General features: G+C 44.6%; 1 protein-coding gene across 1 annotated transcript; it reads left to right on the top strand.

The window, feature by feature from the left end:
* The first annotated feature begins 43,555 nt into the window (after positions 1–43,555).
* On the top strand, positions 43,556–63,563 carry LOC126176562 (homeobox protein slou-like). The gene is made up of 3 exons (XM_049923722.1): positions 43,556–43,616; positions 62,920–62,999; positions 63,063–63,563. Exons 1-3 carry the CDS (start codon positions 43,556–43,558, stop codon positions 63,561–63,563), a joined length of 642 nt encoding a protein of 213 aa, XP_049779679.1.
* Positions 63,564–72,089: the final 8,526 nt, after the last annotated feature.

Here is a 72,089-nt window from a genome sequence, read left to right as displayed (position 1 = left end):
CCTACAGCGATTCCTGAGATTAGCCTTCACATACAAACGGAAGAAATCGGCGTGGGACTTCAATTCATTACTAAGTATAGATTACAGCGTCGCAAAGCACTTCCCTGCCGTCAGAAGAAGAGCTGCCGCAAACATCTGGCCGACTGTACCAAATGTAAACAACTTATAATTAGCAGTAGCTCAAAAAATGCCACTTCGGTACACGAACACACTGTACAAATAGAAACTAAGGACTCCAACAGAGCTGCTAACCAGAAACTTATTTTAAATTAACTCCAGAATAATTAGAAGTCTTGAATGTTGTATTAACTAAAGAAAAGAGCGAAAATACAACTGGTAACAGCATAGCGAACTTGAGAGGTCATTTGCACGCAAAAAAAATAACAATATGGAGGAGAAAAACTGAATGAAATTTCAGTCTCTCAGTCTAACTTCAGTCATAAAAACAGGAGTTCCATACCCATTAGGACTACGCAAAGTACTTAGTGGCGTTCATTTGCCTTTCTTTGTGCCCATACTTCTTTCACTCTTTTGCTGTGGGCTTCTTTTCTTCCTTGAGACTACGTTATTCCAGTCTTCTTCTTTGGTTTCTCCTCTTAGTCAACTTGCCACTTGTAAATTTTGGATCTGAAGATTTCCCTGTTTTGGATATCCTCTGGTGTAATTCCTGCTAGTTTCAGATCTGTTTTGATTTCACCAATCCGTTTCATTGGGTCTGTTTCACATTTACTCCTGTTTTCATAGAATTCAACTATCTGCTTTGTAAGTCTTTCCAGATTCGTTCTTTTGATGTGTCCATAGAATCTTAGTGAGCGTTTTCTAATGTCACTGTAAATGTTAGAGTATTCTTTGATTTTATGTTTGCCTCTGAGCCGATACTGTTCATCTACAAGTTTTGGGCCTAAATTTTTTCTTATGATCTTCCGTTCCTTTTTCTGAATATTTTCTGAATGTCACTGTAAATATTAGAGTATTCTTTGATTTTATGTTTGCCTCTGAGCCGATACTGTTCATCTACAAGTTTTGGGCCTAAATTTTTTCTTATGATCTTCCGTTCCTTTTTCTGAATATTTTCTGTCTGTTTTCCTGTTTAAAAATGGTTCAAATGGCTCTGAGCACTATGGAACTTAACTTCTGAGGTCATCAGTCCCCTAGAACTTAGAACTACTTAAACCTAACTAACCTAAGGACATCACAAACATCCATGCCCAAGGCAGGATTCGAACCTGCGACCGTAGAGGTCGCACGGTTCCAGACTGAAGCGTCTAGAACCGCCCGGCCTTTGGGATTTTAGTTAGTCAAGTTGCTTGCTTGAAATTAAAGGCATTTTAATAAAAGCATTTCAGACACTTATTCTTTCAAAATTCCATTTTTATTCTGTTAGTTTTTGTGTGTAGGAATTGAGAGTCATATTCACTGCGCTGCACGATACAGAGCTGCACTGGACAGCTTCCTTAGTATACTATTTTTCGCAAAACGTTAATTGCAATATAGTCACACAGTTTCAGAAGAGGTAGAAGGACAGTGAAACTACCAGTAGGCGCTAAATGTTTGGACGTCCACGACTCTTCACAGTAGGTGGGGTTCGGAGGCTTGTCTGCCGGCCGAAGTGGCCGCGCGGTTCTGGCGCTGCAGTCTGGAACCGCGAGACCGCTGCGGTCGCAGGTTCGAATCCTGCCTCGGGCATGGATGTGTGTGATGTCCTTAGGTTAGTTAGATTTAACTAGTTCTAAGTTCTAGGGGACTAATGACCTCAGCAGCTGAGTCCCATAGTGCTCAGAGCCATTTTTTTTTGGAGGCATGTCTGTTCTGTAAAATAGGATAGATGGTGATCTATGACAACTTTGCCGAAAGAGCACAATGCTCGTACCCGCACAAATGTTTCGGAGCGCACTGTTCATTGTACATTTTTGAACTTGCAGCTCCATAGCCCACCACTCCAACGTGTTCACATGTTGGTAGAGCGACACACTTAGTTACGATTGCAGTCCGCATGGTACCATCGGGATTCGACCGTCGATCAATGGAGGCGTGTCGGCTCTTCAGTGAAAAACATTTTTGCTATACTAGGTACAGTTTAAGAGGAATGGACATCTCTAAAAAGGGCCATCACAGAAGTTGGGAAGGAAAACATAGGTACAAAGAAGGTAGCTGCGAAGAAACCATGGGTAACAGAAGAAATACTTCAGTTGATTGATGAAAGGAGGAAGTACAAACATGTTCCGGGAAAATCAGGAATACAGAAATACAAGTCGCTGAGAAATGAAATAAATAGGAAGTGCAGGGAAGCTAAGACGAAATGGCTGCAGGAAAAATGTGAAGACATCGAAAAAGATATGATTGTCGGAAGGACAGACTCAGCATACAGGAAAGTCAAAACAACCTTTGGTGACATTAAAAGCAACGGTGGTAACATTAAGAGTGCAACGGGAATTCCACTGTTAAATGCAGAGGAGAGAGCAGATAGGTGGAAAGAATACATTGAAAGCCTCTATGAGGGTGAAGATTTGTCTGATGTGATAGAAGAAGAAACAGGAGTTGATTAGAAGAGATAGGGGATCCAGTATTAGAATCGGATTTTAAAAGAGCTTTGGAGGACTTACGGTCAAATAAGGCAGAAGGGATAGATAACACTCCATCAGAATTTCTAAAATCATTGGGGGAAGGGGCAACAAAACGACTATATATGAGTCTGGCGATTTACCATCTGACTTTCGGAAAAGCATCATCCACACAATTCCGAAGACGGCAAGAGCTGACAAGTGCGAGAATTATCGCACAATCAGCTTAACAGCTCATGCATCGAAGCTGCTTACAAGAATAATTTACAGAAGAATGGAAAAGAAAATTGAGAATGCGCTAGGTGACGATCAGTTTGGCTTTAGGAAAAGTAAAGGGGCGAGAGAGGCAATTCTGACGTTACGGCTAATAATGGAAGCAAGGCTAAAGAAAAATCAAGACACATTCATAGGATTTGTCGACCAGGAAAAAGCGTTCGACAATATAAAATGGTGCAAGCTGTTCGAGATTCTGAAAAAAGTAGGGGTAAGCTATAGGGAGAGACGGGTCATATACAATATGTACAACAACCAAGAGGGAATAATAAGAGTGGACGATCAAGAACGAAGTGCTCGTATTAAGAAGGGTGTAAGACAAGGCTGTAGCCTTTCGCCCCTACTCTTCAATCTGTACATCGAGGAAGCAATGATGGAAATAAAAGAAAGGTTCAGGAGTGGAATTAAAATACAAGGTGAAAGGATATCAATGATACGATTCGCTGATGACATTGCTATCCTGAGTGAAAGTGAAGAAGAATTAAATGATCTGCTGAATGAAATGAACAGTCTAATGACTACACAGTATGGTTTGAGAGTAAATCGGAGAAAGACGAAGGTAATGAGAAGTAGTAGAAATGAGAACAGAGAGAAACTTAACATCAGGATTGATGGTCACGAAGTCAATGAAGTTAAGGAATTCTGCTACCTAGGCAGTAAAATAACCAATGACGGACGGAGCAAGGAGGACATCAAAAGCAGACTCGCTATGGCAAAAAAGGCATTTCTGGCCAAGAGAAGTCTACTAATATCAAATACCGGCCTTAATTTGAGGAAGAAATTTCTGAGGATGTACGTCTGGAGTACAGCATTGTATGGTAGTGAAACATGGACTGTGGGAAAACCGGAACAGAAGAGAATCGAAGCATTTGAGATGTGGTGCTATAGACGAATGTTGAAAATTATGTGGACTGATAAGGTAAGGAATGAAGAGGTTCTACGCAGAATTGGTGAGGAATATGTGGAAAACACTGATAAGGAGAAGGGACAGGATGATAGGACATCTGCTAAGACATGAGGGAATGACTTCCGTGGTACTAGAGGGAGTTGTACAGGGCAAAAACCGTAGAGGAAGACAAAGATTGGAATACGTCAAGCAAATACACTCCTGGAAATTGAAATAAGAACACCGTGAATTCATTGTCCCAGGAAGGGAAACTTTATTGACACATTACTGGGGTCAGATACATCACATGATCACACTGACAGAACCACAGGCACATAGACACAGGCAACAGAGCATGCACAATGTCGGCACTAGTACAGTGTATATCCACCTTTCGCAGCAATGCAGGCTGCTATTCTCCCATGGAGACGATCGTAGAGATCCTGGATGTAGTCCTGTGGAACGGCTTGCCATGCCATTTCCACCTGGCGCCTCAGTTGGACCAGCGTTCGTGCTGGACGTGCAGACCGCGTGAGACGACGCTTCATCCAGTCCCAAACATGCTCAATGGGGGACAGATCCGGAGATCTTGCTGGCCAGGGTAGTTGACTTACACCTCCTAGAGCACGTTGGGTGGCACGGGATACATGCGGACGTGCTTTGTCCTGTTGGAACAGCAAGTTCCCTTGCCGGTCTAGGAATGGTAGAACGATGGGTTCGATGACGGTTTGGATGTACCGTGCACTATTCAGTGTCCCCTCGACGATCACCAGTGGTGTACGGCCAGTGTAGGAGATCGCTCCCCACACCATGATGCCGGGTGTTGGCCCTGTGTGCCTCGGTCGTATGCAGACCTGATTTTGGCGCTCACCTGCACGGCGCCAAACACGCATACGACCATCATTGGCACCAAGGCAGAAGCGACTCTCATCGCTGAAGACGACACGTCTCCATTCGTCCCTCCATTCACGCCTGTCGCGACACCACTGGAGGCGGGCTGCACGATGTTGGGGCGTGAGCGGAAGACGGCCTAACGGTGTGCGGGACCGTAGCCCAGCTTCATGGAGACGGTTGCGAATGGTCCTCGCCGATACCCCAGGAGCAACAGTGTCCCTAATTTGCTGGGAAGTGGCGGTGCGGTCCCCTACGGCACTGCGTAGGATCCTACGGTCTTGGCGTGCATCCGTGCGTCGCTGCGGTCCGGTCCCAGGTCGACGGGCACGTGCACCTTCCGCCGACCACTGGCGACAACATCGATGTACTGTGGAGACCTCACGCCCCACGTGTTGAGCAATTCGGCGGTACGTCCACCCGGCCTCCCGCATGCCCACTATACGCCCTCGCTCAAAGTCCGTCAACTGCACATACGGTTCACGTCCACGCTGTCGCGGCATGCTACCAGTGTTAAAGACTGCGATGGAGCTCCGTATGCCACGGCAAACTGGCTGACACTGACGGCGGCGGTGCACAAATGCTGCGCAGCTAGCGCCATTCGACGGCCAACACCGCGGTTCCTGGTGTGTCCGCTGTGCCGTGCGTGTGATCATTGCTTGTACAGCCCTCTCGCAGTGTCCGGAGCAAGTATGGTGGGTGTGACACACCGGTGTCAATGTGTTATTTTTTCCATTTCCAGGAGTGTAGTTGAGGACGTAGGTTGCAAGTGCTACTCTGAGATGAAGAGGTTAGCACAGGAAAGGAATTCGTGGCGGGCCGCATCAAACCAGTCAGTAGACTGATGACCAAAGAAAAAAAAAAGGTCGACGATCGTCTCCACAAACGCCGTCATCTACTGAACGGCAGCTCGAAACGTGCAGCGCGCCGCGGTGGCAGGCCGGTGGGAGCAGTACTATGCTATGGGAGACGTTCTCCTGCGCCTGCATGGAACATGTGGAAGTACTCCAAGACACGCTGACAACGGCGAACCACTTGCATCCCTTCTTGATTGATGTGTACCCCGACGGCGATGTCATCTGTCAGCAGTATAACTGCCGGTGTCTCGGAGCCAGAACTGTACTACCGTGGTTTGAGAAGCATTATAGCGAACTGACGTTGATGTCTCGGCGACCAAATCTGCGTGATGAAAATCCTATGAAGTCCATTTGTGTCGCTATCGGGCGCATTCACAGCGTACGCAAAGAAGGGCTCGTTAATTACGCGAATTCCTTGATTTGTGCGTCGATATCTAATGCCACATACCTCCAGAAACCTACCAACAAACTGTCGGTTTCCTGACACGCAGAATCACTGATGCATTTCGTTCCAAAGACGGACAAACAGGCTATTTAGCAGGTGGTCGTAATGTTTTGGCTCAAATGGCAAATGGTTCAAATGGCTCTGAGCACTATGGGACTCAACTGCTGTGGTCATAAGTCCCCTAGAACTTAGAACTACTTAAACCTAACTAACCTAAGGACATCACACACATCCATGCCCGAGGCAGGATTCGAACCTGCGACCGTAGCGGTCTTGCGGTTCCAGACTGTAGCGCCTTTAACCGCTCGGCCACTTCGGCCGGCTGGCTCAAATGGTTAAATAGCTCTAAGCACTATGCGACTTAACATCTGAGGTCATCAGTCCCCTAGAACTTAAAACTACTTAAAACTACTTAAACCTAACTAACACACTAACTAGGACATCAGACACATCTATGCCCGAGGCAGGATTCGAATCTGCGTCCGTAGCAGTCGCGCGGTTCCGGACTGAAGCGTCCAGAACCGCTCGGCAACCGCGGTTCAGCATCACTTGTGTCCATTTAGTCATTCAGAAAATTTTGAAACCACTTACAAACTGGTCTAATCGAAGGTGCAGAGTCACCATAATGTTTATCAAGCTTCTCTTTAGTCTCCTCAGGCGTTTTGCCTTCCATAAAGTAATGTTTAATCACCACACGAAATTCTTTTTCGTCCATTTTTTGACAGTCACTCGGCTTCCTCGATTCACACGAATGCCAAACACAAAGAAGAAGACAAATATCGCTGAAACTTGGTGTGCGTTCTTTAAAAAGATGCTACTAACTAAACATGACCTCGTTACGCGCTGGTGGTACCATCTCTCGGACTCTGCACGGACTTTTCAAACGCTCCTCGTATATGGACTGCTTGGAAATCAGGAGGAACCCCTCAGCATGATGAAATCGAATAACAGCACGCGCTTCACACTTGGCGGGAGACTCTATTGCCCTAGCTATCTGTATTTCGTCGCTGCGCGCTCAATATTTAAAAGTGCAACGTGAGGCGTCAACGGTTATCGTGGAGACACTAAGCAACACATCTGCGTAAAGCTTCATCGGATGTTAATTATGGTTTTAATTTCGCCAGCGATCGAACATTCAAAAAATAATAGCCTTCGTAGGTTCCGGACGCCAGTGACGTATAAACAGTGGCTTCCGACGACGCATCATCTGGAAAAAGAACTGAAAGAAGGATCGAAGTAGGTTCAGAAAAAGATATTGTGTAGGTACATAAGTTCGTAGGGTTTTGCTATACGTTTATCGCAACAGATACACATAACAGAGATTTTAGTAATTAAATGTTCAAATGTTCAAATGTGTGTGAAATCTTATGGGACTTAACTGCTAAGGTCATCAGTCCCTAAGCTTACACACTACTTAACCTAAATTATCCTAAGGACAAACACACACACCTATGCCCGAGGGAGGACTCGAAGCTCCGCCGGGACCAGCCGCACAGTCCATGACTGCAGGATTTTAGTAATCAATAATGCAGTATATTCTCCTTCATTATTCACTTCTTACATCAGTCTGACAACGGTGGGGAACTTTTTGATTCCAGACTGTCGAAATCACGTAGTTTTGAGACGAAGAACTCTTCGAGCCATTTCGGAGAGCATTTTGACCCGGAAAGGAAGTTACTGGATTAATGCTTTTACATGATCTTCATCAAATTTCCTTGCCGTGCTCTGTCCAGATGCCTTGTCCCCCATACACGGCACGAATGTTTCTGGCTGCCTTCGCAGCTCTCACTCCCCTACTGCACTCAAACAGAAGAATATGTCGGAAATGTTCCGAATTCTCCAATTGGCATTCCATTTTCTAGCGTCCACAGCTCCACTCACTGCCTTCAGATGGGCAAATGACATTATGTAAACTCAAACAGCAAAAGTGAACTGGAAATAAAAAATGACAATCGATAAATAAACCCATAGCAACAGGGATACAAACATGCAAAGCAAAAATGCTATGAACTTGTGCACCAACCTAACAGCTCATACAACAGGCTGTAATACACTGAAGAGCCAAAGAAATTGGTACTGCTGCCTAATACCATGTAGGGTCCCCGCCAGCACGCAGAACTGGCGCAACACGACGTGACATGGATTCGAATAATGTCTGCAGTAGTACTGGAGGGAACTGACACTATGAATGCTGCAGGACTGTCCATAAATCCGTAAGAGTACGACGGGGTGGAGATCTCTTCTGAACAGCACGTTGCAAGGCATACCAGATATTCTCAATAATTTTCATGTCTGGGGAGTTTGGTGGCCAGCGGAAGTGTTTGAACTCAGAAGAGTGTTCCTGGAGCCACTCTGTAGCAAATCTTGACGTGTGGGATGTCGCATTGTCCTGCTGGAATTGTCCATGTCCCTCGGAATGCACAACGGGTATGATTGGGTGCAGATGATGAGAAAGGATGCTAACGTATGTGTCATCTCTCAGAGTCGTATCTACGAGGTGCTACAATAAAGTGATATGAAGTAGTTACCTTCTGATTGCAATACACTTTTTCCAGCGTTCTGCCGTTGATGCTAACATTTCTGGAACTCATGTTCTGTAATATCCTCCAAGACCCTCGTCACAGCTTTGTGGACATTCTGTGTTGTTTGAAAATGGTGTCCCTTGAACGCCGTTTTGACTCTTGGAAACAGAAAAAAAGTCGCACGGAGCGATATCTGGTGAATAGTACTGAAATTTGTTTTGAGGTAAAAAATTGCTTTAGTTATAGAGTAGTATGGGATGGCGCATTATCATGCCAAGATCTTCAATTATTATTAGACGAACCGATTCTCGATTGATGCTCAGTTCTTCTGCAATCATTTTCACGGATAATCTTCTATCAGATCGAAGGAGTTCACGCACCCTGGACAAGTTGACATCTGTCAGTGAGGTTGATGGTCGTCCACTGCGGTGTTCAACTTGAACATTCGTTCTGCCTTAACTAAACATTTTATGCCAACGAAAAACTTGAGCTCTTGACAACCTCCTCTCCAAAAGCCTTCCGTAGCTTACCGTAAGTTGTCGTCGCGTTTTCACCCAATTTAACGTAAAAAATAAATGGCATACCGTTGCGCAATATTATGCAGTTCCATTTCCGTGACGAGAGACACAAACACGTGTTAACTTATTACAGCACAACTCACGACTGGGCAGTTCCATCGATGTGCTGCTTGGACTAGAAGTAGCTTATAGACCAAGGTCAAAGATATTGTGCCTATGCAAGCCTGCAGGGTTGCCACATCTTGCTAAGAAAATCAGTCTCAATACTTTATTGTCGCACCTCATAGATGTATCAGGAGTCCCATATCATTCCAACTGCACACGCCCCACACCATTAGAGAGCTCCCACCAGCTTGAGCAGCCCCCTGCTGACATGCAGGGTCCATGCATTCATGAGGTTGTCTCTATACCCGTACACGTCCACCCACTCGATACAATTCGACACGAGACTCGTCCGACCAGGCAACATGTTTCCAGTCATCAATAGTCCAATGTCGGTGCTGATGGGCCCAGGCGAAGCGCAAAGCTTTGTGTCGTGAAGTCATCAAGGGTACATGAAAGCTCATATCGATGTTGTTTCGTTGAATGGGTCGCACGCTGGCACTTGTTGATGGCCCAGCATTGAAATCTGTCGCGTTGAACGATTCTCTTCAGTCGTGGTCGGTTCCGTTCTTGCAGGATCTTTTTCCGGCCGCGGCGATGTCGGAGATTTGATGTTTTACCGGATTTCTGATATTCGAGGTACACTCGTAAACTGGTTGTACGGGGAAATCCACACTTCACCGCTCCTCGGAGATGCTGTGTGCTATCGTTCGTGCGCCGACTTTAACACCACGTTCAAAGTCACTTAAATCTTGATAAGCTGCCATTGTAGCAGCAATAACCGATCTAACAACTGCGCCAGACACTTGTTGTCTTGCATAGGTGTTGCCGAACGCAGCGCCGTGTTCAGTCTGTTTACATAACTCTGTACTTGAATACGCATGCTTATAGCAGTTTTCTTTGGCGCTTCCGTGTATAAGACCCTGGAAGGCAAGTTACAGAAGCGAGTTAATGATAGAAAGTTTGCAAGTGGTGGGAAGGCTCTATTCGTTGACCTACCTCGCATGTGGAGCGAACATAACGCAGCAAGTAACGAATAAGCCTGCTGAGTAACTGGGCTAGAGTTATTAAGGATTGCTGTGACAGCGTCTGCGGGCCGTAACCACCTGGCAGTGACACAGCTTGTTGGCTGCGGCGACAAATAAAAGGCGAGGCTCCGGCACGGACGGCGCCCGGCCCATGCGTCACGCCGCTCGCCGTATATTTACGTCAGCGTCTTTAATGAACGGACAAATTTACGAACCGCTGATATTTATAGCGCGGCCCGATACAGCCACGCCTTCTTAATGGACCACTTCTGCTTACACTATTTATTTAGCTTAAAGCCACGCTCCTCGCGAAATAGGTCTCTCTGTTGACAGCAATACTGGAGGCTTTAGTCTTTGTTGATTTATGTGTATTCAAAGAAATCCTCCGAGAGCCAGTGAATGATAAACTGCCTGGAGCCAATAATTGTTTTTTATTTCCCCACCGGCAGCGATAAGGTGACAGACTCTAAATATGATGAAGTTAAAAATACAATCATAACAAACAATGTAAAATCTGTACTTGTAAAAGGTACCTTTCCTCAGAAACTTCTGAGGATAATTTGAATAAAAAGGGATTTGTAGGCTACACATTTCTAACCACTTTAACGGAAGGATTTCTAAAACTTCTGATTAATTTCGAGATAATTATTTTTGTGACAAGTGGACATAAAAATAAAGAATTGTCCACACTTTTCTCTGAACAAAGTCTGACTAGAAGAATCTGAGAAAAAGTACACTCTGTTCTTTAAAAAATACCTCTTACGGGAAACAGTTGTTAAAGTTGCAATACATCCCCGCTTCTTATGATGGAAATGGAAATGCCATGTGGCTAGGGCCTCCCGTCTGGTAGACCGTTCGCCTGGTGCAAGTCTGTCGAGTTGACGCCACTTTGGTGACTTGCGTGTCGATGGGGATGAAACAACACCTAGTCCCTGAGCGGAGAAAATCTCCGACCAAGCCGGGAATAGAACCCGGACCGTTAGGCATGACATTCCGTCACGCTGACGCTGACCTAACACAATACATAGAGGACGGTTTTGAGAAGGGAGAAAAAACTGGCGTGGTGTTTGTCGACTTATCAGCAGCTTACGACACGATAAACCACAAAATGCTCCTGGGAAAAATTTTCGAAATGACGGGAAACTACCACCTTACTGAAGTTGTGAGATCACTGATCTCCAACAGAAGATACCATGTGGAATTTCAAGAACAAAGAAGTCGCTGGAGGAACCAGAAGAACGGGCTCCCACAAGGTAGTGTTTTGTCCCCCCTACTTTTTAATCTGTATACAAATGAACAAACCAGTTGGACCGACGACAAGAAGCTTTATCTATACTGATGATGTAGCCATTGCATGCCAATCTAGATTAATCAAACAGATTGAGAGAAACCTAACAGATGCCTTAGAAGTACTAACTGAATATTACAACGGGAACGAGCTTCGACCTAATCCAGCAAAGACGCAGACTTGTTCATTTCATCTAAACAACAAGGAAGCAAACAGGGAATTACAATTGGAATGGAACTCAGTTAAACTTCAACACTGCCCAAACCCAGTTTATCTTGGAGTCACGTTAGATTGAACATTGTCTTACAAGAAACACGTAGAAAAAACTAGAGCGAAAGTCAACACACGGAACGGTATAATTCGTAAACTTACCAACTCACACTGGGGAGCAAACCCTGAAATTTTACGTGCATCATCCCTGGCATTGTGCTTTGCTCCAGCTGAATATGCATGCCCCGTCTGGAGAAGATCGACACATGCCCAGAAGCTAGACGCACCTACAAACCGTGATCTCCTTTATATGTGTTCTGGAATAGCCCCTCCCCCCCCCCCCCCCCACAGATCAGACGGCAAACGTTGGCGATGGCCGAACGAAGCAGGCAGTGCGAAGACAGAAGACATCCCCTGTACGCACATCAGCCAGCGGAGGCAAGACTTAAATCTAGGTAAGACTTCATAAAAGTTGAACGTCCACTAACCGAAAGTCAGTCTACAACTAGAGAATCAATGTGGAAACAGAAATTGGATAAAGGCAGTCTGAAAAGTTGGAACATTAAAGAAAAACTTCCTGCTGGATCACAATTGGAATGGAGAGTCTGGAAGAGCCTAAACCGACTTAGATGTCAAATGGGAAGATCACAGGATGACTTGATCAAGTGGGGATACGCCGAAGAAGAGCCCTGCCAATGTGGAGGAAAACAAACCATGACACACCTGCTGACCTGTCCATCTTTGCTGGCCCCATGCACTTTCCAAGACCTGTGGTTGGCCAACGACGCTGCAGTGAAGTGTGCCGAACACTGGAGAGAGATATGAGCCTTGCTTTAGACAATAATGACGACTTACAATATGTGAAGATCATGAATGTATATATGAATGAATAGCTATCATTTACTTGTATTTGTAATCTAGTATATATAGCGTATTAATTAATTACAGATGTAGCTCAGACACGATTAAATAATTTTTTTTTTCATTTCGTTCGTTGTTGATCGTTGTGTTTGGTCGTTGCGGACGTCACATGATATCCGTTCAAGTCCGTTTGTTGATCCTTCCGCTCAGTTTTTTTATTACAGAGGCCAACCAGCTCTCTGTCCGAACACGCTGAGCTACCGTGCCGGCACCACTCAGCTACCAGGGGTGGGCGCTTCTTATGATGATTTGTCTGCATCCACTAGCATCTCATCTTACAGTATTCTTTCTCCTGCTCGCCTGCTTTGTCTATCCCTTGTTTCGACGTCTCTGACAGCTCTCTCTCTCTCTGACGTCCTAAGACCTTTTTATCTAAATTTACCATCTGTTTCACCACGATACGACCAACAGTTTCTAGTAGTCTCTTCAGGACTTCACATCTTGTAATATTTCCTTCACTTGACGTTGCCACGGCGTCAAAGACACCAGTATGCAGTCTGCTAATTGACACAAACACTGTCTTAGGAATTCTGGCCAAGATTATGCTGTTGATGGACTCGTTAGTATTCTGGGTGCGGCCCTGTAGACGTTTCGTCAATAATATTGTATCTGACAAATCTTTGAAAATTTCTTTCAGGACCTCCACTATGATAAAAGGTACTGCTCGTCTGTGAACAAATTTCTCACCATTTTGCTGTAGTCTGTTGTGCCATGAATCATTTCCGGGAGGGCTAAGGCCAAGAATGGGTTTTGAAAACTTTTGAATCCGCATCTCCTAAATAGTTGCCCTCGGAGGCGGGTGTTTCCAAAAATCAAATTTCAGTACGAAAACGGTCAAATATACATAGTCACGCCCGCACGGCCGTTTGTTTAAATGTATGAATATAACATATAATTGGAAAGGGGACAGTCGGCAGCTGTGACCGAGCGGTTCTAGGCGCTTCAGTCCGGAATCGCGCTGCTGCTACGGTCGCAGGTTGGAATCCTGCCTCGGGCATGGATGTGTGTGATGTCGTTAGGTTAGTTAGGTTTAAGTAGCTCTAAGTCTAGGGGACTGATGACCTCAGATGTTAAGTGCCATAGTGCTTAGAGCCATTTGTACCATTATTTGGAAACGGGTCATCTCGTAGATTAAGATCAATAAAAAAACAGAAATCGAAAATATTAAGTGTCCAACCCGTCCAGAGCCGCTTGAAGCCATGCTCTTCGCAAAATAGGTCTACCTGCTGACAGCAAGATGGGAGGCTACAGTCTTTGTTGATTTTTACTCAAAGGCACCCTGCGAGAACCAGTAAAGGATAAAGTTTTAGCCAACAAGTGTTTTTCATTTCACCTCCGGCAGCAACAAAGTGACTGCTCTTTTGATATTCAACATTTAAAAATGACGAAGTCATAAATTAAAAGATGAAAAATACAGATTTCATTATCATCATTGCCACCCTCGCTTAGGCGTGATACCTATCCATCCTCGTGGTCAGTTTTATTGACACCAACTCTTCATTGGTTCTTAAGAATTCTTTTCCTGTATGGTGCATAATTCATAGCTTGCAGTGGTAATCACAGCTCTGGCAGTCTTTCCACGTGAGCCTTCCAGTCATTTCTGTATTCCTCTATTACTAGGTTGGTGCTGAAGTTCGTAGCGTTTTTGTTTTACATGTTTGTTTTCGTTTGCTATGGGTTTATTTACTGTAATTTTTTATTTGTAGTCCACTGTTGCTATTTGCGCTGTGGATGCTGGAAAATGGAACGCCAGATGGAGAAATCGGAACATTTTCCGACAAAGTCTTCTGTTTGAGTTCAAAAGAAGAGTGACAGTAGTGAAGGCAGCCAGAAACATTTGCACCATGTATGGGGATAATGCCATTGGCAGAGCACGACAAGAAGATGATTTTATAGTTTAGAGATTGACATTAGGACTATCCACTTTCAGGAACAGCTTCGTGATTTGAAGAAGATCGTTTAGACGCACTAGTCCACAGTGTACTCCAGAACTGGCAAATATGATGAACTGTGATCATTCCACAATCGTGCAACATTTCCACACAATGGGGACCGGCCGCGGTGGTCTAGCGGTTCTGGCGCTGCAGTCCGGAACCGCGGGACTGCTACGGTCGCAGGTTCGAATCCTGCCTCGGGCATGGGTGTGTGTGATGTCCTTAGGTTAGTTAGGTTTAAGTAGTTCTAAGTTCTAGGGGACTTATGACCTAAGATGTTGAGTCCCATAGTGCTCAGAGCCATTTGAACCATTTTTGAACCACACAATGGGGAAGGCACACAAACCGGATGTATGGCTACCACATGCTCTAAACCAAAATGACAAGAACCAGCTGGTGGCCATAGGTGCATCTCTTCTGGCTCGTCATCAGTTGGCTTGTGAACGACACCGACCACGCCTGTCCTTTATCGGCACTGGTGACGAGAAATGGTGTCTTTATGCTAATATAAGGAAAAGAAAGGAATGGTTGAGCCCAACAAAGCAGCAACCTCCCCATATAAACATCCGCAAAAAATAATGTTGTGCGTCTGGTAGGACAGCAACGGTGTAATGTAGTACGAATTTCTTCCCCGAGGTGTAACTATCACATCTCAGACATCTTGCAGGCGCAGTCGACGAACAACGAACAGGAAGACAGCGTGAAGTCATGTTACTCCAGGATAAAGCCCACTCGCATTGTGCTAGACTGACAGAAAGCACTATACTGGAGTTTGGTTGGGAAGTCAATCCACACCCACCTACTCATCTAATCTTGCGCCCTAAAATTTTCAGTTTCCCGCTCTCTATCGAAAAAACGTCAAGGAACTTCCTTCCCGGATAAAAATATGCTCCGAACATGCCTCGACGAGTTCTTCGCCTCAGAAGCACGTGATTTCGACAGTTGCGGAATCGAAAAGTTACTCCATCGCTGGTAGACTGTGGTAAACAGTGAAGGAGAATATGTTATTGATGACTTAATTGCCGGCCGGAGTGGCCGAGTGGTTCTAGGCGCTTCAGTCTGGAACCGCGCGGCTGCTACGGTTGCAGGTTCGAATCCTGCCTCGGGCATGGATGTGTGTGATGTCCTTAGGTTAGTTAGGTTTAAGTAGTTCTAAGTTCTAGGGGACTGATGATCTCAGATGTTAAGTCCCATAGTGCTCAGAGCCATTTGAACCATTTTTTTTATATGACTTAAGTCTACGTTATATGTTGCCTTTATTAAACTTATGGAAGAACGCTGCGAAATTATTCACCGACCGAATCTATCAGCACAGGGATGTGGTTTTTTTGTGGATTAGTCACGCACCAACAGGGATTAATGTGCGGGTGCGTTTGAGTCATGTCTCGCCATATTTCAGGCCGTTTCCTTCTCACATTTTCTCACAGGCGTCGCAACGCGTCCCTATAATACCATCGATTAACTGTTTGTCTCTGTGGCACGAATTCATGATGGAATAACCCTTCAAAATCACAGAAAATTACCAGTATGGCTTTGACAAATGATAAATGTGTGTGAAATCTTATGGGACTTAACTGCTAAGATCATCAGTCCCTAAGCTTACACACTACTTAACCTAAATTATCCTAAGGACAAAACACACACACCCATGCCCGAGGGAGGACTCGAAGCTCCGCCGGGACCAGCCGCACAGTCCATGACCTCAGCGCCTAAGACCGCTCGGCTAATCCCGCGCGGCTATGGTTTTGACATTTGACCTGACCTGAGGACCTTTTTTTGGTGTTGGACAACCGTTCCCGACCCAATGTGAAGATTGAGCCTTGGTCTCAACATCGTAACTGTAGACCCACGTCTAATCACCAGTTATGATTCGAAGAAACATCTCGTTCTCATTGGGGCGATCCAAAAGCTCTTCACATATTTAGAGGCGAAGGTCTTTCTGGTCTTGACTCATTAACCGTGGCACGAACTTGGCGGCAATACGATCCATTCCAAGACGCTATGTGAGGATTTCATCACATGATCCATCTTACGAGGTGCATTCAAGTTCTAAGGCCTCCGATTTTTTTTCTCCGGACTGGAAAGAGATAGAAACATGCGCGTTGTTTTAAAATGAGGCCGCGTTCATTGTCAATACGTCCCAGAGATGGCAGCACCGTATGGCAGATGGAATTTTACCGCCAGTGGCGAGAATGAGAACTGTTTTAAATACTTAAAATGGCGACGTTTTCCTTACTTAACAGCGTGCAATCATTCGTTTTCTGAATTTGCGTGGTGTGAAACCAATTGAAATTCATCGACAGTTGAAGGAGACATGTGTTGATGGAGTTATGGATGTGTCGAAAGTGCTTTCGTGGGTGCGACAGTTTAATGAAGGCAGAACATCGTGTGACAACAAACCGAAACAACCTCGGGCTCGCACAAGCTGGTCTGACGACATGATCGAGAAAGTGGAGAGAATTGTTTTGGGGGATCGCCGAATGACTGTTGAACAGATCGCCTGCAGAGTTGGCATTTCTGTGGGTTCTGTGCACACAATCCTGCATGACGACCTGAAAATGCGAAAAGTGTCATCCAGGTGGGTGCCACGAATGCTGACGGACGACCACATGTCTGCCCGTGTGGCATGTTGCCAAGCAATGTTGTCGCGCAACGACAGCACGAATGGGACTTTCTTTTCGTCGGTTGTGACAATGGATGAGACGTGGATGCCATTTTTCAATCCAGAAACAAAGCGCCAGTCAGCTCAATGGAAGCACACAGATTCAACGCCACCAAAAAAATTTCGGGTAACCGCCAGTGCTGAAAAAATGATGGTGTCCATGTTCTGGGACAGCGAGGGCGTAATCCTTACCCATTGCGTTCCAAAGTGCACTGCGGTAACAGGTGCATCCTAGGAAAATGTTTTGAAGAATAAATTCCTTCCTGCACTGAAACAAAAACGTCCGGAAAGGGCAGCGCGTGTGCTGTTTCACCAAGACAACGCACCCGCACATTGAGCTAATGTTACGCAACAGTTTCTTCGTGACAACAACTTTGAAGTGATTCCTCATGCTCCCTACTCACCTGACCTGGCTCCTACTGACTTTTGGCTTTTTCCAACAATGAAAGACACTCTTCGTGGCCACACATTCACCAGCCGTGCTGCTATTGCCTCGGCGATTTTCCAGTGGTCAAAACAGACTCCTAAAGAAGCCTTCGCCGCTGCCATGGAATCATGGCGTCAGCGTTGTGAAAAATGTGTACGTCTGCAGGGTGATTACGTCGAGAAGTAACGCCAGTTTCATCGATTTCGGGTGAGTAGTTAATTAGAAAAAAAATCGGAGGCCTTAGAACTTGAATGCACCTCGTAAATGTTACGTTCTTCTGCAATCTCTCGGACAGTCAGTCTTCGATTGGCGCGCACAATTTCGTTGATGATCCTGACGTGAGCGTCGTCAGTACTGTAGACGTCGAAGCGCTCCATTTTTAAACCGTGTGAAATATTCGTAACACAGAGTACGGCTTATACATTCATCACCGTAGGCTTTCTGCGTAATTTGGAGTGTCTCAGTAAAGGTTTTCTTGAGTTTGATGCAAAATTTAATGCAGACGAGTTGCTCCTCTAACTCTGCCATTTCGAAATTCGCAAAATGTGCGACACAACGTTCTACTCAATACAGCTCTGAACAATAACTAGCATAAATTTCCTTTACTTTACGTCTGTGGTCACAATTTTTTTTTTTTTTGTCAGCAGACTACCGGTTTCGGTCGGTAATGACCAGCTTCAGATCTGTTCTACACTCCTAGAAATTGAAATAAGAACACCGTGAATTCATTGTCCCAGGAAGGGGAAACTTTATTGACACATTCCTGGGGTCAGATACATCACATGATCACACTGACAGAACCACAGGCACATAGACACAGGCAACAGAGCATGCACAATGTCGGCACTAGTACAGTGTATATCCACCTTTCGCAGCAATGCAGGCTGCTATTCTCCCATGGAGACGATCGTAGAGATGCTGGATGTAGTCCTGTGGAACGGCTTGCCATGCCATTTCCACCTGGCGCCTCAGTTGGACCAGCGTTCGTGCTGGACGTGCAGACCGCGTGAGACGACGCTTCATCCAGTCCCAAACATGCTCAATGGGGGACAGATCCGGAGATCTTGCTGGCCAGGGTAGTTGACTTACACCTTCTAGAGCACGTTGGGTGACACGGGATACATGCGGACGTGCATTGTCCTGTTGGAACAGCAAGTTCCCTTGCCGGTCTAGGAATGGTAGAACGATGGGTTCGATGACGGTTTGGATGTACCGTGCACTATTCAGTGTCCCCTCGACGATCACCAGTGGTGTACGGCCAGTGTAGGAGATCGCTCCCCACACCATGATGCCGGGCGTTGGCCCTGTGTGCATCGGTCGTATGCAGTCCTGATTGTGGCGCTCACCTGCACAGCGCCAAACACGCATACGACCATCATTGGCACCAAGGCAGAAGCGACTCTCATCGCTGAAGACGACACGTCTCCATTCGTCCCTCCATTCACGCCTGTCGCGACACCACTGGAGGCGGGCTGCACGATGTTGGGGCGTGAGCGGAAGACGGCCTAACGGTGTGCGGGACCGTAGCCCAGCTTCATGGAGACGGTTGCGAATGGTCCTCGCCGATACCCCAGGAGCAACAGTGTCCCTAATTTGCTGGGAAGTGGCGGTGCGGTCCCCTACGGCACTGCGTAGGATCCTACGGTCTTGGCGTGCATCCGTGCGTCGCTGCGGTCCGGTCCCAGGTCGACGGGCACGTGCACCTTACGCCGACCACTGGCGACAACATCGATGTACTGTGGAGACCTCACGCCCCACGTGTTGAGCAATTCGGCGGTACGTCCACCCTGCCTCCCGCATGCCCACTATACGCCCTCGCTCAAAGTCCGTCAAGTGCACATACGGTTCACGTCCACGCTGTCGCGGCATGCTACCAGTGTTAAAGACTGCGATGGAGCTCCGTATGCCACGGCAAACTGGCTGACACTGACGGCGGCGGTGCACAAATGCTGCGCAGCTAGCGCCATTCGACGGCCAACACCGCGGTTCCTGGTGTGTCCGCTGTGCCGTGCGTGTGATCATTGCTTGTACAGCCCTCTCGCAGTGTCCGGAGCAAGTATGGTGGGTCTGACACACCGGTGTCAATGTGTTCTTTTTTCCATTTCCAGGAGTGTATAAAAACATGTCCTAATGTACTGCACCCATAGCGGCATCGTCAAATGTTAAACATAAAAATAGCACCATCATAGTCAAATACATATAAAGAACAGCATATGGAAGAGTCATCTTGTCAGCAGCAATAACTGGCAGACATACAACAATGAAGCTTCCGGCAGTTACACACGAAACACAGGCGTGCACGGGGTTCCCAACCGCATTCCGTTCCAACACACCATTGGCACGAAGTCACGAAACTTCCTGAATTTTATGAACAGACCTCGCATGTGTGTGTGTGTACAGATGATGACACAGGTTCAAATCAACAGGGAAACGTGTGCAGTGTAACAGGCGAGGAATCTTTTCACGAAAAGGGGAGAGCACAGATAGTAAAGAGTTGCATTATTTTGAGGAGAAGAATATTGTGGAGTTAATTAATGAGAATTTGACTGCAGTGAGGGCAGGGTTGCATAGTGAGGATGACCATAGTGGTGGGGGAGGGGGGGGGAATCAGTTAAGTAAAGGAGTGGAGAAGGTTCAGGAAGGTAAGGTGATGTGTCAAGGTGTTTTAATTTGTCGTTAGTAGACAAATTGACTGCTACTAGGAGGATAAATAATGAAAATAATCCTACAAATATCTGTGTAATCTCAAAGCATGGGGAAGGTTTTGAGAGAAGGGAAGAAGTTGTACACGATTTTTTCGATGAATCTGAAGTCAGTAACAGAAACGAGATTGACAGTTTTCCCACTAAGTATTGCAGAAAAGGGATTATATGGAAGGGTATAATGAATATGGCACTGAGGAAATTGGGGTTGATCAAGAAGAGTGGTTGCTTGTAAGAGTTATTTACAATAACAGTAGGAGTAAAATGAGGTGGGGATCTGCTGACTTTGGTAGGCACACCACTTGGTGAGAGGTGCCTTCCCTTGCTGGGTGTGTCAGTTCTTATTTTCTGGTGCACTCTGTCCTAACTCTTTTCTAACTGGGCTTCATTCCCGCCGTGCTCATAAAATTTTGTTTTACTCTTTTCTATTCGGGGTCTATACTATTTGATGTGACAACAACTTCTTTGGATTAATGATTTGAGAAAGGAATCAGTCGGACAGCTCTACATTTAAAACATCTGCCATTTTGGTAATAAAAAATTCTTTCTACGTAGGGCCAGAAATATTTTTTGTTATAGCATAATTGTATATGCTGAGGGTCCAATGTTCTGTATGGAAGTTAAATTCGGAAGTAATAAGATTTCGTTATCCATTGTGGATGATGCGTTAGAGTCAACTCTGGAGTTTGGTAAAATGAATGTGCACAGTGGTGATAGGAGGTTAATGATGGGCAATACTGAAGGAAGTACAGTGGAGTCTGCTCCAGTGACAGTCAGTGGTTACTGAGTACAGGCAGCAGGGCCTGAAGTTGGTATTTTTATAGGTAGTAATGCACAAGAAGGGTGCTTACTCCAATGAAGAAAAAGTTAGTTAGGATTGATTTAACAGATGTCAATATCTTCTTCATAGAAGCATTATACATATTGTATGTGACTATTTTAATCATTGATTGACAATTTACAGTAACTGAATCACATCTATGTATCTATTGTGCTAGCAGCAAGAAACATAAATAAAAGCATATATAAAAATATAACCGAGGTATATAAATAAGTTTTCAAATGTGCTACGTATAGCTTCTTTATATATCTTGTTTAACCGGCCACTGTGGCCGAGCGGTTCTAGCCGCTTCAGTCTGGAACCGCGCTGCTGCAACATTCGCAGGTTCGAATACTGCCTCGGGCGTGGATGTGTGATGATGTCCTTAGGTTAGTTAGGTTTAAGTAGTTCTAAGTCTAGGGGATTGATGACCTCAGATGTTAAGTCCCATAGTGCTTAGAGCCATTTGAATCATTTTTTTACATCTTGTTTATATTTTGAATTTCAGTTGCAGTGATTTCAGTCATGGGTAGCGTTTAAACACGCCACATAGGGGTTACTTGGTCACCAGATCTTGCTTGAAACCTTTCCGAAAAGATGGATCTTTACAGACGGTGTACCATCACGACCGCCTTGTTCATCAGACGTTATCCCTCTTGAGCTAATTTTTGGGGTCAGCCGACGTTAAGGATAAAGTGTTCAGTTCACCAGTTCCTGGTGTGCAACCTCTTACGGCGCGAATACGAGATGTTGTGTAAGCAAACAGAGTGCCTACGGAATATCGCCTCAGCTATGCGACTGGATTCTTCATTTACTGTCAGAAAAGTCACAGTTCGTAGTAATAGACGAAAAGTCATCGAGTAAAACAGAAGTAATATCCGGCGTTCCCCAAGGACGTGTTATAGGCCCTCAATTGTTCCTGATCTATATTAACGACATAGGAGACTGAGTAGCCGTCTTAGATTATTTGCAGATGATGCTGTGATTTACCGTCTTGTAAAGTCATCAGATGATCAAAACGACTTGCAAAATGATTTAGATAAGATATCTGTATGGTGCGAAAAGTGGCAGTTGACCCTGAATAAGGAAAAGTGTGAAGTTATTCACGTGAGTAATAAAAGGAATCAGCTAAATTTCGATTACGCGATAAGTCACACAAATCTGAAGGCTGTAAATTCAGCTAAATACTTAGGGATTACAATTACAAATAACCTAAATTGGAACGATCACATAGATAATATTGTGGGTAGAGCAAACCAAAGACTGCGATTCATTGGCAGAACACTTATAGAAGGTACAACAGGTCTACTAAAGACACTGCTTACACCACGCTTGTCCGCCCTATTCTGGAGTATTGCTGTGCTGTGTGGGTTCCGCATCAGGTGGGACTGACGGATGACATCGAAAAAGTACAAAGAAGGGCAGCTCGTTTTGTATTATCGCGAAATAGGGGAGATAGTGTCAAAGACATGATACGTGAATTGGAGTGGCAATCATTAAAACAAAGGCGTTTTTCGTTGCGACGGGACCTTTTCATGAAATTTCAATCAACCAGTTTTCTCCTCAGATTGCGAAAACATTCTGTTGGCACCCACCTACATAGGAATAAATGATCATCACGATAAAACAAGAGAAATCAGGGCCCGCACGGAAAAATTTAAGTGCTCGTTTTTCCCGCTTGCCGTTCGAGAGTGGAACAGTAGACAGACAGCTTGAGGGGTGGTTCATTGAACCCTCTGCCAGGCTCTTTATTGTGAATAGCAGAGTAATCACGTAGATGTAGAAGTTGTATAAGCAATGACGAAAGAGATGTTGACGAAGACATAGAAACTGAGTATCGCCTACAGGCTCTGCAGGCCACAAACGGAGAACGCGTGGATGTGTACCCCTAAAAAACTTCATGACTTAAGCTACTATTTACTTAAAACCGCATACCTGTATCTAGTATAGTCCCGTAAAAAGAATTATTTGTGATCAGGGCGAGACTTTGTGGTCATACTGTACTGTTTGTCCTGAAATTCGTCCTGAAACACCCACGCAAGGCGACACAGTATTCGACGTTTCAGTTCTTTCTCAAAATTATCCGCCGTCTGCTGCTACTCGTGGACGTGAAACCTAGGTTTTGTAACCCGCCGTAGGCATTAATTAAGGCAACAGTAGTCCGTTATGAGGCAGTGCATTTGCCCGCGGCCCGTTAAACGGCCGGTTCGTTTCAGCGTCCAGTCAAAGGCCCCGCCACAGGGCTGCCTTCTTCGCCGTTAATGCGCCACGACCCTCCCCACCGCTCTAATTAAATATCCCGGTGCTCCTCTGCACTGCGGAACGCACTATGATTTAAGCCGCGCCTGCAATTGAAACCTCGTAACAAAGCACCACTGGTGCTTATTTGCGTCACGATCGGAAGGCTAGTCAAGTGCGCACGCTGAACGAAAACGATTGCTGTTTAGTGACTCGCACTTCCGTTGTGTTATTAAATGTAATATCTGCCTTGTTGACAAATAAGGAGTTGTTTCTCTTTTCGTTCCTAGCGAGTGTCCTGTGGTTACCGGATTCACTTACAGTGGTATTCGCTAATTCAGTATTTATTTTTAACTTTCAGGTTGGATGCCCTTTACACAACAGTAGTGAGTTGACTTGATGAAAATGATGATGATCATATGTTCTGACCATTAGGCAGTTCTGTTGTGTCTAGCCAAGACAGCCTAGACACAATGAGAGGAAGCCGAAAGGCACGCGCTTAAACTCACGCAGGCTGGCGTGAGGTCTGAAACAGGACACGTAATGAATGCTATAAAGAAAAGTACGTAGCTTCTGGAATACTTAACTTTAATCCACATTTGTAGAACATCGCTCTTGATGATACATTAACAGAATCTCAATATCTATACTGGTAATGGCGCCTTGCTAGGTCGTAGCAAATGTAGCTGAAGGCTATGCTAACTATCGTCTCGGCAAATGTCAGCGTAGTTGTCAGTGAACCATGGCTAGCAACGTCGGCTGTACAACTGGGGCGAGTGCTAGTACGTCTCACTAGACCTGCCGTGTGGCGGCGCTTGGTCTGCCATCACTGACAGTGGCGACACGCGGGTCCGTCGTATACTAGCGGACCGCGGTCGATTTAAAAGCTACCACCTAGCAAGTGTGGTGTCTGGCGGTGACACCACAAGTTCCACGACCAAAAATTCGGCGTGATCTAATCCTCCCGATTTTCCTCCGTCCTTTACACAGCTGCGTTTGATGTGTACTATGTAATCAAAAGTATCCGGACACCCATATGTCATGCAGAATTGTCCTCTAGATGTCAGCCACGCGGTTTGAGGCGCCATGTCACGGACTGCGCGGTCCCTCCTGTTGGAGGCTCGGGTCCTCCTTCGGGCATGTGTGTGTGTGTTGTTCTTACCATAAGTTAGTTTAAGTAGTGTGTAAGTCTAGGAACCGATGACCTCAGGAGTTTGGTCCCTTAGGAATTCACACACATTGGTACATCCTCTAGATGTCGCGAGAGACGAATCCGCCAGTATAAAAGGAATTAGAGTTATATATTAATACCTTCAGCTGCTGACAGGCGTTGATATATAGCAACGGGGACAGCCAAAAATGTGTGCCCCGACCGGGACTCGAACCCAGGACCTCCTGCGTAAATGGCAGACGCTCTATTCAATTTTTTTTAATCTCATTTTGTTCGCTTTCTTTCGTTGCATCTGGTCGGGGCGGACATCGTAAGACACCCATTGAAGTTCGTCATTGATCGGTTAACTCAGTTTTTTTTTTTTATTACAGAGGGCAGCTAACCCTCTGATCTAACACGCTGAGCTACCGTGCCGGCATCCATCTGACCCCCCGAGGGCACAGAGGATAGTGTGACTGCAGGCACGTCTCCCGCGAGACCCACATTCTCACCTTATATGTGCACATACTACATTCGTAGTGTCCCTACCCAACACACTCATTACTCATGGAAGACATTCTTACCAAGTCCCGTAAGAGTTCGGGTAATATATGTGCATCCCCACAGAAGAGGAAGGTCATGGCCGTTATTGCCAGAACTATATACTTATATGGATATGGTGTATATATCAACGCCTATCAGCAGCTGGAGGTATTAATATATAATTCTGATTTCGTTCGAGACGGCTGCAGGTCATCAATGGTGTCTGTTCCGTCGGACATGTCTGAAAGAATAGACACCATATCCTTAGTATAAAAGGAGGCGGGAAGTATTATGTAGTCAGCAGAGAAGCAGTAAGATCAGAATGGATTGGGTAGGCGGGCACTGTGACTCCGAACCTAGACTAGTCACTAGATGTCACTGAGTAACCCATTGGGGACATCTCATCACATCTAACAGTGGCGGCTGCTGTGTCAGAGCACGAGAGCACGTGAACACCCTATCTTTTGACGCCTTGCGGATTTAGTGGTTATTTTTCTTTGAATGGTAACAGCCTTGCCGCATGGGATACACCGGTTCCCGTCAGATCACCGAAGTTGAGCGCTGTCGGGCGGGGACGGCACTTGGATGGGTGACCATCCGGGCCGCCATGCGCTGTTGCCATTTTTTGGGGTCCACTCAGCCTCGTGATTCCAGCTGAGGAGCTACTCGAGCGAATAGTAGCGGCTCGGGTCATAGAAAACCATCATAACGACCGGGAGTGTGGTGTGCTGACCACAAGCCCCTCCTACCCGCATCCTCATCTGAGGATGACACGGCGGTCGGATGGTCCCAATGAGCCACTTGTGGCCTGCAGAGGAAGTGTTTTTTTTCTACTTTGAATGTTGTTAAATATAACATTGATGAGGTAATCGGAAATAGACGGTACTTAAATCTACAGCGCTATTGTTCCTGTAGACTACGTGAAACTTGGCAGGAAGGTCGCGAGGACATCTTCAGTTGTGCACGTTTCAAGGTCCTACTGCGCATGCGCAGCTGGCATGAAGTAATTGCCTTACGGCTCAGACACATACAGATTTGATTAATAAAGTTCACGGTTCGTGGTGTGCACAGCTATGCCTTACCACTCAACTACAAGTTTGCAGTTGTGCCACTAGGTGATAGCATACTGCGAAAGACGTTGACCTTCGTTCGTTTGGCATTTGGCATAACGTCCGTTAGATTGTAGCACACTCCTCAGTTATGTCAGTTCGCTCAATATATAGTAAAATTAGATTGGACGACATTGTTGCATTATTATTTCTATTGTAAATATTATTGTCAGTAGCTGCAGATGTATAAATTTGTTCACAATCATAACTTTTATACATCAGTTGCTGTTTCATTCATCGGGTGATCTGAACCATAAAATTTGTGAACATCCAAAATGTATGTCGCCACAGACATCTAAAACGGCACAGATCACATGTTGCTGATGTGGCTGAGAAGTGAAAAGGCGGAGTAATAACCACAGCTAAACCATGAGCATGGAGGCCTCATGTTCTTACCGTCAGGCAACATCGAGCATTCAGAAAAGTAGCTGTAAAAAATCACAGGAAATCAATGCAAGGAATCACTCGTGAGTTACAAAGTGTTACTAGCAGCCCAGCTAGCACAATGACTGTGAGTAGGGAGGTGAAAAGAATGCGGTACAGTGGTCGTGTCGTTTTTCATAAGCCACACATTTTAGTTGGCAATCCTAAGCAACGTCTGAGATGATGGATAGAACGACACTACTGGACAGTGGATGATTGGAAATGATTCATTTGGTGTGATGAATTACACTGTAACCTGTGACAATCCGATGCAATGATTTGGATTTGGCGAAGGTGAGAGGAACCTTTGCTTGCTCAGTGTGCAGTGCCAACAGTGAAGTGTGAATGACATGGTGGTGTTACGTATTGTGTGATTTTCGTGTATAGTCCCACAATTACACTTAAGAAAACGTTAGATGTGGAATTATACATTCTACGTTATAATGTACTGCGTACTGTGCAGGAACATTTCGGAGACGATGATTATTTTGTCACTGTTGTTATGTAGACATCAAAAAAAGTTTTGCATCACCTCGGTTCCGAGAGTTACGGAACCTGTACAGAAAACTGGAATAGAGATCAATTTAAAAATCATTTCCGCCCATTTTATTTCTCATGAAAACCACACATTGCATGTCGTACCACCATACAGCGAGACCTTCAGAGATGGTGGCCCAGACTGCCATACACACCGGTACCTCTAATACCCAGTAGCACGTCCGCTTGCATTGATGCATGCCTGTATTCGTCGAGGCATACTATCCACAAGTTCATCAAGGCACTGTTGCTCCAGATTGTCCCACTCCTCAATCGCGATTCGGCGTAGATCCTTCAGAGCGTTTGGTGGGTCACGTCGTCCATAAACAGCGCTTGTCATTCTATCCCAGGCATGTTCGATAGTGTTCATGACCACCAGCGGCGTACGTCGGCCCATCATAATGCCACCCCAAAACTCGTTGGACTGTGTGTCTAAGGCGTTCAGCCAGACCGGTTTGCCTCCAAACACGTCTCCGACGATTGTCTGGTTGAAGGCATATGCGACACACATTGGCGAAGAGATCCTGGGCGGTCCATTCGGCATGTTGTTGGGCCCATCTGTACCGCGCTGCATGATGTCGTGGTTGCAAAGATGGACCTCGCTATGGACGTCGGGAGTGAAGTTGCACATCATGCAACGTATTGGGCATAGTTTGAGTCGTAACACAACGTCCTGTGGCTGCCTGAAAATTATTACTCAACATGGTGGCGTTGCTGTCTGGGTGCCCCGTAGGTAGCGGTCATCCACTGCAGTAGTAGCCCTTGAGCAGCCTTAGCGAGGCATGTCATCGACAGTTCCTGTCTGTCTGTACCTCCTCCATGTCCAAACAACATCGCTTTGGTTCACTCCGAGACGCCTGGACACTGCCCTTGTTGAGAGCCCTTCCTGGCACAAAGTAACAATGCGGACGCTATCGAAACGCGGTATTGACCGTCTAGGCATGGCTGAACTACAGACAACACGAGCCATGTACCTCCTTCCTCGTGGAATGACTGGAACTGATCGGCTGTCGGACCTCCTCCGTCTAATAGGCGCTGCTCTTTCATAGTTGTTTACATGTTTGGGCGGGCTTAGTGACATCCCTCGACAGTCAAAGGGACTGTGTCTGTGATACAATATCTGCAGTCAACGTATATCTTCAGGAGTTCTGGGAACCGGGGTGATGCAAAACTTTTTTTGATGTGTGTACCCTCTCATAAAACAGAAACTGTGAGGCAACGGTTTGTGGACAATGACATGCCCAAAACTGTCTACCTGCCTTGAGTCTCTACCTGAGCCCAATGGAACGTCGACTTCGCTCTAGATCATAGTGCCCAGAATCACTACCTTCACTCGTTTCAGCTCGTGATGAAGAATGGGCTGCCATTCCTCCAGAGACTTTCAGGTGCGTAATTGAAAGTATTTCAAGCAGACTTTAATCCGTCATAAAGACGAGGGATAGGTACACCCCACGTTATTGCCCACTAATACACAGGTGTGCCAACCTTAAGTACGGAAGTTAGTTTCGCATGATGTGTCACAGTCATGTACTTAGAAAATGCAAAGAACAACTGCTACAGTATAGCACAGAAGGTAATTGTAAGAAATACGCAATGAGAAGTTTCAAAACTACACTTTTATTAAGATAATAATGACACTGAAGAAACTGCTGGACGATATTTGCGTTATGTGTGTAAGATTCTAATGATACTTACGGAGTGAGGCGTTGACAACGTGACGCTACAGAGCACGGAATATCGAACTTCCTTGGTAGTGAAACTTTGCTGGTTACCAAGTCCTGAGACTGAAGTTAGGCTCGCTGACATGATTAATAATGAACGTTAGGAGATTGGAGTGCTTAGTGCTGTTACGTGATGAGAGAAAATTAGCCTAAACAACAGTATTGGTTTCGTTTAGAAAGTATTCACCTGGAGTGGCTGAGTTTCTGAAAAGAAAAAGTATTTTTGGTGAAGCTAGCTTCAGTGTGAATCGATGTGAGAGTGAAGCACAGATACACGCAGTCATGAGTTCAGTGCAAAGCAGTGGTGCCCTGAATACACTCATTTGTCGGATTATTGGCCCAGTCAAGGAAAACGGAAAAGCGTCGACTGGGGGAAAAAGTTCGTGTAGTGGCAAGTTTTCGTACCTTGGTAGGAGAGAGTGTCATGAACAAGATACTGAAAGTCCTAAATAAACCGAAAATGGCTCCACATAAAAACACGAGCTCATTGAAATTATTTTGCCAGCCCACATAAGAGAACTGGACAGGAAATGCTGGGGACATTAAACATGTCTGTAAACTGAAAAGCGAGCAGCACTTGTAGTGGGGGAAGTCGCCTTTCTCGGAAGAATGCTAGAGCTGCCAAGCATGATGACTAAGCATCAATTTTCATCTAGCATAGTAGAACAGTGTGCACAGATTTACCTAGATTCTATCGATATGAGTTTCTTGTGCTATTATTATGAGTAATTCATAGCTGCATTGCACTTTGTGGAAAACGTTTGCACAATGCGTCGCCAGTAATTCATAATGCGAGCTGCAGAAGGGTCGGTATAACTTTGTGAAACGTCGTGTTGTTGCTTTTCGTTACGTAATGCGCTAGAGAGAATGGGCAAATGGCTGCTCGATCTTCAGTTTTAGAGCTATGAAGGAAGGAAGTGCATGATCTCAGCCCGGGGACGTGTCTTCCCTCTCGCTCCTAACCTGCACCCCCGACTTTCCATCCAGTTACACGCCCAGAACACAATTTATCCATCAGTAAGGTTGTACTGCACTTAGATATGGTACAAACATTTCATATTTGTTCTTAACCCGTATTGTTTAACAATATGTATTAATTTTATACCATTAAAACAAGATTTTTAATAATCAGTGATGAGCCATCCTCCGCAACGCGGAAATTATTAGTCCTGGTGACAAAATGAATAGGACATTTTTTGCAGAAAATTTAACGTAGTTTAATTTTGTACTGTACATTTTCGGTAGAAGCTACAATTTTCGAGATAGCCTCGAAAAAAATAAAAAAAATTTACATTTAACAACTTCGAATCCCGCACCCACCCCACGCTCACATCTTATCAGCCAGGAATGTTTTTATGTTATTCAGTACAGTTCCCAATGTACAAAAATTTGTGACTACACGTACTTTTCCTTTAATTTTCGTTTGTTGGCTGGATTATGTGGCGTTACTAACGGCTTCGCGAATCCGAAACAATATCATTGAGTCACGGAAAATCATAAGGAAGGAAAGTACACACATAAAAACTTTAGATAAACGGATGTCTGTGGAAATAAAATTTGTGGACAAACCACCAGTTTCATATTTCTAAACTGTTTTTTAACTAAGTGTCAACATCCTAAATTTCCTATGGAAATACACTATTGGTCATTAAAATTGCTACACCACGAAGATGACGTGCTACAGACGCGACATTTAACTGAAAGGAAGAAGATGCTGTGATGTGCAAATGATAAGGTTTTCAGAGCATTCACACAAAGTTGGCGCCGCTGGCGACACCTACAACGTGCTGACATGAGGAGAGTTTCCAACCGATTTCTCATACACAAACAGCAGTTGACCAGCGTTGTCTGGTGAAACGTTGTTGTGATGCCTCGTGGAAGGAGGAGAAATACGTACCATCACGTTTCCGACTTTGATAAAGGTCGGATTGTGGCCTATCGCGATTGCGGTTTATCGTATCGCGACATTGCTGCTCATGTTGGTCGAGATCCAATGACTGTTAGCAGAATATGGAATCGGTGGGTTCAGGAGGGTAATGCGGAAAGCCGTGCTGGATCCCAATGCCCTCGTATCATTAGCAGTCGAGATGACAGGCATCTTATCCGCATGGCTGAAAAGGATCGTGCAGCCACGTCTCGATCCCTGAGTCAACAGATGGGGACGTTTGCAAGATAACAACCATCTGCACGAACAGTTCGACGATGTTTGCAGCAGCATGGACTATCAGCTCGGAGACCATGGCTGGGCTTACCCTTGACGCTGCACCACAGACAGGAGCGCTTGCGATGGTGTACTCAACGACGAACCTGGGTGCACGAAGGGCAAAACATCATTTTTTTCGGATGAATCAAGGTTCTGTTTACAGCATCATGATGGTCGCATCTGTGCTTGGCGACATCGCGGTGAACGCACATTGGAAGCGTGCATTCATCATCGCCATACTGGCGTATCACCCGATGTTATGGTATTTGGTGCCATTGGTTACACGTCTCGGTCACCTCTTGTTCGCACTGACGGCACTTTGAACAGTAGACGTTACATTTCAGATGTGTTACGACCCGTGGCTCTACCCTTCATTCGATCCCTGCGAAACCCTACATTTCAGCAGGATAATGAACGACCGCATGTTGTAGGTCCTGTACGGGCCTTTCTGGATACAGAAAATGTTCGACTGCTGCCCTGGCCAGCACATTCTCCTGATCTCCCACCAATTGAAAACGTCTGGTCAATGGTAGCCGAGCAACTGGCTCATCACAATACGCTAGTCACTACTCTTGAACTGTGGTATCGTGTTGAAGCTGCATGGGCAGCTGTACCTGTACACGTCATTAACTGTTTTTGACTCAATGCCCACGCGTATCAAGGCCGTTATTACGGCCAGAGGTGGTTGTTCTGGGTACTAATTTCTCAGGATCTATGCACCCAAATTGCGTGAAAATGTAATCACATGTCAGTTCTAGTATAATATACTTGTCCAATGAATACTCGTTTATCATCTGCATTTCTTCTTGGTGTAGCAATTTTAATGGCCAGTAGTGTGTAATGTATCCACTTTATGTTGGCAATGGTCTGCAGATTATACATAAATACAAGGGTAACCCCAAAAGTAAGGTCTCCTATAATTTTTATAAATACAAATCTCTGTTTGTGTGACAGTTGGTCACACTGTTATGAAGAGCGCTCCACGCGCTGTTTGTAAACATGCGCACGCCGCGCTGAGGCGCTCAGTCTTGGCTTGGCAGCCATAGAGAATGGAGCTTCCGTTGGATGTTACCGCCAAGTGCGAATCGCGGGCACTTATTCGTTTTTTTTTTTAATGCAAAGGGCACTGTGCCTATTGAAATCCATCGCCAATTGACGGAAGTGTATGGTGCGTCGTGAATGGATGTCAAAAATGTTCGTAAGTGGTGTAGAGGGTTTGCAGCTGGTCGGACCGAAATTATCACGACGAACAAAGGAGCGGGAGACCCTCATTTCTGAGGAGACAGTGTTGAAGATCGGCGCATGACCCTGGATGATCTCTGCGCGTTGGTTCCTGATGTTTCCCAAAGCACCGCTCACAGAATTTTAACGGAAACATTAAACTACGGAAGGTGTGCGCAAGATGCGTGCTACGTATGCTGACTGAGGACCACATGCGGCAACGAGTTGATGCTTCCCGCCCATTTCTTCACCGCTTTGCAGCCGAACAGGACAACTTTCTAGGCTCAATTGTCACAGGTGATGAAACTTGGGCGTACCACTTTACACCTAAAACCAAGCAACAATCACGCCAGTGGCGGCACATAGTCTGCCGGTAAAGTCATGACAACCATTTTTTGGGATCGGAAAGGGGTATTGTTGGTCGACTTTATACCCACTGGGATCAGAATTAACGCTGACAGGTACTGTGAGACTCTGAAAAAACTCAAACGGGCAATCAGATCTATGTACTTATAAAAAAATAGGAGACCTTACTTTTGGGATTACCCTTGTATTGCCGGCGGGAGTGGCCGTGCGGTTCTAGGCGCTACAGTCTGGAACCGAGCGACCGCTACGGTCGCAGGTTCGAATCCTGCCTCGGGCATGGATGTGTGTGATGTCCTTAGGTTAGTTAGGTTTAATTAGTTCTAAGTTCTAGGCGACTGATGACCTCAGAAGTTAAGTCGCATAGTGCTCAGAGCCATTTTACCCTTGTATTAATTAAAAAGACTTCAGTGTCACAGCATCTTACAGAACAGGATTGGAAACTCAGCATGGCTCTGAATTAAGTAACTATGTAAAAGATCAACATATTCCTGGACGTGACGTAAAGAAATATCTCTAGTGCTGGGTCGAGCTCCACAGGTTCATGCAGCTTGTCTCTGTGAGGCAGTAACTCTCGTAGTTTCAGTCCCAGCATCAAAAGTGACGTCAAAATAATTTATTCAACTGAGGGAAGAGATACAGTGATACATAACTAAATTCCCCTAGATGTTGCGCCGATCCACTGGGTTAAGCTCTAAATCCGGCCGAAGTGCCTCATGGAGTGAAGGCAGAAGACAAGACAGATGGAGACCCTCTCATGTGAAGGGGGCGACAGCCTCTGCGACAGGCTCGCTGCTTATTCAGAGGGGGGGGGGGGGGGGGTTCACCCTCCCCCTTGTCTTGCTTTCATCGCGAGCATCACGAACGCGAGACAGCTGCGTAACCGGAACAGTCTGACTTAAAACGCGCCACTCAGTTACAGCGAGGGCCTTTGAAAGATGTCAGACAAATTTAATTTCTTGGTCGTACCGGAAATAATATGAAACAAAGATTAACGTCTTGTCGATGACTAGGTCATTAGAGACAAAGGTCAAGGCCGGAAGAGGGTTGAAAAACGACTGTGAAGGAATCATCCGGAAGTTTCCTTAAGCGATTGAAGGAAACCACGGAAGCCGGCCGAAGTGGCCGTGCGGTTCTAGGCGCTACAGTCTGGAACCGAGCGACCGCTACGGTCGCAGGTTCGAATCCTGCCTCGGGCATGGATGTTTGTGATGTCCTTAGGTTAGTTAGGTTTAATTAGTTCTAAGTTCTAGGTGACTGATGACCTCGGAAGTTAAGTCGCATAGTGCTCAGAGCCATTTGAACCATTTGAAACCACGGAAAACCTAAATCTGGACGGTCCGACGGGAGTCTGAATCGCCGCTCTGCCGAATGCGAGTCCTGTGCCTCACCACTGCCACACATCGCCCGTTCATACCGGAAAATTCGTTGTACTGGTCTGAATTACTGTACTGTACTGGTCTGGCAACTGACCCTTAACATAGACAAGTGTAATGTATTGCGAATACATAGAAAGAAGGATCCTTTATTGTATGATTATATGATAGCGGAACAAACACTGGTAGCAGTTACTTCTGTAAAATATCTGGGGGTATGGGTGCGGAACGATTTGAAGTGGAATGATCATGTAAAATTAATTGTTGGTAAGGCGGGTACCAGGTTGAGATTCATTGGGAGAGTCCTTAGAAAATGTAGTCCATCAACAAAGGAGGTGTCTTACAAAACACTCGTTCGACCTATACTTGAGTATTGCTCATCAGTGTGGGATCCGTACCAGATCGGGTTGACGGATGAGATAGAGAAGATCCAAAGAAGAGCGGAGCGTTTCGTCACAGGGTTATTTGGTAACCGTGATAGCGTTACGGAGATGTTTAACAAACTCAAGTGGCAGACTCTGCAAGAGAGGCGCTCTGCATCGCGGTGTGGCTTGCTCGCCAGGTTTCGAGAGGGTGCGTTACTGGATGAGGTATCGAATATATTGCTTCCCCCTACTTATACCTCCCGAGGAGATCACGAATGTAAAATAGAGAGATTCGAGCGCGCACGGAGTCTTTCAGACAGTCGTTCTTCCCGCGAACCATATGCGACTGGAACAGAAAAGGGAAGTAATGACAGTGGCACGTAAAGTGCCCTCCGCCACACACCGTTGGGTGGCTTGCGGAGTATAAATGTAGATGTAGATGCCAGCAATCACGGCACAATATCACAGCTTTGAGAGGGTGGAGCGGAAGCTAACTGATGCTCTGAAAGAATTAACTGCCTATTACAGGGACAATCAATTGAAACCAAATCCTTCTCCAAAATACCTCGGAGTTACTCTAGACCGTGCTCTTACACTGCTTAAAAACAAAGCAAAAAGTGGCTGCGAGGAACAATGTGGTTAGGAAGCTGACTGGAACAACATGGGGAGCACAGCCAGACACAGTGCGCACATCCGCATTAGCCCTCTGCTACTCTGCAGTTGAGTACGCTTGCCCAGTATGGTGCAGATCTACACATACAAAGAAAGTTGATGTTGCTCTGAATGAGACATGTCGTATCACTACGGGTTGTCTAAGAGCCACACCTGTGGAAAAACTGTGCTGCTTATCTGGCATAGCCCCCCCGGACATCCGAAGAGATACAGCAGCACGGAGTGAAATGAAGAAGGCATTAACATCCGAAGCCCACCCACTACATGGCCACCAACCGGCACAGCAAAGACTTGTGTCTAGAAAGAGCTTCCTTCACAGTACAGAACCACTCGCTGACACTCCACATCAACACCGGGAGAAGAGATGGCAGGTCAGATGCCAGCATCTGGAGGAGTTCTTTCCCCAGGCCACACAGAGAAATGGTCCACATGGAAATCACTCAACCGCCTGCGTTCTTCTGTCACAAGATCCAAGAGTAATCTGGAGAGGTGGGGCTTCCAGGTGGACTCTCTCCAGTGTGACTGCGGAGCTGCCGTGCAGACATCAACACATATACTACAATGCACATTACCTCCAACTGTGTGCACCATGGAGGACCTCGTAAACGCTACACAAAGTGCACACTGGACGTTGCAAATTTTTGGACAGCCACTGTACAGATTAAAATCACCTTATGTTTGACAAAACAATCTGTGTCTAATCATTTATTTCATTGTTGACTAGTTTAATTTATAAACCATAATGTATGTATGTATGTAGTAATGTATCTAATATTGTTTTTTTTGTTTTTTTTTAGTTTGCTTCTGACACGATAAATAAATAAATAGATGTAGATTAATCAGTTTTATGCTTTTTGTGTACTTGTAAGTTTTCGCCCGGGGTACCAAATAAATACTTTACATATTAACTGTAAATTACCCTCCAGGATAGCCGAGAGCGCTAGCGCGCTGCTTCCTGGACTCGGGAAGGCGCGCCGGCCCCGGATCGTATTCGCCCGGCGGATTAAAGGCGACGGCCGGTGTACCGGCCAGCCTGGATGTGGTCTTTAGGCGGTTTTCCACATCCTACTAGGTGAATACCGGGCTGGTCTCCACGTCCTGCCCCAGTTACACGCCTCGCAGACATTTGAAACACATTCGCACTATTTCACGATTTACACGGACGCAGACAGTTGGGATACACTGATTCCGTCCTGGGGGGTATGGGTTGGCGGCAGGAAGGGCATCCGGCCACCCCTTAAAATTAACCATGCCAAATCCGTACTTAACCCTGCCAACCCTGCGGACAATGCGGGAGAAGGCGGTAGCAAAAGAAGATATTAGCTGTAAATTCAAAGGGAGATTCTATGTCAAATTAGACGTAATTCGACAGTTCGTGTTTTCCATTCCAAAATGTATTTTAAACTCTCCTGGACATTTTGGTATAACACGCATTAAAAACACACAATTCTAAGACCTTCAAATAATATTTTTAAAGTTGACATGTGACAGAGATGATTCAGCACCTCGTATACACACTAAGAGTCGAACAGTCATATCTTGGGAACTATACAGTCTAGAAAGCTGTCCACTGTCTTGTTTAGATGCCACTGCTATGTCTCACGATTTGAAATTACAAATAAACAACTCAGTTCTTTTTTGTGGCACTAGTCTCAATTAAAATACTCCACTAGCCAGAAGTTTCTGTAGTTTATTTGCAAATATTGCTCTTTTATACGTACAGAACGACTAAGCGTGAATGTATGTTTAAGAAACGCAAATTTACGGGTAACACATTGAAACGTCCCCTTAGAACAATTGTACATGACTGTGCTTAAACTGACACACAATATTTTTAGCGCAACGCAATCTGACTTTCAAAAATCCCTACAAAACAATGGCCCTGACTAAAATTAACCTATACCTTTCACAAATCACTTACCTCACAAAAATCTTCGTTACTCGAACTACAGCAATACAGCGAGCGCCACTACTGCCAGCTAAATAAAAGATTCAAACTACGGAAGGCACTAACTACTGATAGGCATAGTTAGCAAATGAAAGATTTTAATAGTGAACAAACAATGTATTTACCTTAATACTCATAATATATATAGCAGTTCATGACAAATTACAAAACTCCGCCATCTCTCTCACCACATCCACCATTGCTGGCGGCTCACCTCCAACTGCGCAACGCTACGCGCTGTTCACACCCAGCAGCCGCTGCCAAACACTACAATGGCAGACAACAATGCAAACTAGCCACAGACTGCACACAGCACAGCCAGTGATTTACATACCGAGCGCTACGTAACGTTGCCGATAAGAAAACATAAACAGCCTACTTACAATATCAGATACGTATTTACGTCTAAATTTGTAAGAAACATGTGCACCATCAGTGAATGAAGTATAAGTAACCAGAATAATGTTGTGGAGTGACCATGTCCCATAGTGCTTGGTGTTAAGTACAAGGAAGCTGAATTTTCTGGTAACCTTTGGGAGCAATGGCGGCAGTCATACCTGGTCTTTTGTCGAAATATTGCTCTCGTTACAATGCAGTGGCGACTTTGCTGCAAATTCGCTGCAAGCACGAATTACACCTTGCAGCTTCTCACTCACCTCCGGCTACGCATTTGTGGAGAAGAACAAACCCAGCTCCGGAGAAGCGCAAAGCTTGCATGTTAGGTTGGCCACTTCACTACAGGACATCGCGAAATCGCAAATTTACGAAGTGTAATCGACTCACAGCGGCTTTTTTCTGAGTTAGCGCGTAAACCGATAGAAAATACACCAACTCTGGAAACTGTTACACTTATCACAGTCAACTTCCACACATACGGTCGCAGGTTCGAATCCTGCCTTTAAGTAGTTCTAAGTTCTAGGGGACTGATGACCACAGATGTTAAGTCCCATAGTGCTCAGAGCCATTTGAACCATTTTTTTGAAATTATGTGGCGTTATTGCCGCATACCGCTAAGTGACTCTGTTTCATTCTGCGCCACTACTTCGTGATTACAGTGAGTCCAAAAAGTATTCGTCTAGTTGTAATTTTTTTAAAAAAGCTAAGTACATGTCACATGAAAGGAAGGGAGCATAAAATATGAACATCCAATCATATGCAACGAACCTAAAATGTGAACATCCAATCATATGCAACGAACCTTGGTAAGTCATTTTTATTGACGGACGAGGACGGACATCCATAGCGATAGTAAATTTGACAAAATTGAGAATTTATTCAAGGGCTACTTCAAAAAGCATTCATCCACTAAATTTTTTTAAATTTACAATCGGAAATCTGATATCAATTACAAAATTAATATTTAGTGGGGTTTCCCTGTGCAGCTATTTCTGCTTGTAGTCGTCTGGGCATCGACTTGATGAAGTTTGTCGTCAGAGAGGCTGGAATTTTGTCCCATTCGTCTTCAAGTGCTTCTTTTAGGTCTCTCTTGTTAGAAATGTGTCTTCTCCTCATGTTATCTTCCAGTACTTTCCAAAGGTTCTCAATAGGATTAATGTCTGGGCTCTGACGAGGGGTGTTAAGTTGTTACGGGGTGTTATGCAGGAGCCACAGCCTTGTAATAGAGCCGTATGCTTTGGGTCGTTATCTTTTTGAAAAAATGTAATTTCCTTACAGACCTAATTTTTCGGCCCTAGGATTCAGAGTATCCTTTAAAATGTTGATATACTTATGGCGATCAATTGTACTTTCTATGAAATGTAATTTTCCAGAACCTGCAGCACTCATACAGTCCCACACCACACTGTGTCTAACCGTTGGCACAAGATTGTCTGGCAACATCTCCGCATTCTTCTTACGCCACACCATTCGGCTGACATCCGATCCGAATACTTTATATTTACTCTCATCAGAAAATATTACTCTATTCCACAAGTCTTCCTTTTTGAATCTATGTTCCATCGCAAAATGAAGACGTTTCTTTCGGTTCTGTTCACTAACCCAAAATTTCTTGCACGCTGCCTGGCCGCCATACCCATACGTTTTGAAGGTATTTCTGATTGTGTTGGCACATACTTTCTTTCCCCTACACTCTAACTCCCCAGCCAACTTAAGAGCGCTGATTTTAAGTTTCTTCTTCATTCTCCTCATGATAAATCCCACATCTGCATTAGTCAAAGTATGAGGGCGTGCGGTACGTGGTTGGTTTCTTAATGATTTTTTGCGCAAAATCGATCTATTATCGACCGAAACGTCGATCTAGGTCTACCGACTACTTCAGCAATCTCAAATATGGTTCAAATGGCTCTAAGCACTATGGGACTTAACTTCTGAGGTCATCAGTCCCCTAGAACTTAGAACTACTTAAACCTAACTAACCTAAGGACGTCACACACATCCATGCCCGAGGCAGGATTCGAACCTGCGACCGTAGCGGTCGCGTGGTTCCAGACTGAAGCGCCTAGAACCGCTCGGCCACTCCGGTCAGCTCAGCAATCTCCTAAGAAGATTTGCACTCATTATGTAAGCGCAGAATAAGTTTAGATCAGCGTCGTTTCACTACCCTTGCATCCCATGGCGCTAACTGCACAGTATCGGCGCCGTTCAGGACCATAACAGGCGATAGAGTGGGGCCGCGCACGGTTGGCTCCAGTGTGTGCCGTGGGTCAGTGTCATAGATCAATCACTGCGCGCAGAATTTCGGGAGGTTCAGATGGTGGGCGAATGGTTTATGAACCAGTGTGCGATTTGTGCTTTTACCAGTGGGGGGGATGTCTTAGGGGGTTAGTACGAGGTGCGTTCAAGTACTAAGGCCTACGATTTTTTTTCTCCGGACTGGAAGGAGATAGAAACATGCGCATTGTTTTATAATCAGGCCGCGTTCATTGTCAATACGTCCCAGAGATGGCAGCACCGTACGGCAGATGGAATTTTACCGCCAGCGGTGAGAATGAGAACTGTTTTAAACACTTAAAATGGCGACGTTTTCCTAACAGCGTGCAATCATTCGTTTTCTGAATTTGCGTGGTGTGAAACCAATTGAAATTCATCGACAGTTGAAGGAGACATGTGGTGATGGAGTTATGGATGTGTCGAAAGTGCGTTCGTGGGTGCGACAGTTTAATGAAGGCAGAACATCGTGTGACAACAAACCGAAACAGCCTTGGGCTCGCACAAGCCGGTCTGACGACATGATCGAGAAAGTGGAGAGAATTGTTTTGGGGGATCGCTGAATGACTGTTGAACAGATCGCCTCCAGAGTTGGCATTTCTGTGGGTTCTGTGCACACAATCCTGCATGACGACCTGAAAATGCGAAAACTGTCATCCAGGTGGGTGCCACGAATGCTGACGGACGACCACACGGCTTCCCGTGTGGCATGTTGCCGAGCAATGTTGACGCGCAATGACAGCATGAACTGGACTTTCTTTTCGTCGGTTGTGACAATGGATGAGACGTGGATGCCATTTTTCAATCCAGAAACAAAGCGCCAGTCAGCTCAATGGAAGCACACAGATTCACCGCCACCAAAAAAATTTCGGGTAACCGCCAGTGCTGAAAAAATGATGGTGTCCATGTTCTGGGACAGCGAGGGCGTAATCCTTTCCTTACCCATTGCGTTCCAAAGGGCACTACGGTAACAGGTGCATCCTACGAAAATGTTTTGAAGAACAAATTCCTTCCTGCACTGCAATAAAAACGTTCGGGAAGGGCTTCGCGTGTGCTGTTTCACCGAGACAACGCACCCGCACATCGAGCTAACGTTACGCAACAGTTTCTTCGTGATAACAACTTTGAAGTGATTCCTCATGCTCCCTACTCACCTGACGTGGCTCCTAGTGACTTTTGGCTTTTTCCAACAATGAGAGACACTCTCCGTGGCCGCACATTCACCAGCCGTGCTGCTATTGCCTCGGCGACTTTCCAGTGGTCAAAACAGACTCCTAAAGAAGCCTTCGCCACTGCCATGGAATCATGGCGTCAGCGTTGTGAAAAATGTGTACGTCTGCAGGGCGATTACGTCGAGAAATAACGTCAGTTTCATCGATTTCGGGTAAGTAGCTTATTAGAAAAAAAATCGGAGGCCTTAGAACTTGAATGCACCTCGTATAATTATATATGTTACTTGCTTGGACTGTGGCGTTACCCATGGTTAAACAGTTATTTATAAATAGATCTTAATGCCGAAACTCACTATTCACGCGCATGCACTATCAGAAAAGTCATCCCTTGTTATATCTTTAAAAGTACATTATAGGTAAAGCTTATTTACAAAATCATCTACATACAAGTATACGAGGGAATTCAAAAAGTAAGGGCACATTTGTGAAAAGCTGTACTTATTCTGATAATAGAAAACTGAAAAATGCGTTATTTTTCTACGTAACCTCCCTGGACTTCAATGCAGTTTTCCCGACTTTTTACGAGTTTTTTATTTCATCAGAAAATACGTTTTTAGGTTGCAGCTGTAACCTATTTTGCACCGCAGAAATGGCGTCTTCATCACTTTCAAATCTTCTTCCCTGTAGTGCTTCCGTTAAGGGTCCAAACATGTGAAAATCGCTTGGAGCCAGGCCTGGACTGTATAGTGGATGTTCCAGCACCTCTAATCTCAACTCCTCCTCCTGCCGTCGGGCAGAATGTGGGCGAGCGTTATCTTGCTGCAGGATGACACCTCTTCACAGTTTTTCACGACGTTTGGATCTGACTTCAGGTTTTAGTTTCGTACCCAACACATATCATCCACCATACAATACAGACCTGGCTCTAAAGCCTCGTTTACGCTGGGGCCACGTCTTGCAACACTGTGGCATGCTACGCAAATGTGGCGTGCGTCGTCTTGTCATTTAGTTCCAAATGTATTGAAATGCTTAACTACTGCATAACACTTTTTCAAAATTAATAAGCAAACATATTAATAGTATTAATAGTAAGACTGTATTAAAAACTTTCAGTGTTAGGCTTCACAAATTTAAATTATAAGTAAAGTTTTACTCCAGTACTTGGGAAATAAACATCCCTGGTTGGGATGCATAAACTAAAACTAGAGGAGGGGATGGTCTGATGCAGAAGGGGGGAAATCCCCCCCCCCATCCCCTCCTGCAAATCGCACACTGTTATGAACTATTTCTTGTATTACATCTTCTATTTTGTTAACCTTGCTGTCGAGTTGGATGTATTTCTTTCCTTGCTTTTCAACCAAAATGACATACCGAGGTACTTCTTACACGACTGGCTCTTTAGATTTTGTTCAAATTGTTCAAATGGCTCTAAGCACTATGGGACTTAACATCTGAGGTCGTCACTCCCCTAGACTTAAAACTACTTAAGCCTAACTAACCTAAAGACATCCATGCCCGAGGCAGGATTCGAACCTGCGACAGTAGCAGCAGCGCGGTTCCCGACTGAAGCACCTAGAATCGCTCGGCCACAGCGGCTGGCTTTAGATTTTGTATAAATTTCTTTTCATGTAACACAGACTTTGTTTTCTCAAAGATATGCTGCTAGACGAATACTTTTTGGACTCACTGTATTTTGCTGAGAGTGCTATACATGTGGCCTTGGAAGGAAACTTTCGCGTTTTTCACACTGGCAAGGTGCACTCCTGGTGTGGTCTCATGGTCCTGTTGTCGGCAGAAGACATTCAGTGAACCTTGTTTGGAGACAGAGGCCTCTCCAGGTAGACAGGTGGTTTTTTTCAGAAGTGAAGCTGTGGTCTGCTTCATGCTTTTGTGTAAATTGAGTTTTTAAATTCATTTACATCGTCATTTCTTATTTGACTGTTGGTTGGTGTGCTCGTTAGGAAGCGTGGCTGTTAGTTTCGATTACCATGCGGCATGCATTCGCTTTGAGCATCAACAAGGCGCAGGGCCAATCACTTTGTGTGACAGCTACTGAACCTACCGAGCAAAGCCTGGTACTGCAGCCAGTGGCCAATAACGGGAAGTGAAGAAGAAATGTGTGAGAGACTTTCTCCCGAAGTACGAAGATCCAGGTTTGAACTGCGACTCAAAACATGGTTGTGGGCTGACTTCAGCGCAAACTCTGCCGCCACACGTTCAGCAAATGTCTCATTCCGAGCAGCCCGCTCTGTTGTCCACGCAGAATAAATCGGGGAGATTGCGCACGCCCGTCCTGTGGAATACATTCGATAATGCTGTGTGCGGAGGAAATATGAAATAGGATCCGTCCAAACTGAACAGAGCAAACAGTCTCAGAGGTACTTGCGGCGGACCGGCGGGATTTACCCTTGTTTATTCCCTCACTCGTAATATTTGGACAGGCTTATTCGCAATAATTGCAAATTAAAGAACCGAGTGTACATACCGAGTCGCGGCGTTGTCTATTTAATTTAATTATCGAATGTGCGGCAGCAATTTCTTTGCACAGCGGGCAGTTAATTTACGCGAGGCGGGACGGAAGACGCAAGCAGCGCGGAGAGGGCTCACGCCGGACAGGACAGGGGAGGAGGGGTGGGGGTGGAAGAGTTTTAATTATCAAGTTTTTATGTGCTGTTTATTTTCTTCCCCGTGGCGCGCCGGCGCTGTTTCCCCCATTGATTAATTGAATGAAACTGGTTTAGGCGCGGAGCGGAGCGGAGCTGGCCACTGTGTCAACACTCGCGCTTGATAGCCGGTTGCCATGGCGACCGCCGCCGACACCGCCCGCCCACAACCGACGCGCAAAGTGGCCGACGACGACCGTTGTGGGGGGGAGCGTTCCTGCTGCACTTCGGTGAAGACAGAGGGCTCTGTTGTGCCCCGTCCAAAACGGTTTTCGTCATTCTCTGTCGAACGACACGTGGCTAAATTTGTGACTGGATTGAGGATTCCGTGGTAAAGCCGTTCTGCCAGGGGACGTGAAAGTAAACGTGGGGCTGGTCGAGTTTTGTGACGTCACAACGTGACGTGAATGGCAGAATCCTCGTGGGAAGGAACGTGGCCCATGAGCAGCAAAAGCGCTTACTATTGTAACAGCACGTGTTACGATCCTTCCCAGGACTTTCATGTGTCGATATGTGCGATGTGGTGGCTGCACAAGGCCGTAAACAAAGTCGGCCGTTGTGGCCGAGCGGTTCTGGGCGCTTGAGTCTGGAACCGCGTGACCGCTACGGTCGCAGCTTCGAATCCTGCCTCGGGCATGGATGTGTGTGATGTCCTTGGGTTAGTTAGGTTTTAGTAGTTGTAAGTTCTAGGGGATTGATGACCTCAGATGTTAAGTCCCATAGTGCTCAGAGCCATTTGAACCATTTTGAACCGTAAACAAATAAAGAATCGAACAGGAATTAATAAGCTCTCAGTCATATGACAGGACCGTTTAGTAATGAACAGCTCACCGGCGCATCCATAATTTCCCTAGCAATTGAAAGTTTTAGCTGTTTGCTTGGACAGTGACCCTGGACCTGCGTTATGGTATGACGTTGCTATAAAATGTTCTTGCTTATTACATCCGAATACTGCAGGGACATTAGCGAAATAGTCATGAAACAACGCACAGCAAACTTATAATCCTAGAGGCAACAGACACAGCTCTCCACAGTCAATAAACAGACTTTTAAGCGACAAGACGAGCGGGTGCAATGCTCGTTACCCTAAAGAATGATAAGAGAATGTTCGCTGAGCTTGCCTATTGCGCACAACAATAACAGTGTCACTGTGATAACAACAAGCTTAGGGGTGCAACAGGTTACACTTATTATTAGTGTGTCGCCTAACCATGGAAAAGTTGTAGGAGAATTTAAAATATCTCGTAATTTATATCAAATCTGAGCATAATAAATCGTTCATTTGTTCTAATAATTAGACACAATACACATGAGGTTATCAGAGAGCATAGTTTTCTAAAAATCTGGACTGAATTCTGAATTCAAACAAAATAACGCTGACACTGTGGGGATGCACCACATATATGGAGGACTGCATGGAGACAACGTAGCAAGTAATTCTTGTCTCGGCAGCTCACGAATTCAACAGTTATGAGACATTATCAAAAATTATTATCAAATGGGGAACTCAAATTGCGTGCCAGAACAAGTAAATAGTGAGTCGCTCACAGTATGGTCCATGTTAGCACAGACTGCGAAACTTATTTTTCCCGAACAACAAATGGTTCACATGTCTCTGAGCACTTTGGGACTTAAGATCTGAGGTCATCAGTCCCCTAGACATAGTACTACTTAAACCTAACTAACCTAAGGACATCACACACATCCATGCCCGGGCAGGATTCGAACCTGCGGCCGTAGCTGTCTCGCGGTTCCAGACTGAAGCGCGTAGAACCGCTCGGCCACATCGGCCGGCCCCGAACAATAGCTAGCGTGCGCCGTTCGTCACCAGATTGAGTTGTTAATTATCTTCGATAAACAGAACTTCGTTGTTTCTGTTAAATTTCGATAGAAACTACATGATTTTCTATTAGCATTTTTAATTCATTTCTTCACGCAAATGTTCCATATACTTTATATTTACGCTGTATGAAAAGATGATTAGCTGCGCCATCTATTGTTACATTTTGCGATAAGTATCTCACTTCGTTTTTGGAGAATTCGTATTCTATTGTCTCAGTTCGGTATTCACTGTTTCATGTAGGTCTGTGAGCACGACTCTTAACTGCTCGACAGTTTACATCCCAATTCGGGAAATCTCGGGTTCTGTTCGATCTTTTGATCGGCCCGCGATCTAGTGATTATTGTTGGTACTATATCCACGACCTGGCTCAGCGTTTGTACGGCACTGTGGATTTTAATAACAAAAATAACTGTGAAACACTGACTAAAAGATCTTCTACGGTATATGTCGTATGTAACGAAGGCAACTAATCAAATAATAAGAGCTTGCAATCATGTTTCTCTCAAATTCTCCAGCTTTCGCTCGGCCCGCGCTCTAGTGACATCTGATGGTACTATCTCCAATACGGGTATTGCCAGGGTAATTTATTCCCGACACAGAAATCATAGTTAGGTTACCACGATATATTTGTTAGGCATTTTATTTTTCATTAATTTTCTTTATTGTTTCATCCGAATGTAGAAATTTGAAGTAAATCGGCCAAGTACTTTTCGAAAGTTTTGCTAATAACCTTTCCACTTTATATATTACATACCGTACATAAATGTTTCAAGCCAGATTGCGAAATCTTATGCAGGCAGTGATCTTCCTCTTGCCTTCAAGCTAAAGTGTGCAAAATGTGATCAAGAATAGAAAAAAACGGTATGTTTGTATGAATTACAAACAAATAAACAAGCGGATATATATAATAATTCCAGTCTTTTCGACAGACTTCCAGTGTCTCTTTTTCTATTGTGTAACTTTCTTGAGCTAAGCAAGGAAGGTAGTCGAACATACTCAACAATTGGTAAAACCATTCTGACACTATTTACACAATGTGACAGTGTGACGCTTTTTGACGCACTTAGCCTGAAAAATACATTATACGTTACGAGTCCACCTTCCAGTATCTTCTGGAACTGGATATAATCCAAAGTGGTATTAATATGACTGTCTTAATTAAAGTTGTTTTTCCGATGTTATTTATATATTGTTTTCCGAAAATAATTATTTACATGAAGATTTATAGCCTCGATGGTTAATAACAAAGGTTGCAAATTTTGACCATATTAAAAAAGGAGCTTCTTGTTATTTTATAAAATCGATATCATTATCGATAGTAAAATTAGAAAAGTTATAAATGAAGACTTGTTTACATGAAAATTGGAGCATAAAGCTATTATATTTAGTGTAAATTGGCTTTTAGAACATTTAAGTCGAGAATTGTAATTATTAATTTTCATGGTACAAGATCGATACTACGAAATGGATTGATATGAATAATTAAAATACGAGGTCTGTTTAAAAAATCACCGAACTTTGTCCACAAAATTTTTCTATGCTTACGTTTTGGTTATTGTGTATCATATCCTTCGAAATACTCTGCTCCACAATTGATACCCGACTCCCAACGCCGTTTCCACTTCCGAAAGCAGTCTTGGTACGCTTACAGCAGGATCGCGTGAATCACCGTCTGCGATTTCTCTTTTATCTAGTCTATCGTTGCAAATCTTTTGAACGGAGTTTTCAACTTTGGAAATAAAAAAAGTCCCCCGGGGCCAGTTCTGGAAAGTACGGAGAATGAGGCAGCAAAGTGATTTCGTTTCTTGTGCAATAGTCATGCACGACGCATGAGGCGTGGAACGAACTTCGCGGCAACACGATGCACTCCAAGATGCTGCGTCAAGATTTCATGACGTGATCCAACTGAGGTGTTACATTCTTCTGCAACCTGTCGGACAGTCAGTCTACGTTTGTCACGCATAATTTCGTTGAAGTTCGTGACACGAGCGCCGTCGGTAGACGTCCAAGGGCGTCCTGAACGAAAATCATCTGTAACTTCCGTCCGGCCATTTTTTAAGCGTATTAACCATTCGTAACCCTGAGCTCGACTTAATCACTCATCACCGTACGCTTCCTGCATCATTTGGTGTGTCTCTGTAAAGGTTTTCTTGAGCTTCACGCAAAATTTAATGTACACACGTTGCTCCTGTAACTCTGCCATCTCGAAATTCGCAGACTATTCTACTCAATACAGCACTGAAAAATGACTAACAGACATACAACACTGACACTACCGGCAGTTACACATTAATAACTGCAGTGTGCAGGGATGCCAATCACATTTCGTTGCAGCACACCACTGGCGCGAAATTACGAATGTTCCGGTATTTTTTGAACGGACCTTATTCATTATCAGAAAAATGGCTTACTGGCAACCAGATATGTTCAGAAAACGGGTGAGAAAAATATAATTTACGTAAACAAATTAACCGAAATATGGCTAAAATTTATACGGTATCGGACATTTCGGTTTAACATGCGAAAAGACAAGGTTCATTAAGATGGGTACTTAAATAATTGATTTTCCTTTAAAACTACTTGAATGAGAATACAAAAAAGAATAAAATTGTAACAAATTCAGCTAAAATAAAAAGAGAGTCACTGTGCCACAAGAAAAATATTTCCTTTATTGCACCAGGAGAAAAAAATATGATTTTAAAGAAGCAAGGAAAGACATCCAGTCACATTATGCGAAATTTTGAGGAAATAAGGCCCTTTAAAAAAACAGTCGGTAGAAGATAAGGCTTTTAACCTAATGGTTGAAAAGAAAGAAAAGTGGTAAAGTAAGTGCCTGGAAACCGAGAGGTCGCCGGATCGAATCACGTTGGAACACCGGACATTTAAGAGTCCGCCTTTAACCTAGCCTCCACCTCTCAATGATCTGAAGATTCGTCAGCAACGACACGTGATTCAGATTCCATGTTGAACTGCAGGTCTTCCGGGGACTAAGGTCGTAAGCGACAGAAACGACAGACAGCGCGCGACTGCTTCAGGCGACAAAACACAACCGCAAGTATAGTTACGGAAGTGTCCGATGTGAGTGACATCTGTGTCGCTGCCTGTCTCCCGCTGCAACTGGTGACGTTTGAATTCAAACGTGTTTCAATCTTGTCGCTGCAGCACGCGCGACACAGAGCGACAGCCACGTGTCTTTTTGGCAAAGCAGTGGAGCGGACGCGACGGCAGCTATGAATTACTTAACATCCCATTTTAAGAAAACTATTCGGTGAAAAAAATTGATTCTTCCGCAACCTATAGCTTGATATCCTTAAATGATAAAGGTCCGAATTAATTTTCGTTATTCGTCATAGTTAATGTGTTGCACGAAATTGAGTACATGGCTGCACGAAATTTTTAAGAATTTGCAGAGATAAAATCACATTGCGTAGACTTTCCGTATAGTTTATTTAAGGCCATACATTATTGCGTATGAAATGAAACCAATATACCTAAATTGTATTTAAAACTGAGAACGGAATGATGTGTCTTTTCATTCTTGAGATATTTGTTGCCGGCCAGAGTGGCCGAGCGGTTAAAGGCGCTACAGTCTGGAACCGCACGACCGCTACGGTCGCAGGTTCGAATCCTGCCTCGGGCATGGATGTGTGTGCTGTTCTTAGGTTAGTTAGGTTTAAGAAGTTGTAAGTTCTAGGGGACTTATGACCACAGCAGTTGAGTCCCATAGTGCTCAGAGCCATTTGATATTTGTTGTTATATCCGCGGACGGGTCGCTCGCGGCGCGTCCGAACCTTTCCTGCGCTTCGGGAATCAAGTGATCGTAAAAATGGTCGTATCACATAAACGGTTTAAGATATCGAAACGACGATTTTTGGAAATGACAGCACGCAGAAAGGACTATTTTAACACTCGATACTTTTTTGTAAACGCGTGAGCTGAGTGAAAACAAGACTCCCTCTAAATTATACCATGATATTTTGTCTGAATTTTCATAGCCAAACAAAGGGAGAGAAACAGGTAAACGGGGTATCAAAGTGACCAGCGTGAGGCCTAGTTTTGCATGAAAATATTTAGCTGCTTCAAAGTATCCAGGGTAATTAACGAAAACTTAATTAATGAGTTGAGGAAAAAAATTAAATATTTCACGAAAAGCTACTGCTAAGCTATGTAAAATTTTATCTCTTCAAGGCCTAGCTGTTTTGCACATTAAAAAGACACATTGGTGCAGTATTTAATAGTCAGAAAGGAGTCAGTAAGATAATGCTTTCTGAATATAACTTGAAAATAAATAATGAAAGAAATCAGTCAAATATTTTATCAAACTATTTGTGTAAAAGAAATACGTAGATCAGAGAAACGTTCTACGTGCCTTTGAATGATGCTCGAAATCATGAACAGAAAATAAGGTGCACCAAATGTTTCCCTAATACTTTTTATTTCATACTTTTAGACAAATCATTACACAAAAGTTTGACTTTCTTTTCAAAAATTTTGTATGCTTTACTTTCACAGACTGTTTAGACGGTAGCGTTCTCGCTTCCGCGCCCGGGTTCCCGGGTTCGATTCCCGGCGGGGTCAGGGAGTTTCTCTGCCTCGCGATGACTGGGTGTTGTGTGATGTCCTTAGGTTAGTTAGGTTTAAGTAGTTCTAAGTTCTAGGGGACTGATGACCATAGATGTTAAGTCCCATAGTGCTCAGAGCCATTTGAACCATTTTTTTGACTGTTTAGATTAATTGAAATGCCTGGCCTTAACACTGACTGTTGGTGAATTACGTTCGCAACATCAAATATCTGCAAAATTTCATCCAGTATATATGAAACTTAGTATACAGAATTGTAACAGAGTTAAAATATAGAGAGAACCCAGGAGCTTTCTGAAGCACGTAATTACGTACAGTAACGCTGCCTCTACACCACAACTACCTATAATTTTGTATTATCAATCTATGTATTTATGTAGTTAGTCTTGTAATCAGTCATTCTTCCGCATTTATTGGCTGATAAAAGTAATTGATCACGAAAAAAAACATTCGTATTTAATTTATTGATAAGGTAGTCGAATGCTCCTCTGCTCATTCACGTGTATTCGAAGAATTTGTCTGGTGGTCTTCGTAGTTGATGATATTTATGAAATTCTGCATTGAGATTCCTCCCCTTCGTAAATTTCATGCACAGCATTACTTTTCGCTTTATATTCTTAAGTAAACCTAATTTTCTAGCCTTACTCTCCAGCTACAGTATTCTGCAGGTTAAGGACGCCGTTTTATAGAAACAGCTGGTTGGCTCCAAGCAGCCATCTTGTAGCGCGACATGGTCGCTCGCACGCAGGACACCCAAGGTTTTCGCCCGATGCTGCTGCTTGCCACAGGACTGTCACGTATCCAGAAGTCGCTCGCTGTTTGTCGCTTCTGTCGCTCGCGTAAGACACTGCCTAATGGGATAGATTATGGAGGCGCGCGTCGCCGAAGTGGCGTCCACCTGAAAGACTTGTACAAGGCCACTGAAACACACGAGATCATTAATAATAATGATTCACTTCCGAATACTAACACATTTCAGTAGCTGAGGTAGTACAACATCCACAAATCATGAATCGATTACGTAGCGAGATGGCGCAGTGATTAGAGCACTGGACTCGGAATTCTGGAGGAAGACGATTCAAACTCGCGTCCGGCCATCCAGATTTAGGTTTTCCGTGATTTTCCTAAATCGCTTCAGGCAAATGGCGGGATGGTTCCTTTGTTAGGGCACGGCCAAATTCCTTCCCCATCCTTTCCTAATCCGATGGACCGATGACCTCGCTCTTTGGGCGCCTCCCCCAAATCAATCAATGAATCGATTTTAGTACAATTACCGACACCATGCTGAACTATTTACGTATTATTTTATCCAACAGACAAGTATCAGCATCTCCATATAAAGTAGTTACAAGTTTAATCAAATGGAAGAATATATGCCGGCCAGGGTGGCCGAGCGGTTCTAGGCGATACAGTCTGGAACCATGTGACCGCTACGGTCGCAGGTTCGAATCCTGCCTCGGGCATAGATGTGTGTGATTCCTTAGGTTAGTTAGGTTTAAGTAGTTCTAAGTTCTAGGGGACTGATGACCTTAGAAGTTAAGTCCCATAGTGCTCAAAGCCATTTGAACCATTTTTTTGAAGAATATATGGCTGATCCCGGCGGAGGTTCGAGTCCTCCCTCGGGTATGGGTGTGTGTGTTTGTCCTTAGGATAATTTAGGTTAAGTGGTGTGTAAGCTTAGGGACCGATGACCTTAGCAGTTAAGTCCCATAAGATTTCACACACATTTTTTGGAAGAAGATAATGAAACTATAGTTCACTATTTTTAAAATCAACCATCCTTACATATCCACTTCAGACACTCAAATAATTTTAATCCTATTTGTCTTACTAAAAGAGTTATTTCCTAAGACGTATTGTTAATGTGTTTCACAACGGCTGCAGTCGTCGCAGTACCTGTTCCTTTGCCGCGCTGCTGCTACGGTCGCAGGTTCGAATCCTGCCTCGGGCATGGTTGTGTGTGATGTCCTTAGGTTAGTTAGGTTTAAGTAGTTCCAAGTTCTAGGGGACTAATGACCACAGTAGTTGAGTCCCATAGTGCTCAGAGCCATTTGAATCATTTGAACACGTTCCTTTGGACACGCATGCATGCATCGTAATTCAGAAAAAGACAGGCACTGAAATATTGTATCGTTTTACCAAGAGCCCGATGAAGTGCGATAGATGGTGGTGGGGGGGGGGGGGGGAGGAGGGGGATGGGGTGTGCCAAAGTATATGTTACACATGTGTGAGAAAATATTGTCGAACCGGCTCTGGCTGCAGAACATGTTTGACCTCAGAATACACAGGCCTATACAGAAGATTGTGCACGAACTGAAGGAGCTGATACAGGAGTCGACGTACAACAATTTTAGAGTAGTAACTTTTGGTCTCAGAAGTAATCCTGAGCCATTGAAAGCTTTTGGATGTGAGAAACAAATAGGACAACCGGTACAGACACGTCGAAACTTCAGCAAAGATAATTTGTGTTTTCTCAGCAATGTTGTACGTCACAGATGGTCTTCCAACTTTCCAACTGGCGACAATCACATTCAGTACTGGCATAATAGCTTCGTAGAAAATTCTGGCGCTTTCTCCTAAGTACGTCACGCATCGCAGGAACCTCATCACACGCTATAACTACCTCATCACACGCTATAACTATCGTGGCGAGAGGCATTTCTTCGTCGGGAACTGGTGCCATGTTGTCCTGTCCTGACATAGGTGGGAGAGGGAGAAAAGGGGCTGCTGGTCAGTCTGCGCTCCCGAGCGGTACAGAGCAGAAGGCAGAAGGACAATTCACAGTGAAGGCATTTGATTGTTTTCTTCTATCTGAGCCAACACTGGTACAGGCATTTACTAGAAATGCAGGTGGTGAGACTCGGTAGGGAACTCGTTGTGGAGACACTTGGACAAACAGGGTTTTAAAATAGTTGTTTATTCCAGACAGAACTAACTTGTACACTGGAGGCTAGTCCTAGGGTTAGAAAAAGCATGAATAACACTGTTACAACAGAAGCCAGTGTAGACGTCCCAGGTGTGGATGCTAACTACAGTAGCAAACACTAGCAGCATCTTAGGGCAACAACTTAGTTGCAGAACAAAACATACTGAAAGTGACACTCTCCACTGAGGCACTCCGTGTGAGAGAGCAGACTTACGCGGAGCTGGACCGAGGCTGGAGTCGACGGACGCGGATTCGGCGCCCAGATCGTCTGACTGAGAACTCCTCCAAAATGTGGGATCTAGGGGTTTTGAGGGTATACGGAACGCCCTATGCTTACAATGTTACATTGAGCTAAGGGTTAGGAACGTTTTCTCATTTGTTATTTGGACGATACTCTTGATTTTTTCACAGAACGCAGAGATATGTTCTGCTTTTATGCTGAACTATTAATTTTGAAAAAATAATGTATAGTTTTTCAGATATTTTATTTTTTGTAAATGTTAAAAAAATTAGGCATTTTAACAAGTATTTTAAAATTTACATCCATTAATACAAAATAATTCCACATATCTTTTAATTCAGATATATTAGAAGGTCTTAAGGAACAACTGCAGAAAATTTCATCTTTCTACTATAAATAGGCCCTGAGAAAATGTACCTTATACACAAAAAAACTAAAGTTACGGGAAATTAGCTTCAAAGTTTTTACTTCAGTACAAGCCTGCTCCATAGCTTGTATCATCAGAATCGTCCAACAGCTTCCTGTTGATGGCTCTGCTATGCTGTCTAGCCATCTTTGAATATACTTTTATGGCATTATCTGAAGACCTGAGCCGTTCCTTGTCCAAACAAAGCATAGCTGCTGCAGTTCGTAGTCCTACACAGAGCCCCAACTTCTGCAGAACTTTGCACTTTCTTATATTGCCCTGATTGAATGATGAAACAGCATCATAAACGCCAAAGTGAAGTGTGTTTATACCCACAAACACAGTTTTAGGTAGTCTATTGCATATCACATGGTTGACACACTCATTTGGATTTTGAGTCCGGCCATGAAGACATTTCTTTACTAGACTAATATCTGCGAGGTCTCGGAATATTGGTTTTATTTCATCCATTATGGCAGGTGGCAGGTGATGAGGGTGATTGTATTGTTTCTTAGTTACCTTGCCTCTGTTGTACTTGCACCAACTATCGTCTCCTTTTGGACATAGCCCATGTTGGGGATTCTCATTGTTTGAAGCTGTATGAAAAAACAGAGCCCAGACTCCTCATTAATTCTGCATCTGCTGTATTCTGTCTTATTGCTAGACCATAGCACTTCTGAATATGATATATTGTAGCAGCTGTCAGTCTATTTTTCCCATCTAAAGTTTTTCCATCGCTCAATTTCTTGCCTTTCATGCTAGCCTTGAGCCGTCGAAGTCTTGATCCCATCCTTTTCTGAACATGGCCAACACACTCCAGTTTGGAAATTTTCACATCGTTACCATGGGGTCTCAGTTCCTCAATTTCTTTGAAAGCGTTTGAGTCACCATCTCCACGATAATTTATGTATCTAACGTTGTACCATTTTACTGAGCGTTGATAAATACTTCTTACACCAGCAACTTCCATACCACCACTACCCATAGTAATTTGCCATGCACTCCTCTTCATGTTTAGTTTTCATTTTCTCCTGGCATCTGCAATGCTTGGAAAGTATTGACACATCAACTACCTTACCAGTGTCCACACTTGTAGCTGTTACTACACCATTCAGAGATGTGTGGCCTCACTTCTGCCAGCTTCCATCAAAAGCTATGGACAAGTCTCTGCTATTATTATTTTCAACAATTGCTTCCTCAACAGCATCTTTCATGTTTTCCTGTGCCACATCTTCTACAGCAGAGCCTATTGCAATTATGTGTTTGTTAAATTTTGAAGGTGGAGGAGGGAGGTTCATCACACCACACAACATGGCACCTGCAGCCCTGCCCTTTCCTATACACCGTAATCCATAAACCAGTCTAATGTTTATATCGTATGGTTTACCTGTATCTGCAGTAACATGTGAGGAATTGAAGAAAGTAACACTGTGTTTGCAATAACTGCACATCAACTCTAATTCACAAGCAAGTCTTACATGTAAGTTTGTTTTCAATGAAACACCACATTTTCCACATTGTTTGCAGCACACATTGTTCTCAAAAACGTCTGATAATAAAGAGACGTTAATTACCTCATATTTTGTAGTCCCAGCATTTAGTTTTTTGTATTCTTCTTCAATTCCAGCTAGTTTTCTTCTTGAAGCACTTTCCGGTGTAGTGGCAGCAGCATCACTCAATGTATCACTACCAGTGTTGAGGTTAGTCGCTACTGGGACATCAGATACTGATGAAGATGAATCAGACGAATTTTTAGTACACTTTACTTTCTTGCGCCTATGTACACGCTTTCTAAATACCTTCAGACTAGGTCTTGGCATGTTGAAGGAAAGAAAACTCAATGACTGCTCCACATACGACTTTCACAACAATGACATGGATGTACTCACAAAGGAAACAATACAAATGGTGCTGAATATATTGTCAACTGTCTAGCAGTGTAGCCAACAGAAAAGCTAACTCTCTTGTGCTCAATTATATCTCTAGCAAGGCTGTCTATATCAGGTATATTTCGCGTCTCATATACAAGGTGCGGAACATCGTGTCTCGAAATTATTTTAAAAAATTATTTAAAATAGTTCTATTCACGTCATCCAAATATTTTATACATGGTATTAAACGGGAGAGTCTAAATTTTTCGAAAATGCATTTACCCAAAAATCGATTTTTTCATCGAAAAACTCATTCCGTATACGCTTAAAGAGTCGCGTGGGGGCACTGTTTTTCCTTCTCAAGGCCAGCCAGCCAATCCCGTAGGTCTCTTGCAGGTGCCTGCCAATCACGGTTTAGTAAGGTCCCCTCTACTGCTCCTAAGGCGGGGATGTTAATGCAGTTGCACTAACTAAGTCCGTATTTGGTATCAACATTGTTCAGCTGAAAGCTAAACGTAACTGCTCTGCCAAAGAAGGTTTGCAACATTATTGTCTTACGTCATTTAGCCCGGCCCCTCGGGCTCCCCGAAGTAGGGACTACTAGGTCAACAGATTTTTGGCGTTTTCGCTCTCTTTCTAACTCTTGTTAGCCTACTGACGTTGCTGTTCTCAGGGCTGATACCAAGCTGGCTTTATACACTAGTACGTGCCTGTTGGTTACAAAGTTCTACGGTGGTAACCTACCACAGCGTCTAGACAACATATGAAGTTGCGTGTTAATTCCTTGAAGAGTAACTAGCGCCCTGGGACCGCGTCTGGGGGCGTCTGAATTTTCGCAGGGCTCTCCCCTTACGGTTTACTGTCCTAGTTTCGTCTGCCCTCAGAATCGTCTCTGCTTCCGCGCCTTGGAGCGCCTGTCCTCCTTTCTCACAGCTTCAAGACAACACTACAGTATCAAGGAATAATCAATATATTACAATATTACAATGTACAAACCGCTTTTCATATTCCCTTAAGAATATATATGGGTGTATATTAGATATGGTGAGGGGGGGGGGGGCGGGTGGCGGAGACAAAGTGGCCATGATACTGGACTTCCCGTTCCGATCCATGGCCTGGGATATAATAAGGGACTGAGTACGGTACTCACTTCCACTAAAAAGAGTATTGGTGCTCGGTCTGACGCTGCGTGATAAGAGGTACATCGTCTAACAGTTCTGGAAGAACTCGTTCGATGGAGACCATTTATTTCACTTTCGTCCACTAGCTCTCACTGGCTCAGGATTACTCCCAAAATGTTTTTATTTCTTTTTTTCATTTGATGAGGTATGCTTTGCGTTAGCAGTAAAAAGGAAAATAATCCAGCGAGCATTTTTTTTTTAAATTCTTCCCTCAATCATGAAGGAACTGAGTGAAAGCCATCAGATCCTGCAGCCTTATCGAACTTCACTTCCTTCACTTCCTTTAGCGTAAAATATTCAGACTATCGTCACATTTTACCTCAACAATGAACGTTCTTTCAACAGCGTCTGTCATCTTAACTTACAATAAAACTAAGTATTAAGGAGTTACTTAAACAGACCATTAAGTCATAAGCAGCACCTGATAAAAACAGCTGTCAAACTGTGTACAAAGAATAACCTCTTACAGAAGCTATGTGGCACCACATTGGGCTCTTCGGCATCTACACTCATGCTTATAAATTAAAGATAATTGCAGAATGTGGTGCCACACAACGTGGCACTGCACAAAACGAGCGCTAATAGCATAGGCACATAGGGAACCCACACTACACAGATCTGTAAGTCCACAGTATTGGTGATAAGTTGAGAAAATCATCCCGAAACACATGTGCTACAAAACGCCACTGTTTCCTGCGCATGTACCCCGACATCAATATGGGATATGATCACCATGCACACGTACACAGGCCGCACAACGGGTTGGCATACTCTGGATCAGGTGGTCGAGCAGCTGCTGGGGTATAGCCTCCGATTCTTGCACCAGCACCCGTCGGAGCTCCTGAAGTGTCCTAGGGGTTTGAAGACGTGCAGCGATACGTCGACCGAGAGCATCCCAGACGTGCTCGATGGGGTTTAGGTCTGGAGAACAGGCAGGCCACTCCATTCGTCTGGTATCTTCTGTTTCAAGATACTCCTCCACGACGGCAGCTCGGTGGGGCCGTGCGTTATCATCCATCAGGAGGAAGGTGGGACCCACTGCACCCCAGAAAAGGTGGACATACTGCTGCAAAATGATGTCCCGATACACCTGACCTGTTACAGTTCCTCTGTCAAAGACATGCAGGGGTGTACGTGCACCAATCATAATCCCTCCCCAGACCATCAAACCACGACCTCCATACAGGTCCCTTTCAAGGAAATTAAGGGATTGGTATCTGGTTCCCGGTTCACGCCAGATGAAAACCCGGCCAGGATCACTGTTCAGATTATACCTGGACTCGTTCGTGAAGATAACGTGGGACCACTGTTCCAGTGACCATGTACTGTGTTCTTGACACCAGGCTTTACGGGCCCTCCTGTGACCAGGGTTCAGTGGAATGCACCTTGCAGGTGTCCGGGCGAATAAACCATGTCTATTCAGTCGTCTGCAGACTGTGTGTCTGGAGAGAACTGTTCCAGTGGCTGCTGTAAGGTCCCGAGCAAGGGTACCTGCAGTACTCCGTGGCCGTCTGCGGGCACTTTTGGTGAGATATCGTTCTTCTTGTGGTGTTGTACACTGTGGACGTCCCGTACTGTAGCGCCTGGACACGTTTCCTGTCTGCTGGAATCGTTGCCATAATCGTGAGATCACACTTTGTGGCACACGGAGGGCCCGTGCTACGACCTGCTGTATTTGACCAGCCTCCAGTCGCCCTAGTATTCTACCCCTCGTAACGTCATCAATATGTGTTCTTTGAGCCATTTTCAACAGACAGTCACCATTAGCACGTCTGAAAACGTCTGCACACTTACTCGCTGCACCGTACTCCGACATGCACCAATACACCTCTGCGTATGTGGACTGCTGCCAGCGTCACCGTGCGACGACCGCAGGTCAAATGCATCGCATGGTCATACCCCGAGGTGATTTAAGCCCGCAAACCGCTCACCAGAGCGTTGTTTCACCACGTATCAGCATTATTCTTAATTTATGAGCATGAGTGTATATTTTGCTGCGTACTCATCCGCCGTTTTTTGAATCCACCGTCTAAAAGAGCCTCGAATGAGTGTGTCCGCACGTTCCAACATTGCAAGAGTCACAACTGTCTGCGGCCAGCATGCACGCGGGAGATCGGCCAGGCTTGCGCAACCTTGTTGCGATGATGGATAGACGCCTCGCCCAACGACTCATCGTGCTTTTGTTCACTGCCAGGTCTCCGTAGACATTCTGCAAGCGCCTATGGGTATCTCCGGTGCTCCGGTATTCCACGAAAAGAAACTCGATGATAGCTCTCCGCCCGGAAGGCCCATCCTTTACAGACGCCATTTTGCAGACTACATATAGCGCTGCCACCTATCAGAGCTTCATGCAACTATAAGGGCTCAGTCGGGAATATGTCACGATGTCCGACAACAAATTCCGCATATCTTCAACCGAAATTGATCGAGGAAAAAATTGTGCTGCATTACTTATTGAGCGGCCCTCTTATTTCGACTCATCAGCTCCTTCAATTTGTGCCCTACCTTTCGAATCAACCTCTGTAACAGAACGCTGCCAATCGTCCAGTTCCCGGTCTGAACATGTGCCCGGAATGCTCTCAGCCGGGCTGCAGTAAACGCTCTGGTCGGCCGGAGGCGGCAGCGTGTGCGTAATGCGAAGGCCTAATCACGCCGCCATAGTTACCGACGCTTCTGGCGCCCTCATTAAGAAACCGCCACCGCAGCAGCACCGTCGCAGCGCCCCGAGCCTTCGTCCCCCCACCCTCTTCCCCCTCCCCTCCCTCTCTCTCTCTCTCTTCTCTTCTGTGTCTTCTCCTCGCTCTGCTTAGTCTTTCAAATTTGCGTTCATTAAGCCCTAATTAGTCCTCTTGAGGTTTTCCGACAAGTAATTAACTGCTACTGCTACTTTTTGTGTGGAATGTGGCGGAGCCGAGGAGACGGCGGATAAGGTTCTAGATTGTTCCCGCTCTCCACTTAAGAACAACAACTTGAAACCAATGTTTCGGCGGAACTCCGCAATTTACATCATCGCCGTCTCCCGCCTATACCTCAGCCCCTGTCTCCCGCCCTACGCCCGCTCCTCAACCCTTTTTGCTCCGGCATGGCCCGCGGCGCTTCTTGTAAACGCTGAATTTAACTAAACACTTAGTTGGTCTTTAAAACAATCCCTGCCTCCGCCCGCGCCGCCCCAGTCTTGCAACTCTAATTAGCAGCCCAGTTTAATTACTTGAGCTCATTTAGGAAGATTATGAACAAGGAGAGAGTCTTATATGGTTAAATGCTAAGAGGGAGGACGGCGAAAGGACTGCCAGATCATTCGCTCCTTCGAGCGGACGCTTCCGAGGGATGCCGGACTATGAATTCGGCGTTAAGTTTTTTTTTTTTTTTGTGTCATCCGTTTGACTCAAAAGTCGATGCCTAATTGCTTAACTAATCGGAACGAAGTCTAGTCAACAGTGCCTCAACCACTGCCTCCGGACACGCGGCTATTATCACAGCTTTGATGGCACTCGACAAACATAAGCACCCAACCACCAGAGAAAACTTTTGTGGATTTCAGTGAAAAGTTCAGCTTTATTTAGATGTGCTCTCCCGGAATTTTTTCAATTTCTTGATCGCAATAACTTAATATTCTCTAATATTTAGTATTTAGGTTTTTTACGTAGAAAACACCTGTGGCCCTTTAACTTGTTTGATGCCCCTCTGGATTTATTTCTGACTTGCGCTTAGCCTTTTATCTCTGAATACCTGCTAAGCGCAACAGGCTGCCAAATTTGGTTTATATGTTCTAAATCTTGATCCGACCTACATTTACTTTCACTCTGCAGCTTTTTCCAACGCGATTTTAATCACTGTCAGATCAAAACTATCCCACATCTACACTGAAAGCCCGCATCTCGTGGTCGTGCGGTAGCGTTCTCGCTTCCCACGCCCGGGTTCCCGGATTCGATTCCCGGCGGGGTCAGGGATTTTCTCTGCCTCGTGATGGCTGGGTGTTGTGTGATGTCCTTAGGTTAGTTAGGTTTGAGTAGTTCTAAGTTCTAGGGGACTGATGACCTAAGATGTTAAGTCCCATAGTGCTCAGAGCCATTTGAACCATTTTTTTCTACACTGAACAACCAAAGAACCTAGTACGTCTCCATAATATTGTGTAGGGCCCCTGCGAGCACGCAGAAGTGCCGCAACACGGCGTGGCATGGACTCGGCTAATGTCTGAAGCAGTGCTGCAGGGAATTGACACCATGAATCCTACAGGAACGTCCATAAATCCGTAAGAGTACGAGGGGGTGGAGATCTCTTCTGAATAGCACGTTGAAGGCATCCCAGCTATGCTCAATAATGTTGATGTCTGCGGACTTTTGTGGAGTGTCGACTCAGAAGAGTATTCCGGGAGTGTTTAAACTCAGAAGAGTGTTCCTGGAGCCACTCTATAGCAATTCTGGACGTGTAAGGTGTCTTATTGTCCTGCTGTAATTGCCCAAGTCCGTCGGAATGCACAATGGACATGAATGGATACAGGTGATCAGACAGAATATCATTCCAACTGCATACTTCCCACACCACTACTGAGCCTCCACCAGCTTGAAGACTCCCCTGCTGACATGCAGGGTGCATGGATTCATGAAGTTGTCTCCATACCCGTACACGTCCATCCGCTCGATAGAATTTGAAACGAGACTCGTCCGACCAGGCAACGTGTTTCCAATCATCAACAGTCCGCCGGTCGCTGTGGCAGAGCGGTTCTAGGTGCTTCAGTCCGGAACCGCGCTTCTGCTAGGGGCGCAGGTTCGAATCCCGAGTCGGGCATGGATGTGTGTGATGTTCTTAGGTTAGTTGGGTTTAAGTACTTCTATGTCTAGCGGACTCATGACCGCAGACGTTAAGTCCCATAGTGCTTAGAGCTATTTGAAGCATCAACACTCCAATGTAGGTGTTGACGGGCCCAGGTGAGGCGTAAAAGTTTGTATCGTGCAGTCATCAAGGGTATACGAGAGGCCCTTCGGTTCCGAATATTGATGATGTTTCGATGAATGGTTCGGACGTTGACACTCGAGTCGTGATGTGAAACGCATTTTAAAACAGCCAATAAACGCCGTATTAAGCATTGGAACCAATGGAGAAATTATTCTATTACTGACGCTCACAAACTGACCTGAAGACCGTGAAACGTAAAAGGCAAAAACAACCAAGAAAACTACTATTGTACTTACTGAGTCTTTACTTAAGCTTTTTTCTTGGGATATGGTCTATCACTGAAATAGCATTGCGTTCTCACCCACTCTGTGACTTTTCCTTTCGCGATAGACTCAATACGAAAGATCAATGTGGTGTCTTTTCTTTCAGACTACCCTCGTATGTTAGATCAAAGCATAAAATGATGTGAGAACTCTTTGAAGGAACTACTGTTTCAAGTTATATTTGTCGTAACGAGGTGGCCTGAATTAATATGTATTGAGACACAAAGGAATTACAGACATAGGCTTCAGGGGAAAGTCGAAGATTTGTGCAGGATTCGAAGCCATGTCTCCCCTTTTCAAGGCAGATGCTCTGACCACTAAGCCATCCGGATGCAGTGATCAGTGCAGCGCACGGACCACCCCAGCGCGCCTCTCGTCGGATTCAAAATCTCGACTTACCCACACATTAGTACCACTTGCCCATTGTTCTCAGTACTCGCGGCATTTCGCCGATTCCCGTAAGAGTTCGAATCTGCTATGCATCCGGACTCAAGAGATCATTAGATGTCCTCCCCTGTGTTATATGTATGTGATGTCTGATCTTTCGGACATGTCCGAAAGAACGAACGCCACATATATACAAAATTCAGCAAGGCATGTTCGAAAAAAACATATAATTCTGGTGAGGACCGCTAATAATTTCTTTAGTGCGGATGCCCAGCAGGCTCTTACTCTTACGGCAACTGGCGAAATGCCGCGAGTAATGAGAATAATCTGAGAGGGTACTACATTCGTTGTCTGTGGATAAGTCGAGAATACGGGTCTGATAGGAGATGTTTACGGCGGACCACTGTGTCTGGACAGCGCAATGGTTGCGCATCTGCCTCACAAGCAAAGACCCGGTTTCGAATCCCTCTCTGGTCAAATTTTCGACTTTCCTCATTGAATTAAATCAATACCCAGTGGCAGACCAGGTCAGTAATTCCTTTGTGCCTCAAAACATATTACTTCAGAGCAGCTTATACTTGTTTGAAGTTATTGCATTTTTTTAACGAGTTCTCATATCGTCTTGCACTTTGATCTAAAATGCAAGGGCAGTCTGAGAAGTTTCTGACGTCAACACGAAGATAGCAGCAACTGTCAACAAAATTTGGGGGATTTGTTGGCGCATGCCTAGTAAGACACTAATAAAAAGGGATGGGATGTTTGACTAATGATCGATAATTGGAGATTGTATTAGCGTAAGTGAAAAGGTATTACGATTTTAAATTGGAATTAATGCGTGTGTTTCAGGAAAGGAGCTGACGGGGGACGAGGACGACTCCTGCGGCGTGCGGGAGGACCTCTGCAGCGACGCGTCCGACGACAAGAGCGCCTCTGGCGGCAGCAGCAAGAAGAAGAAGTCGGGCAGCGGCGGCGACGGCAAGGGCGGCGCCGGTGGCGGCGCGGGGGGCGGCAGCGGAGGCGGCGGCGGCGGCGCGGGAGGCGGGGGCGGCAGCGGCAAGCCGCGGCGCGCGCGCACCGCCTTCACGTACGAGCAGCTGGTGGCGCTGGAGAACAAGTTCAAGACGACGCGCTACCTGTCGGTGTGCGAGCGCCTCAACCTGGCGCTCAGCCTGTCGCTGACGGAGACGCAGGTGAAGATCTGGTTCCAGAACCGGCGCACCAAGTGGAAGAAGCAGAACCCGGGCATGGACGTGAACTCGCCGACGGTGCCGCCGGCGGGGCCCGCGGTCGCCGGCCCGCCCTTCGGCGGCTCGCCCTACTCGCACCACCAGCACGGCGGCCTGCTGTACGCGCCCTACCCCTACTCGCTGCCGGGCGCGGGCGCCGCCGCCGCCGCCGCCGCCGCCGCCGCGCCGCCGCCGTCCCAGCCGTACGGCCACCCCTACTTCCACTCGCTGGCCGGACACCACTCGCTGGGGCACTCCTCATGAGGCTCGCCGGCTCACGGCCCGCGCCGCGCCGCCTAGACTCGCGCCCACCCTCCACCGCAAAGCCGATAAGCCCGGTGCCCGCTTCCCGTAGTTACGAGATCCCCGGGACGAGACGCGCGAATGGACACTGTGCTACGTCTCGTCTCCGAACAGTGAAATCGTCGCAGGACCAAAGTAGCTCGACAGGGAAACTCCTCCCATTTGTGTGGACCCAAAATACTCCGACAAATTCCTGTCTTCACCACGAAACTTCAAATGTGAGATGAGGTTCGGACGGAAATGTAACTTTCTGACACATTACGGAAGCCATATTATGTATGTTGGCCCTAGGCCGTACTACGTTGACCCTAAGCCTTATGGGGGCTTTGTCCAGTTTTGTCCAGCTGTCCAATGAGAGCTTCTGTACAGGGACTTGAGGTCCATAAACGCTAATGGACCCTCTGATATAAATATTTGGCTCAGCTTGCAAAAGTGAAATCGCCACTGGACCAATGCAACTGACCGGAGAAAGTCGGCTCCCAATTTCGAGCCTTTGTTAATATCCAGATAAACTGCCTCTGCCGAGAATGAAACGTTAACTGCAATTTACGTTGTAATAAAACTTCCTGACAGATTACAACTGTGAAATGAAGTGCTGTATTGGCTCTGGCTCTGCGCCTGATGAGTGTTTCGTCCAGTTTGGTACAACTCTCCACTGAGATAGCTTCTCCACTAGATCTGGAAGACGAGATCGTCACTCTTATACAAGTTACCTCAAGTTTAAAGAGTTAAATTGGCCTAGGACCAGAGAAAGTCAGCTCCCACATATCGACAGCCTTAATTAATTATTTATTTTTCCAGTTTCTGCTACCAGTCACTTTTTGTTTTATTTTATGCTTAACCTAACATAATGCAACACGTTTCGAACATGTTCTGTTCATTTTCAACCGTTAATACATACATACATACATATATAGAGAAATGTTACTTAAACATAAACAGTCTTTAACTAGTCTAGAACACTTTGTCCATTGTTTTTTAATTTTTTAATGTAGCTGCTGGTGTGGCATTCGGGGGGGAAGGAAGGGGCAGTGTAATCAGTGATTTCGATTTCGATTTCTAGATATACACTGCCCCCTTCCTCCCCCCCCCCCCCCGAATGCCACACCAGCAGCTACAGTAAAAAATTAAAAAACAATGGACAAAGTGTTCTAGACTAGTTAAAGACTGTTTATGTTTAAGTAACACTTCTCTATATATGTATGTATGTATGTATTAACGCTTGAAAATGAACAGAACATGTTCGAAACGCGTTGCGTTATGTTAGATTAAGCATAAAATAAAATAAAAAGTGACTGGTAGCAGAAACTTGACATAAATAATTATCCCACACAGTCACGGTCCACAAACATAGCCATTATGGCTGAAAATAAAAAGCCTTAATTAACATTTAGAGCTATTCCTGCTCACTAAATCAAATTGCGATTTGTGGTTTACTCCGTAACGAAACTTCCTAAAGATTAAAACTGTGCAGTTGAGTGTACTGACCCTAAGACTGATAGGCGTGCCGTCCAGTTCTATGCAACTGCTCCGTCAGACAGCTTCAGTACAGAATCTCGAGGAAGAGAAACGCGGACGGGTGTTGTGTTACGGATAATTACGAATACAGGTCTCGACTTTAAACAGTGAAATATGGGGACAGAAATACGTCTCCCATTTATTTCGTATTTAAAATATTCGAATTTATATCCTCACAATGAAATTTTAACTGTGAGGTGTCTTTTACACTGTAAGTAAATTCTTCACAGATTTAAGAAAGTTGTCAATTCAGTAAACTTCACCAACAGCCGTACACTTTAAAATATTTTCTTTTATTTTTAAACCAACCAGTTTCGGTAATTCATTTTGCCATCTTCAGGCCCCATAGCGTCAGTTGCTGTCACGCTTTCGTATGAATCAGTTGGACAACGATTGGGATTCACGATATCCACTTTTATGGCGCTATGCGATAAGTTCGTTGATTCGAAAAAAGCGTATGGGGCCTGAACATGGCAAAGTGAATTGCCGAAACTAGTTGTTTTCAAAATAAAGTAAAAATCTTAAAGTGTACGGCTGTTGGTAAAGTTTATTGAATTGGAAAGTACCTACCAGCGGATGTCCCCTGACTGTAATGGACCAACAGAGATTTAACAAAGGGTCAGATACAGTATGTTGAGTCTAAGACTGATCGACGTTTCGTACAGTTTTGTGCAACTGCCCACGGAGGAGGCTTCTGTGTAGGATCTCCAGATAGGTGTATTGACACTGTAATACGAACTTTTGTCTCGACTTTAAATAGCGATCTTGTCACAGGACGAAAATAGTTCAAAAGAGAAATTTACATCAAATTTCTTTGGAACTTTAAATGCCCAATTTCCTGCCCCCACAATAAAACATGAACTACGAAATAAGGTTTGCACTGCTGTGAACCTTCCTGGCAGGTTAAAAGAGAGCCACATTCAGTATGTTGACTAGTGACTCTGATGTACTATCTACCTCATCTTTACCTTATGGTACTTAACAGCCAGTTATAGCCTACCATGTACCACATCCTAATTCAAAAGTCAAGGATTCGAACCACAATTTATCACAGAAATTAACGTGAATTTTGTGTCTAGCAGTGTTTACTTTGTCTTTAATGCCTACGTACATCGTGGTTCCAGTTCTGAAACCAGTTTTAGGCCCCCAAAAACTGACTGCTAGTCGGTTGTATGTTAGAGGTTTCGTTCCAAACGAATGTATATCACCTGCAGTAGGGCTACGTTCAGTAAAGTTTTGTGATATTCAAACCACTGTGCTTCAGGCCACTTTACGTAAATCACAAACATATGATGACGGAATTTACCCAACAGTGTTTCCCTTGGAAAACGACCACTTTCATCAAAGATTCCCGCTCAAGTTAAGCACCTTTAGCACATTACAATGCCAGTGCACTGATACACTTTGTTGCCTTGCGATTGCACTCAAGGGTCAAGGATATGCGTTCGAGTTCCGGTCCGGTGCACAGTTTCAACCTTTCTGCATGTTAACAGTAGACCTACGTTCCGACGCAGGGTGAAAGACTGTGTTTCTGGATACATACCCTAGGCCGCAACTAATCTATTATCCGCCATGTTACTTCTGCCAGGAATGCCAGCCTACGTAGCATATTATGAAGGAGTGTTTTTCTAGATTTTGGAATAGCTAGATGAAGTTTCAGATCTGGGCCGACAGATGTCCTGAGAAGTATCAGGCGCTGGAGGTCTACCAGCGAAAACTCAAAGCCCCGGGTTCGGATCCCGGACCAGCCCGCACTTTCAATCTGTCAGGAATTTTTAGTTAATCTTCTCCGTCATTCTGTATCTACAAGGCAGGTAAACCATACAGACAACGCATTGTTTGTGGCAGGGAGAAAGCCAAAAAGAAAACCTTACTGTATTTAACTGAAAACCAAAGTTACTCAAACACTACAGCTTGACGTTTTTCACTGATGCTAGCAGAGTATTTACTTCCGAAAAACTTATCAAAATTTCACCTGCTGTTTCAGAAATTCTGCAGGTCACAAGATCGGGCGTGAATGTGTCAATACTTCTATAAGCTGAACTGTGAATTATTACGACCTCAGTGGTTATTTTGCTGACAGTATTACTTACATGCCACAGCCGACGTTTCGTGTGATGTTCGCTTGGAAATGTAAGAGAGCCTACAATGTGAAATGTTCTTATAAATTCCACCTACCAGTGATCATTTCTGTCACTGTGTAGACGTTGAGTGAGACGTTACGTGTGCAGTGTAATATTGTGGACGGTAATGTAAACTGCCACCATTACAGCAATGTATTCACCCTAGGATTATTCGTGATGTGACTGCAAAATTTGTGTTATACTACTGCACGGAAACTAATAACTTTTGAAGCAAATATATGGAAAAGAACATTACTACCTCGTCATGTATAAATCACAGAATTTTTTTTCCACTGATGTTAAAAAGAGCGCTAAATGCAGATTGCCATGTAAAATGTTTTTGTTTAACACTCAGCTGTTGCATTCCTCATAAATAAGGTGCTACTCTATGAAACTTAGATACAATGTGAGAGTCTTTTATTGACAGTGTATACCCACACTCTTACAACTGCAGTCACAACTTTGTAAGTAAAGCGATTGGCGAAATGCGTTTTGTATTCCACTTATTGTTGAACAAACCAGTGGCATTCTGAAATGCTCCTTATACTAAAGCTCCTTTTATTACGTAAGATTTCATAGCGCATATTGTGCAATAGTGATTGAGTATTTTTCAGACGCAGACATAAGACCCGAATCGGCATGCGCTTCGGATAGAGATAGCTAATATTTAGCTGAACTACGAAGCGCTACAGATATCTTTTAAGTACTATTGTTCTGTGGTTTTTGTTTCCTTCCTGTCGTGTGTTTGTGTTACACTCAGTGATAAACACAAGGCACATGCTTTTGCGTGAGGTCATTGTTTTCGTTCATTAGGCAGAAAACATAATTTAATTGTGTTGTTTATTGTTCTTCAGTTGAAGTACCAAAATCTTCCATAACAAACTGCAAGATTATGTTCCGTACATGTATGTGCGTGGTTTGTACGTAAATGGTACAACTGCGGTTCAAAATTACACTCGCTGCAGATGGACTGCGTGTTTATAAACAGTGCAAAGTTGTGGTCCATTTCTCACCGTGATCTCGAAATGTCCTCTCCTGCCATTATTTTCTCACTATTCATCCAAAAGTTATTGGAAAATACGTTAATTTTGTTTTGAAATGTATTGTATATAACTTATTGATTTAAGATGATGAACTGAAAATATTTATTTGTAAATTCTTAGATATAGAAATGTTAATTTGTTGTTACACCTGAAGGAAAATATAGCAGTTCGCTGATGAAACAGATTTTTCGCTCATTGTTCCCACTGATTTGTGGTTCCGTGCATTTACCAATCATTAATAATATTCTCACACGAGAGAGAGAGAGAGAGAGAAAGAGAGAGAGCGAGAGCAGAGCTGTACTATAGAAGAAGAAGGAGCAGACCAGCAAAAGATGGTGAAATGAACTTTCACGTTGAGCACGTGCACCATGTCGAATAAGTTGACGTGACTAATACTTGGAGAAAGCGTAATTTACTGCCTCTTCTACATGTACATTATTCACTTAAAATGGAGGGAGTACGAGAAAGGTGCGGACAATTTTTCAGGACACTTCCTTAGACGTAGAAAAAGAAAATATGATAAAATGGACGTGGGTCAGCAAAAGTTTTAGTTCCATGTTAGAACTGATTTTATATAACTCTTCATATACGTGCAAACGTTATGAAACGTCCCCTTAGAACAATTATACATGATTGTGCTTAAACTGACACACAATATTTTTTAGCGCAACGCAATCTGACTTTCAATAATCCCTACAAAAGAATGGCCCTGACTAACATTAACCTATACGTTTCACAAATCACTTACCTCACAAAAATCTTGGTTACTCGAACTACTGCAATACAGCGAGCGCCACTACTGCCAGCTAAATAAAAGATTCAAACTACTGAAGGCACTAACTACTGATAGGCATAGTTAGCAAATGAAAGATTTTGATAGAGAACAAACAATGTATTTACCTTAATAGTGTTCAAAGGTCATAATGTATATAGCAGTTCATGACATCCAGTCTTACAAATTTCAAAACTCCGCCATCTCTCTTCCCACATCCACCACTGCTGGCGGCTCACCTCCAACTGCACAACGCTACGCGCTGTTCACATCCAGCTGTCCAACACTACAATGGCAGACAACAATGCAAACTACCCACAGACTGCGCACAGCACAGCCAGTGATTTTTCATACAGAGCGCTACGTGGCGTTACCAATAAGAAAACCTAAAAGCCTACTTACAACGTACCAGAACTTTTGAGCTGACGTGAATACTCACGCAAGTGTTAATACACGGCACCAACAAAGACTATCTGTCAATATTTTTGCATTTTTGATGACTCTTTCTTAGGGTCTCATGTTCTTTCGTCCTAAGTGATATGCTGGAAGATGTGAGTTTATCAGTTTTACGGAACATGCACTTCATGCGCACTGGAGCTGTTATACACGTCAGTATTACTCCCTTCGGCTTCTAAATAACAGATTCCGTGATATGTATAGGAATAGGAGGATCAACGCCCTGACGTCCACGTTCTCTGGATCTAAATCCGCCAGAATTTTATTTATGGGCACTTTTGGATCATCATGCGCGGCGTACCTCTGTACAAGATGCGGACAGCATTCGTATCTCTGTCGTGGAAAGCTGTGAAAATCACATGGACTACTCCAGTGATGTACTAGCGCCTCTGGGATTCAGTGGGACTGCGGGATGATGCATATAACAGTGCTTACAGGGGGTATTTTGTACAATTAAGATTAGCACGAGTGACACTCTTATACAGGGTGGACCATTACAGCATCATCTATCACAAAGGGAGAAAAGTGATCCAACTAAAACAGTCATATTTCTTTACGTACTACACGAATATGTAATAAAAATGGAGGTTCCTATTTAAAAAAAAAAAAAAACCTCAGTTGATATCCGTTTGATCTATGGCAGCGCCATCTAGCGGGCCAACCATAGCGCCATCTGGTTTCCCCCTTCAAGCTAGACGAGTTTCGTTCTTTGTAGTTTTTTCGTTTAATGCTTACTTCGTGAGATATTTGGCCCGGTCACTATCAATGGACCTCCCTGTATACAGTACACAGCATACAAAATATGAGCGCCCTGTATTTGTGAATGGCTTTTCATAACGGTATTGTAATCTGATAGGTACTGCGCTGTCGATCTGGCATCATGTCCGACATTTTAGATCTCCAATGAGAGCAAACTCAGATGCTAGAGGTGTCTGGGGCTGCTACATACAGCGTCGGGCATCGTACATAGGTAATGGGGAAACGACGTGTGTTAAACACAGTTGTGGAAGAAAAATTAAAGTGACTGCAACAGACAGGAGGACAGTGAAGTCAACTGTCATCTCTACTAGGAAGACCATTGTGACGGAACTGATAGATGACGTTAACGCTTTAACTGACGATGTTGTCTATAAGCACCACTGCTTTCCAATAGCCATTGTTCGAGCACTGAGTGCAGTTAAAAAATTTAACTAACATTGCTGCTTCAATCATCCACTGGCTACGTGTTGTTGACAACAGCCACCTTTGGAACGCGGTCTTTTGTCTCCAGGTGAAACATAAACGGTAGGTTGCACGAGAACTGTGAGTAGTTTTTATTTTGTTATTGTTATCATTTTGTTCTAAACGAGTGAAAACTCAGTGTCAAGTCTTTGTCAGATCACTTCTATAAAGTATGCACAGGTAAGTTCATATTCACATATTTAAAAAGAAATAAAAAACTACAGGACAGAGAAGGCGAAGCTGCCAGAAGTGGCCGAGGAAACGAAATGAAACTTCAGGGGTTGAGAGGGTCTACCGTATCTTCCTTGGTCGTCGGCATTGTCGTTGTTGCCGTGAGGCACCGTTATACCAAGTGCAAAGGCGTTTCGATCTTAGAGCATGAGATATGGTAACCTTAAGTCATTGACAACACACAACGGTCACGGTAGCACCTGATTCCAGAATAGCTGCAGTAGTTAGGATCTATGAACTACCCCCTCTTCACCAGGTCCCAATAACTTAACTCGTAACGAGATCCCTTCGAAGCAAATTGTCACAACGATCGTCTACAAAGGCTTCGTACAACGATAAGAAATGTTACAGTTTAAGGAATAATAACAGATACGACCAAACTGTCTTGTTTCCTATGTTTTATTTAACGTAACTTTGTTCACAGTTTTATTTCGCATTCACCACTCATTCACACTCTGATGTGGAGCATATGCGAGTGCCTGAACCCTAACTCCCCAGTTCTATCGAAACCCTTTGATGAACAGCTTTGGTTGCTCGACACCAACAGTCAATGATAATGATACAGTATTTTGTAATTGACTCTTCTAGTTTAGCCACTGCCTCCACGAATGTTTGTTAGGCGTAAGACAATTACACACTTTTCTCTCCGATCCGCAATTATTAAGAGTTCGCGTGAAAGTTAACGTTTTCCTCCTTTTCATAAATTGGAGCCCGCTCTCCGCGATATAATTAAAAAAACACGGTCTCAATACCGCGTCCCTTGTGAAATGCGTACAGATTTATCCCGGAATGGACCGCCCTGTAGGTGTACTCAATTTAATGACCACACTTCGCTATCCGCGATTTCGTGTAACTAAATGTCCTTTTGTTACTCTGATTGTATAGCGTAGTTATTTAAAAGTCGTCCCCATATTTTTTCACTACGCACAATTAGCACTTCTTTACTTGTTTATTTCTAAGAGTAAACGAAAAAAATGACGCCGTATCATCGGCTTCGTCGATATAAAGGAAAACACCTCAATATGCCCAATTTTACCTCTTCTTATAGGATCGGCTACCTTACTCATTAATTTACTACATATTATTTCCAGTAACAGGAAACAGGTATCGCAGTTATGTATTA

This window comes from Schistocerca cancellata, chromosome 3, assembly GCF_023864275.1.
Source record: "Schistocerca cancellata isolate TAMUIC-IGC-003103 chromosome 3, iqSchCanc2.1, whole genome shotgun sequence".
In the NCBI taxonomy this organism is placed as follows: domain Eukaryota; kingdom Metazoa; phylum Arthropoda; class Insecta; order Orthoptera; family Acrididae; genus Schistocerca; species Schistocerca cancellata.
The sequence above is the reverse complement of the archived record's forward strand: the minus strand, read 5'-3'. Positions and strand labels throughout refer to the sequence as shown.

What these genes read in the sequence shown, in the direction of transcription:
- LOC126176562 (XM_049923722.1), top strand. Translation starts at nt 43,556, where the DNA reads ATGGCGACCGCCGCCGACACCGCCCGCCCACAACCGACGCGCAAAGTG. An exon ending in CAAAGTGGCCGACGACGACC is followed by an intron (nt 43,617 to 62,919) that starts GTTGTGGGGGGG and finishes CGTGTGTTTCAG; the next exon opens with GAAAGGAGCTGACGGGGGAC. An exon ending in ACGCGTCCGACGACAAGAGC is followed by an intron (nt 63,000 to 63,062) that starts GCCTCTGGCGGC and finishes AAGGGCGGCGCC; the next exon opens with GGTGGCGGCGCGGGGGGCGG.